Source organism: Musca vetustissima, unplaced genomic scaffold, assembly GCF_032173495.1.
Source record: "Musca vetustissima isolate MV318-11 ecotype Yass unplaced genomic scaffold, APGP_CSIRO_Mvet_v1 utg39868, whole genome shotgun sequence".
In the NCBI taxonomy this organism is placed as follows: Eukaryota; Metazoa; Arthropoda; class Insecta; order Diptera; family Muscidae; genus Musca; species Musca vetustissima.
The window spans coordinates 105,372-177,460 of NW_026875599.1; the positions used below are offsets into that span (position 1 = coordinate 105,372).

Consider the following 72,089-nt stretch of genomic DNA (forward strand, 5'->3'; position numbering starts at 1 on the left):
AAAGAATATTTTTCTAAGACCATCCAGAGGCGTGGATTTCTTAAAGAATATTTTTCTAAGGCCATCCAGAGGCGTGGATTTCTTAAAGAATATTTTTCTAAGACCATCCAGAGGCGTGGATTTCTTAAAGAATATTTTTCTAAGACCATCCAGAGGCGTGGATTTCTTAAAGAATAATTTTCTAAGACCATCCAGAGGCGTGGATTTCTTAAAGAATATTTTTCTAAGACCATCCAGAGGCGTGGATTTCTTAAAGAATAATTTTCTAAGACCATCCAGAGGCGTGGATTTCTTAAAGAATATTTTTCTAAGACCATCCAGAGGCGTGGATTTCTTAAGGAATATTTTTCTAAGACCATCCAGAGGCGTGGATTTCTTAAAGAATATTTTTCTAAGATCATCCAGAGGCGTGGATTTCTTAAAGAATAATTTTCTAAGACCATCCAGAGGCGTGGATTTCTTAAAGAATATTTTTCTAAGACCATCCAGAGGCGTGGATTTCTTAAAGAATATTTTTCTAAGACCATCCAGAGGCGTGGATTTCTTAAAGAATATTTTTCTAAGACCATCCAGAGGCGTGGATTTCTTAAGGAATATTTTTCTAAGACCATCCAGAGGCGTGGATTTCTTAAAGAATATTTTTCTAAGACCATCCAGAGGCGTGGATTTCTTAAAGAATATTTTTCTAAGACCATCCAGAGGCGTGGATTTCTTAAAGAATATTTTTCTAAGACCATCCAGAGGCGTGGATTTCTTAAAGAATATTTTTCTAAGACCATCCAGAGGCGTGGATTTCTTAAAGAATATTTTTCTAAGACCATCCAGAGGCGTGGATTTCTTAAAGAATATTTTTCTAAGACCATCCAGAGGCGTGGATTTCTTAAAGAATATTTTTCTAAGACCATCCTGAGGCGTAGATTTCTTAATGAATATTTTTCTAAGACCATCCAGAAGCGTGGATTTCTTAATGAATATTTTTCTAAGACCATCCAGAGGCGTGGGTTTCTTAAAGAATATTTTTCTAAGACCATCCAGAGGCGTGGGTTTCTTAAAGAATATTTTCCTAAGACCATTCAGAGGCGTGGATTTCTTTCTTTACTTTTTACTCTTCCAAGAAGGATATCTGCAGCCAAGTTTAGCTCATCCATAAGGACTTACTGCATCAATGCTGTTAAAACTCTCCCCACCTCGTGTATGTAAGATACTCTGCTTAACCTCTTCTATGAAAGATTACCTACTTCAGCTCGTCAATGAAGGACTCCCCTCTGATCGTCTATGGAAGGCTTCCTACTTCAGTTCGTCTAATAAAAACTAAGAAGAATACCTCCAACTCGTCCATGAAGGATATCTGTAGCCAACTTCAGCTCCTCTCTAAAGCCTCCCTCCAGCTTGTGTCTAAAGACTTCCTCCAGCTCGTCCCTAAAGATTATCTTCAGCTCGTGTATGGAGTCTATCATTCAGCTAATTTTAGCTACTCAAAAAGACGCCGACCAGCTCGTCCATAATTTTTGGTATATGTCCTTGGTAGACAATTTCCAATTGAATATGGCAACAATGTTTTTCAATTTGCTACTAGGTTACTCTGCTCTAGTCTATGTTCTCCGCTCGAGAATGTCCGAAAGATGTGAGTTGTTGTTTTGTGCAAAGTGAATTTCCCGTATGAACACGCTACGTGATTTACATTCTAAGCATAGAGGTGGCTGTAGTGTGTTTTTGTTTTGGTTGGATTTTTTTCTCTCTCCAATTTTCTGTTGTTGTTGCTGTTGCTAATTTGTAAGCAGTTATGTATGTAGTTACATCTGTATGCCGGTAAGCATACGAACAATATTATTGACCATCATAAGTTGTCATTCACATAAGTTGACACATTAATGTCTGAGCGGAGTAGTTAATAATTGCAATAAGAATGAAAACAACAACAAAAACAAATATAAACAGCAATTTCAAACTGAACACATCCAGTTATGATAATAATTGTGTTTTTTAATTGGATACTTGAAAAATTGGAAATGAACACCATATTAATAAATAACCCCTAACTCCTACTCGAAACCCTGGCCATCTTTGGAAGACTCCTGCTTCATCTCGCCTTTAAATGTCCTCTTTTAGCTTGTGTAGAGATGACTGGTTTCAGTTCATCTACGGAAGATTCCCTTCAGTTCGTCAAAAGAATACTACTATGAGCTAGTCTGTCGAAGAATCCCTATAGCTCGTATATGAAAAACTGCGTGCTTCCGCTCAAAGGAAGCTCCCAGCATCCACCGGTCGAATATCTTCAAATTTAAACTTTGAAATTAAATTTTTGCCACATTTTAAAATTATATGTGTCCCTATAATGAATACACATATTCCCAAAAAGCCCGATCCTACCTTAAAACACATACCCCTTTTAAAAATGAAAATTTATCTGACTGACTAGGGATTTTTTAATAAAATTATTTTTTTTTTCTTAGTTTCCAATAAAAATTATAATATTTCAAAATATTTTCAGTAATTTTTAAATTTTCTTTTATAAAAAAACACCTCTATTATCGCCAACATATGCATTTGTCTCGTAAAACAAAAATTGATTCTAATGATTTGTGGTCTGTCCATGGCATTGGTCATACGCGTGCACACCTCCATACTTAATTATTTTCGTATGCTAGCAAGCAGTAGAGCGGCCGTTGCCGTTGTACTTCCCATAATAAGTTATTTTCCACAACAGACAGACACAGGCACAACCCCTATGCGACTGTAGTTTTGGAATCAATGAAAACGTGGTCTAATGGTGTTTTTGCAATTTAACCCTAAAACCGGCAAGATTCGCAATGAGGGTGTCTGATATTTGGGAAAAACCTGGAACTTACTCTACACAATTTGTAAGATGGAAGATCAATTTATGGTTAAGATTATATTGATATTCGACTATATATTTTGACCTAATTATTTGAGCGTTCCAGAGGACGATTAAAAATATTTTGAATATCAAATTATGATCCGTTATCAAAATATATGAGGTCTTCCAATATTTTTCAGATATAATCCGAATACTATTTTCAATGACAGTTAATTTCAGCTGTTCCGCTCATGTGATCTGTTTCAACTGATTCATTTACGAAAATACTTAATTTTGTGTTTAATTTTTAGTCACATTTACACATTTTGTAAAATTTATGTTTGTCATAAATTAGAAGGGAGTACCCCAGAGTTATGCAATAATTATGACTGTAGAAAAACAAGTTAATAACATTGAATGAAACGCTCTAGGAGGAGAGATTAAAAAGGTTGGACAATATTTAAATAACTCAAAATTGTGTAAAGTTCGGTCGGACCGATACGATACACAGTAAATTCGTACCCTAATATGAGAAACCAGTAAGGAAAGTAGTAAAGTCGGACGGGGCCGACTATATGATACCCTTCACCACTATGGATATATTAAGCAGGAAATTTAACATGAAATTGGATGAAATAAAATATGTGATATTTATCTAGATGTGAATCTACCTAGATCTATCCATAAAGTATGTAAATCGACTTCAAACAAATATAAATAGGCCATCCGTTGGGCTATGTCTGTACTTCTAGAAAACGCAACTACGTAATTCTATGCTCAATTTTGTACGTTGTGTAAAATTTGATGTCAATCTGACTAACATGATGAGTTTGATGCCCAATTTACTTGAAATCGGGCGAAAATACATATGGAAGCTCTATCCAAATTTTAAGCGATTTCAAACAAACTTGTCACAGGTTAGGTTATACTAATTTCAGAACGTTTTGTTCCTATTGGTTCCTTGGTGCGTCAATTACTTAAAATCAATCTATAATAAAAGGAAGCTATATCTAAATCTGTACCGAATTTCACGAAACAAGGCAGACATCACTGTAGGCTCAATTCAGTATGTTATGCCAAATTTCGTGCAAATCGAAGGATATATAGGGACTTTGGGGCACCATTTACATGAAATCGGACGAAACTATATATCGGAGCTATATCTAAAACTGGACCGATTTTCACGAAACTTGGCAGGCATCATTCTAGGCTCAATTCAGTACGTTATGCAAAATTTCGTGCAAATCGAAGGATATATAGGGACTTTGGGGCACCATTTACATGAAATCGGACGAAACTATATATGGGAGCTATATCTAAATCTGGACAGATGTTCACGAAACTTGGCAGGCATAATTCTAGACTCAATTCAGTACGTTATGCCAAATTTGGTGCGAATCGAAAGATATATAGGGACTTTGGGGCACCATTTACATGAAGTCGGACGAAACTATATATGGAAGCTATATCTAAATCTGGACCGATTTTCTCAAAACTTGGCAGACATCACTCTAGGCTCAATTCAGTACGTTATGCTAAATTTCGTGCAAATCGAAATATATATAGGGACTTTGGGACACTATTTACATGAAATCGGACGAAACTATATATGGGAGCTATATCTAAATATGGACCGATTTTCTCGAAACTTGGCAGACATCACTCTAGGCTTAATTCAGTACGATATGCCAAATTTCGTGCAAATCGAAAGATATATAGGGACTTTGGGGCACCATTTACATGAAATCGGACGAAACTATATATGGGAGCTATATCTAAATCTGGACCGATTTTCACGAAACTTGGCAGACATCATTCTAGACCTAAGTGATTAGGCTGTACCAAATTTCGTGCAAATCGAAAGATATATAAGGACCGTTTACATTATATCGGTTAAATATATATATGGGAGCTATATCTAAATCTGAACCGATTTTTCCCAATTTCAATAGGGTTCGTCCTTGGGCCGAATAAGTGACCTATGCCAAATTTCATCCAAATCGGATTATAAATGCTACCTGTACTTTGTTTACAATTTAACACCAACAGACGGACAGACGGACAGACGGACAGACGGACGGACGGACGGACATGCATAAATCGACTCAGAAAGTGATTCTATGCATATTCTCAAAAGGAACTATGGGTCTATCTCGTTTCCTTTTGCCTGTTACAAACATATGCACAAAGACATAATACCCTGTACCACAGTGTGGTGAAGGGTATAATAAGTCTAAATATGAAATAGTGTCTCCATATAGACTTTTTATCTTACATACATATTGTCAATAAATACTACCAGCATTTCGAAAGAAATGTTGGGGCTTTGGTGCTCGATTAACATAAAATCGAACGAAAATATATTTAGGAGCTATATCTACATCTGAACCGATTTCCACGAAACTCAGCACACATCATTCTATACTCACTTCAGTACGCTATGCCAAATTTCATGAAAATTCAAAGGAATGTAGGGGTTTTGGTGCTCAACTAACCTTAAATCGGACGAAAACATATATGGGAGCTATATCGAAATCTGAACCGATTTTCACGAAAATTAACACACATCGAAATCGATAGAATGTTAGGAGTTTCGGTGCTTCATTAACATAAAATCGGATGAAAATATATATGAGAGCCATATCTAAATCTGAACCGATTATCCCGAAACTTAACACACAGCATTCTAGACTTAATTTGTTTCGCTATGCCAAATTTCGTGCAAATCGAGGAAATTTAGGGGCTTAGGTGCTCCATAAACATAAAATCGGGCGGAAATTTGTTGTAAATCGAAAGCTATATAGGTCTTTGGTAAACTATTTAGCTAAAATCAGATGAAAATATATATAGGGACTATATCTAAATCTGAACCGATTTTCTTCAATTTCAATAGGGTTTATCCTTGGGTCAAATAAATGAGCTGTGCCAAATTTCATCCAATTCGAATCATAAATGCGACCTGTACTTTGCTAACAATTTGCTACATAAATCGACTCTGAAAGTGATCATATGCATTATCTCAAAAGAAAACATGTGTGTATCTCGTTTCCTTTTCTGGTCTATGAAAGACTCCCTTCAGCTCGTCTATAAAAAACTTACCTCGTCTATAGAAGACTCAGCTCGCCTATAAAGACTCCATTCAGTTAGTCTATGATAGACTCCCATCAGTACGTCTTTGATAGACTCCCTTCAGTACGTCTATGATAGACTTCCTTCAGTTCGTCTATGATAGACTCCCATGAGTTCGTCTATGATAGACTCCCATGAGTTCGTCTCTGAAGACTCCTTTCAGCTCGTCGATGAAAGACTCCCTTCAGCTCGTCTATGATGACTTCTTTGAAGTCGCCATCAGCTCGTCTATGAAAGTCTCCCTGCTTGAATGCGTCTCTGAAGACCCCCTTCAGCTCGTCTATAAAAAACTCAGCTCGTCTATAAAAGACTCAGCTCGTCTATAAAGACTCCCTTGAGTTCGTCTCTGAAGACTCATTTCAGCTCGTCGATGAAAGACTCCCTTCAGCTCGTCTATGAAAGACTCCCTTCAGCTCGTCTATGAAAGACTCCCTTCAGCTCGTCGATGAAAGACTCCCTTCAGCTCGTCTATGAAAGACTCCCTTCAGCTCGTCTATGAAAGACTCCCTTCAGCTCGTCTATGAAAGACTCCCTTCAGCTCGTCTATGAAAGACTCCCTTCAGCTCGTCTATGAAAGACTCCCATCAGCTCGTCTATGAAAGACTCCCTTCAGCTCGTCTGTCAAAGACTCCCTTCAGCTCGTTTGTGAAAGACTCCCTTCAGCTCGTCTGTGAAAGACTCCCTTCAGCTCGTCTGTGAAAGACTCCCTTCAGCTCGTCTGTGAAAGACTCCCTTCAGCTCGTCTGTGAAAGACTCCCTTCAGCTCGTCTGTGAAAGACTCCCTTCAGCTCGTCTATGAAAGACTCCCTTCAGCTCGTCTATGAAAGACTCCCTTCAGCTCGTCTATGAAAGACTCCCTTCAGCTCGTCTATGAAAGACTCCCTTCAGCTCGTCTATGAAAGACTCCCTTCAGTACGTCTATGATAGACTCCCTTAAGTTCGTCTATGATGGACTCCCTTCAGTTCGCCTATGATAACTCCCTTGAGTTCGTCTCTGAAGACTCATTTCAGCTCGTCGATGAAAGACTCCCTTCAGCTCGTCTATGAAAGACTCCCTTCAGCTCGTCTGTGAAAGACTCCCTTCAGCTCGTCTGTGAAAGACTCCCTTCAGCTCGTTTGTGAAAGACTCCCTTCAGCTCGTCTATGAAACACTCCCTTCAGCTCGTCTATGAAATACTCCCGTCAGCTGGTCTATGAAATACTCCCGTGAGCTGGTCTATGAAAGACTCCCGTCAGCTCGTCTATGAAAGACTCCCGTCAGCTCGTCTATGAAAGACTCCCGTCAGCTGGTCTATGAAAGACTCCCGTCAGCTGGTCTATGAAAGACTCCCGTCAGCTCGTCTATGAAAGACTCCCGTCAGCTCGTCTATGAAAGACTCCCGTCAGCTCGTCTATGAAAGACTCCCGTCAGCTCGTCTATGAAAGACTCCCTTCAGCTCGTCTATGAAAGGACTACCTTCAGCTCGTCTATGAAATACTCCCTTCAGCTCGTCTGTGAAATATTCCCTTCATCTCTTCTATGAAAGACTCCCTGCAGCTTGTCTATGTAAGACTCCCTTCAGCTCGTCTATGAAGGACTTCTTTTAACTCACCATCAGCTCGTCTATGATAGACTCCCTGCTTAATTTTATCTCTGAAGACACCCTTAAGCTCGGTCATGTCTCCTATTTCCCTTTAACTTATTATCCCAACCTCCTATACACACACTATATCGTAAAATGTAAAAAACACACAGCATCAGTTCAGGAAACGAATCGGAACGCTGTAACACACCAACAACAGCAACATTGATCTTTACGGTAATTAAAAATGAAAAGTAATAAAAATTGAAAAGAATTATGTGAAAAGGCCAATAGAATAGCCCAATAGCAGGTGTGTGACAATACAAATAATGGTCATAAAAACAGTGCTTGTAAAAATGTATCTCCATAGGTAAGGAACCCCAGCAAAAAAGGGGTTTGGGTGGCAACTGACGCACAATAACAACAGCAACAACAATGAAAGCTAGACACCAACTGTTCACTTTTATTATTAAATATTGCAAATTAAAAAAAACAAAATCACATAGAAGGAACTCAGTTAAATAATAAATAATTTTAACAACATGCAATTTAATGTTGACCATAAAACGTAGAACTAACGACAGACAACAGCAACTACAGCAACAATTGGCAACAACACTTTCTCAACTCCATAATTTATGGGCGAATTACAAATTATGAATAATTGAACAGCAACAACAACACCGACACCAACAACAAAAACAAAGTTGATAGATTTGTTTTTAAATGGTGACATTTCACATTTTTAACGAGTTGCACTTTCAGAGAATTCTGAGAAATGCAGATAAATTTGCATTGAATTTCGGTCAGACTTGTTGGAGTGTCGGACATTAAGTCTACAAGGGAGTGAGTGAGTGTGTGTGCTCGTGTCCGTCCTTCCGTTTACCGCTTTGGCTGGATTGTATCTGTGTGTGGGTTGCTATTTGTTCTCCAAAATGATTTGAAGTGATTTCATTTCCCCATTGAAAGACAATTATTCAAAAGTGAAATGAAAATGGATTGTGAAATATGTCACAGGGTTGTAGCAGACAAATGAGACAAATGCATTTGAGATATGTTAATTTTTTTTTGTTTTATACTTACTTAAGTAGACCTGGAGGAGACTGAGTTTGCAAATACGCGTGGGCAATTTCAATAAATAAAAGTTTTTTGTTTTTATTATTAATTTTTTTTAAAGCAAATAAAAAAGTGTCAGTCGTTGTTGCCGACAGATGTACTATACACTCAGTCTATGGTTTTCCGGAGGTCTACGGTATATGTTTTTAGAAGTTATATGTTTTTATCAAAGAGTTGACCATCTGTGGCGATGCAGATGCTCCCCTATAGACTCCATTTTCGAATTTAAAGTAGGGTTGGTATAAACAATAATACGATGTGCACACAATGAATTAAATCGATTATTAAAATTCGCTTAAATTTGCAGTTTTGTTAAATGTTGACCCTTTGTGGGGGAGGTACCAGAAGGAGAGGATCGACGGGTCCACTTTCGACCTTAATTAATGTAAGTTAAACATATTACGATGTGCAAAGTTTCGGTGAAATTGGATATTCCGTTCGCTTCATATGAGATTTACAAATTTTCAAGATGTTGACCCTTTTGTGGGGTAGGTACTAGAAAGAGTGGACCGATAAGTACCATCTTAAAACATTGTATAGACATGGTTAATCGGATAGTCCGTTCGCATGCTATTATGAAATTAGTTTTCAGCTAAATGTTGACTATTTTGTGTGGGAGGTATCAGAAGTAATGAACAGAATGCCATCTTCGAACTTAATTTAAGTTTGAAAGAAACATTAAGTTTGACATATAACACATTAATTTGAATCACACCAATCAATAGATGGCGTAGACGATGGACCATTGACAGGGTTGCCAAACTGCACAAAACCCACACATATTTCAGATTGTTAATAACCTTCGAATGCGGAGGCAAATGCTAAAATTCAATGTCGTTTTCCGTTTGTCATAATTTGTGAATTATTTGTGTATCGTTATGCATTCAAGAGTAAAATACCAATGACTTTTTTGTACATTTGGCAGAACTGACAAACACTTGTCGTAAGCGCCATCTATTGAATGTGTATATCCAAAAAAATCTCATTTGTTTTTCCTATAAATTTTGACCTACTGCTTTAGCAAACATTCTAAAAAGCGATTACAAAGATAATATTCCGAGCTACAGATGTGCCTTTTATTTTTATCGCATTCAAAAAATTGTGATGAATGCCAGAAACCTGTAATTTTCCCGAAACATGACAACTCTGTCATGCAGTCTTGGATGATGTATAGAGATGGGCAGTGGGTAAATACCCAAAGGGTAAATACCCGGTAAATTGGGTAAATACCCATTTGTGGGTATTTACTATATTGAATCGGTAATACAACATCTTACAACCTATTTCCGGGTTTCTGTTATCAAATCGATTTAGAATGGATAGTTTTACGATACTTTAAAGACGTGGGTAAAAACTTAGGTAAATACCCTAGTTTTTACTCAAAAATTGGGTATAAATTCATTAACTGCCGAACAACTTGACATAGGCGGCCAAAATTTTCCACACATGTTTCTAATGCCAAAGCAAATATAGAAATCCAACATGGGGTCCCTGGGTCCAAGGTTTGATATAGCCCTCATATAACCATATCTCCCGATTAAGGGTATTTTTTGTCTATTAGACACATTTTACAACCAAATTGGCTGTAATTTGGCAAAATGTTTGTCGCCTATGTCAAGTGGTTCGGCATGGGCGGCAAAAATTTTGCATGTCCATTTTGTTCTCAAAAAGAACACTCTGTGCCAAATTACAGCCAATTTGGTTGTAAAATGTGTCTAATAAACAAAAAATACCTTAAATGGGGAGATATGGTTATATGGGGGCTATATCAAAACTTGGACCCAGGGACTCCATGTTGGATTTCTATATTTGCTTTGACATTAACAACATGTGTGCAAAATTTTGGCCGCCTATGTCTAGTGGTTCGGCAGTTAATGAGTTTATACGCAATTTTTGGGTAAAAACTTGGGTATTTAGTATTTACCCACGTCTTTAAAGTATCGTAAAACTATCCATTCTAAATCGATTTGATAACAGAAACCAGGAAATAGGATGTAAGATGTTGTATTACCGAGTCAATATAGTAAATACCCAAAAATGGGTATTTACCCACCCCTTGGGTATTTACTTCAGACTTTCTTGTAAAAAATAATAATTTTATTTATTTTTAAATTTTGAATTTATTTATTCTTAAAAATTTAATATTTTGAATATGAGACGTAGTATAAATTTTTTCTATAATTTCCGTCGGTAATATTTCTGTTATAAGTATTTTTTGCTGATCATAGTAAAGTAAATTATTTTTCTCTTTCATATGACACCATTTTGGTTGAAATGCGATTATAAAGTTATACGCTTGGGAGGTTGGACCTAAAAAGACAGATTTGCATGATTTCAAGCCTGCCCATAAATAGATGGCGCTGACAACATTTTTTGTAAATATATACCAAATTGTCAGAAATGGATTTGGTTCAAAGAAACATGGCAAATTTTAGCCATAGCAGAGTATATACTATCATTAGCCTGAGGGTATAAAAATTAATAATTGAAAATGTAGAAGCCTTTGTAGACGACTTGGCGACTGGAAGGAAATGTAATGAGGGTAGTCTCCATAGTGTAGAAGGGAGCCTTTCTCACGGAGTCTATTAAAGACGAAGAAGGGAGTCTGTTATACACGAAGCAGGGAGTCTGTTATACACGAAGCAGGGAGTCTATCATAAACGATCTAAAGGGAGTCTTTCATACACAATATGAAGGAAGTCTAGACACCCTTCAGTTCGTCAATTATAGACTCCCATCAGCTCGTCTATTATAGACTCCCTTCAACTCGGGAAGGGAGTATGTCATAGACGAGCTGAAGGGAGTAAGTCATAGAGGAACTGAAGGGAGTCTGTCAGAGGAGCTAAAACAAACAGTCTATCATATACGAGCTGAAGGGAGTATTATAGACGTGCACCGGTAGGAAATCTTAGTGAGTGTTTTAGTGTAGGGAATGTAGTGAGTTCTTTAGACGAATTGGAAGATTGTTAGAATCTGAAGCTAAAGGGTTCATAAGGAAATGTTGAAGAAAGTCTTTAATGAAATTGTTATCAAGAAGGTGCATCGCCTCTTTCGGTATTTTGATGGTTTACCAATAAGAGCAAGACCAGAGCCCTCTATATAAAAGCACCTTCCCATTCGATATTTCAAAGGTTTTAGGCGAAGTGATTATAATTTGGTATTCCGAGTATTTTGGGGCGTATATATGTACTCCTGAAGAACATAGACCAGAGAAGTATGAGAGAAGTACATGAGAGTTATACGTAAATATTTAATGGTGTCTATGTGTTATGATATTGGTTAGTATTACTATTACCCCACTAGAGGTCGAAAAATTCGCGCTGATCGCTTTGAAATTTTACATAAATTTTTGGCGATGTAGAGATGGTATTTAGGGAGTGCACTATGGACCAGAGATCACATTTTTTGGCCATAATAAGGGCAGTGGATGTATGAAGTAAATAAATATCAGATATAAAGGTTTCGAAGACGCTGATTATGATTCTGAAAGAAAAGAGTAAAAGGGTGAACCGAAAACGGAGGTCAAAATTTTTAAAAGTTTAATTAATAAAATTATTTTGAACACATTTTTAGAGATATGACCACTGATTACAAATGTTTCAGATTGGCAAAGAGTACTGAGTTAGGTCCAAATTTATGTATGCGAAGTTTTATTTGAATCAGTTCAGATTTAGATATAGCTCCCATAATAGTTTCCTCTGATTTTATGTAAATGGTGCACCATACTGTCAATGTTTCTCCGATTGAGACAAAATTTTGCACAGCGTCCTGAAATTACTACAGGTAATTCACATATACTTTAGTCCCTGTTCTATTTGCACGATATTTATACCCTTCACCACACTGTTGTTTGTGCATATGTTTGTAGCAGGCAAAAATAATCGACATAGGCCCATGGTTCCTTTTGAGAATATGCATAGAATCACTTTCCGAGTCTTTCTATGCATGTCCGTTTGTTTGTAAGCAAAGTACAGGTAGCATTTATGATCCGAATTCGATGAAATTTGGCACAGCCTATTAGTTTGGATCAAGGACGAACCCTATTGAAATTGCAGAAAATCGGTTCAGATTTAGATATAGCACCCATATATAGTTTCGCCAGATTTTAGGTAAATGGTGCACCAAAGTCCCTGAAAATCATGAAATTTGCACGAATTTTGGCATAGCGTACTGAATTAAGTCGACAATGATGTGTGCTAGATTTCGCGAAAATCGGTTCAGATTTAGATATAGCTCCCATATATAAATTCGCCCGATTTTAGGTAAATGGTGCCCCAAAGTCCCTATATATCTCTCGATTTGCACGGATTTTGGTATACCGTACTGAACTATGTTTAGAATGATGTGTACACATCCTATATATATATATATATATTCGTCCGATTTTAAGTTAATGTTGCACTAAAAATCACAACGTCCTGAAGTTAATATAAATTAATCTCTGGCAAGTTTCCTTGATATCCGTTAAGATATAGGGTAGCTTATATAATTTCGACTTATTCATGTTAATTGTACAACAAATAATCAATGGGTGTCTGATCGAGATTAAATTTTAATTGCTTAAAATCGATTTAACATAGGTTGAAGAATGACATGCGTAGTGATTGGTGCTAGTCGGTTTAGATATAGATAAAAATCACATATTTAACTTCATTCAATTTCATGTCAAAGTTCCTTAGAAAAAGGCGACGTCTTTTAGGATACATATGTAGAATATACCCAAAGTGGTGAAGGGTATCATATAGTCGGCCCAGTCCGACTTTACTACTTTCCTTACTGGTTTTTTGTTGAAATCGGTTCAGATGTAGATATAGCTCCCTCATATATTTTCGTCTGATTTTATGTAAATGGTGCATACGGAGGAGCCTATGTGCATTACATGAAATATTGCATAGCGTATTATATTGAAGACGTTTCATGTATAGATATAGCTTCCATCTATATTTTTTATCCGATTTCATCAAAATGATCTACCAAGTAACTAAAGTTGTTCCGCTTAATACGATTTAGTGCACAAAGTACCAAATCGAACCTAGAATAACGTGTATTGGATTTTGTGCCTGGATAGCGCACTGTGTTGTACCATAACAAATGGTGAATGCCACGGTTCCTCAAATATGTCCATTTATATAGATCTTATACATATTTTGCTCGATGATTGACATTCAATTTTTCATAAATTTTATAGTGGTATGTGTGTGGGTTATTTTAATTTAGTTCAAATCAATTAATTAATTTAGTTCGAAAACGCAGCTAATTTCGTCCGATACCATCTCAATTGTCCTCCAAAGATGCCATGCCCATTCTATCTAAAGGATATTGTACATATGGGCATATCTTGTATGTACCCAAAGTGGTGAAGGGTATCATATAGTCAGCTCCGTTCGACTTTTCAACTTTCCTTACTGGTTTAATGCCTAAATGAAATGATCGACCTCACAGAACTAAGCGACGATTTCACTTCCTCACTTTAGTATTTATTTTGAGAACAGTACTTACCACATACCGCCCCTCCCACTTATAAAATAAGGAAACGTATTATTTTAAAAGTTTTTGAATATGTTTTTTATTTCAAATCTTTTTTCGTTTGTTTTGAAATTTAATTAAATTTAATTTTTTTTAAGTAGCATATATGTGGACACGAGTGTATTTGTTTCTTTTTTACTCAAAATTTAAGAGTGTTTCTGTTTTGTATTAATTTGTTTTAAGTTTACAACTTTTTTTCCAAAGGAGAGGGAAAAGGTCATTAAATGAATTAAGCCAAAATTGACAGTAAAAAAATTATTATTTTTATAAAGATTTATTTTTAAGTAGTTATAATTAACTGTTATTTAAAGTTGTGCTGCATTTTATTTTGCTAGAGAATAAGTAAACATTCAAGAGATTTATTTTAGAAAAAATTTGAATTTATTTTGTTTTTTTGTTGTTTCTGTTTTTTGTTTTATAAACTATGTGTATAATATATAATTCATATATATGTATGTATGTATTGGCTAAATCTTAATATTAATTCGATAAAAATACATTTCACATTTACAATTAAGCAAAAAATACTGTTTTGTGCAAATTATCATTAAATTAACAAAAACTAAGTTTATTTTTTTTAATTTTAATATATATATATATATATATATAAACGATTAATAATTGTTGTAATAATATTTTATTTTAACTAACTAGAATTTTGTTAAAATAGAAAATTTTTTGTTTTTTTATATTATATGTAAGTATATAATATTTAATGTATATATGTATGTGTATATATATGTTTTAAGACAAGATTAAATAGACATTTATGAATAAACGAAAAAGTACGTAATATACCACAATGAGAAGAATGTTTAAAGGCATTTGTTTTTTATTTAGATTTTAATTTCTGCTTAATTTTTAAGCTTAATAAAATTGTGTGCTTCATAATATAGGGGTTTTTCTTAACATCTAAATGAAAATAAATAAGGCGTATGAGGTGAATATTATTTTTAATAAGTATATTCTTAGAGTGTCCAGGTTTCAATATTTTTTTTTACAATTCAGACCATTGTTTGTTTTTTTTATAGAGGACACTGTTTAAATTTTGTGGGCATTATTTTGGGGAAAATGTTTTTTTTTCTTTTTTGGAAAATGTGTAGAAAATTCGTTAATCTATTTGAATTTTTGTAATTAGAAAATTTTCCTAAAACGGAAAATTTCTGTAATACAAGTATTTACTAAAAATTTTGACAAGTTTTGCATCACTAGTTCATTCATTCAAAATTTGCCAACAAATTGTAATAATGATTTTAAAAATCGTATGCAAATTTTTAATTACACATTTTCTCCTTGCTTTGCCCACATTTCTTTCTTTTATATGAGTTAACAAAAATTAAATATTTATGAGTAAGTACAATATATGTTGTTGTTTTTTTGTTTTAATAAAAAATATTTAGTTTTTCTTTTAATTTTTTGCAGAGCACTTAATTCGATTTTTCACTTCCTTATATATTTTTGTCACATAACGAAAATTTTTAAAAAATTATAATAATATTAAATTTTAATTGAGATCTATATTTCATGTTTTGCCTAATAATAATAATAATATTGAGTTGTATATGACTGTTATATTTATTTTAAAATTATTGTTTTACATTTATAATAAAGAATATCCATATTACAATGAAATTTTGTCTTTAAACAATTAAAACTGATTTTTTACTATGGGAAAATGTTTTGATTGCCTACAACCAGATTCTGCCACAAAGGGTGCTCTAATATGGAATTTTTAATTTGGACTCCCCCTTTTAACAAAGCCCCATGTTCAAAGTCGTTTCTGAGATTTCTATGAAGGCGGACCAAGAATGACCTCTTTCCCTCACTATGGCGATGTTTATTAATATTCGGAAGTAAGCTGTTTCAAATTTTTTTATGGATTTCCATGCAACAGGTCGGAGACAAAGATACGGTTTCGAGGACAACTGTATGTATGAAAATTCCCAATCACCATATTTGTAGACTCAGAATAACCACTGCCCCCCACTATGGCGTGGTGATTTTCTTAATATTTGAATGTGAGCTACAGCAAATGCCTTAAATACCTTCAAACTTTTTTTTTATGCGAAAAACCAGTGAGCGGAGCAGCATAGTCGGACGGGGCCGACCATACGATACCCTACACAACTACCACGGAACTCAAATTTTCTGCGGATGTATATTCCGAGCCTGGGCAATATTTCGTGATATTTGCACCCTCTTGCCCGATGACATATTTTCCGAATATTACGAGTATTCAGTACAGCCATTGTCCAGATTCCCTTCACCGTGGGTTGTGTTGTGATGTTCGGCTTTCATTTGTGATCTATAGATCGACTCGAAAATAACACAAAAAAATTAAGTTTTCGGTCCACTACATTCCAAAATTATTATCTGATCATCACCGAAAATTATAGGCGTTGTTCTTGACCATAACTGGAACCTCATGGAACATTTCAAAGCGATCAGCGCTATAGTCCCGCTCTCTAGAGTGATAATGGGTTACTAAATAATATACGAATACGAAGATACCTGTAAATATTTAGATGTAACTCCCACATCCGAGCACATACAACAATATAATTGGTATTAATTTAAAGGTCAACTACTCCTCTTGGATATAATAAAAACTTCTCGGGTCTATGTCCCTCAAGGGTAAATATATACGCTATAGAATACAAATTTTGTCATTTTGCACACAAGAGTCAGGGTCCTTTTGATCCGCTAAATATTGACCGATCTTTATGAAAACAGGCATGCTTATTCTTTGTCCTGATCCCCTCCTCCACGGAAAATTTCACGATGTTCGGGCCATTATTGCGGCCTCTGGAGAGACCAGAAAAACCGACAAAAATGTAGTATTTGGTCCATTTAATCCCCTAAATATTAACCGATCTTTCCCGAAAACAATAGGTGTCTTCATTGGGCAGAACCCATCCTAAATGCAAAACTTCGTGTTGATTGGTCCATAACTGTGGCCTGTATCGTGTTTACAAATTATAATGGACAGACGGACGGACGGACACACATGTCTAGATCGACTCAGCTAGTCGAGATATGCCGATCGGTATACTTAAAGGTGGTTCTAGGACCAATATTTCGCGGCGTTACAAACTTTTGGCGCTGCACAAAGCTATAATACACTGACAACATAGTTGTGTAGAGTATAAATAGTCTTCAGGGACTGAGGAATGGTTTTTCTTCTGGAAAAAATATCAGTCATTAGAAATTGAATTTTGGTGGATTTTTTGTCAAGCATCAATGCCTGAGTTTTTAATAAGGACAATCGGACCCCAAAAAATTAGGCTATATATTTTAATAATTTTCTTTCCTTATAGAAAAAATTCAGACTATAAATTAAGAAGATTTTTATTTTGAAGTACCTGCTCCTATGTCTGAAGCTCTCGTTATGTTTTCTATATAAAAAATCCACAGACAAATTTGTTTTATGGAGTATAAACACTTGGTTATACTCTGGGGTGTGTATAATTATTGGATCCAAAAAGTGATGTGGGAGGATTAAAGGAAATGTCTTCGAAATTTTTGACATGAATTTAAAATTTGTTATAACTTTACAACGCGGCCGACTATATGATATTCATTACCATTTTGGGGTACAAAATAGAAGGAAATTTTGTATATATAAAATCCTGTCAACAGAAAAATACGTAGCTTATTTCGAGCACCATTGGCGTGGGATCTGATGAAATTAAATATGTGATCTACTTTCATATATGAACCAAATTACATGAACCCATACACATGTTATTCTGAAATCTATGCTCATCAATCGAGCAGATTTTGGGTCTTTGCCGTATCACTTATATAAAATCAAGCAAAATTATGTATAGGAGCTATATGCAAATATTTATGGGAGCTATATCGAAATCTGAGCCAATTTCAACAAAACTAAACGCCATGTCATTCTAGACACAATTCGGTAGTCTATGCAAAATTTTGTGTCAATCGGTTAAACTTTGAATGTTTGGTACACCATTTTCCTATAATCGGACGAATATAAGTATGGAAGATATATCGAAATCTTAAAGGATTTCAAAAAAAAAAAAAAAAAATTACACACATTATTCTAATCTCAATCTAATACGTCATGTAAAATATAATTTCAATCGAACAAACATTGGAAGTTTTGTGTACCATTTTATCGAAATCTAAACCGATTTCCAATAAAGTCAACACATCATTCTTGTCGCATAACGGTATGCTGTAAGGATGGATGGATGTCCGAGCCCCCCAACCCTGCGTACGTCTCTGCCCTGCACCGCCGAGTAGAGAAGGGTATAGAAATTTTGCGCGATCTTGTTACTAAATTTCATTGGGATTCCACTATATAGATTTCAGTCATTAAGGTGTAATGATTAAATACATAAAATTCGAAAATTTAAATTTTTGAATATTCCATTTTCAAAACTAGGCCAGCCAGCTGTGAAATGAAATTTCAATCTAGAAACAAAAAACATTAACAGTCATATACAAAACATAAAAATATTGTGTTTTACTAATTTCAATAATAAACAAAATATAAAAAATTAATAAAATTCGAACTTAATAATTAAATTATAAAAATAATATTAATAATTTACAACAAAAGCAATATGCTTTCCATAAACACATTCATTTGTTAATTTTTGGCATATTAAATTCTAGATGATTCATTCAAATGATTATCGCCCTCAATAAATAAAAATTCAATTCAAATATATAAAAATTCTAGGCGATATTTAAAATGGTTCTCAGACGGGGAATAAAATGGGTAAAGAACGAATAAGTCCCTCTTTCTCTCAGAAGAAATATTCCTCTTATAGAGAATAATCTCTTCTGGATGACTTAGGAATTTCATTCTAAAAAAAAACAATCAGTCGTCCGTCGTCAGAGATGAGGATTGCTTTTCTATAGGAAAAATAATCAATTCTGAAAGACTGAAAGTCCCAGATTTCAGGGATGATGAATTGTTTTTCTCTTAAACAAAATCAACTACAGGTGCATTTTTGCAAGAACCCAGTGCCTGGGGAAAATAATACCACACCTCAGATCTGTGGAACGTTTTCGACCAACTGAAGATCGATTAAAGATATTTTATCAGGTGTGTATATGCAGAAGGGGTTCTGGCAATATCTTCAAGCGGGTTTTAAAATATTTCTCAAAAAGTGTTTTTATAGGAAACAAACCGCCTTGAGGAAGATAGGAAGTGTTGTTCCCTAAAAAAAATCAGACTGGAAAAGTTTTGTCAGGCTCCCGTGTTTGAAGTTTTCTTCACAGACCTCAGTGACTCGCGAATTTTTTTCTTTAGATAAAATCAAACCCCAAATTCATAAAATTTATTTTCTATAGAGAAAATCTATATACCAAATCTGCCCATAATATCTAAGGCATTTTTATACAAAAATGTTAAGACTACAGATTCTGGGCAATTTTTCTCAATAGAAAAAGTCATAAAAAAATCAAAAGTAAATTATTTTATAGAAGGCCAAATATTTTATTTGTTTTTAAGAAACCATGGAAATCAAAAAAATGCAATCTCTTCGATTGTAGGTGGCGTATACATCGTGGCAACACTCATACGTCAAAGTAGAAAATTAAATTCTTCATGCAAACCTACTTTTTTAGGCCAGGTCGAATTTTTTTTAACCTCCATCATCATGAGTTGAACACTTTTAGGAAGATTTTCCACCCAATTCGAGCTTTAGATTTGCATTTTACACGACCACTCTTTTTTTAATTTTTTGCAGAAATTTAAAATCTTTGAAGATTATAGGTGGCGTATACGTCATGACAACACCCATCCGTAATGGATGACAATTAACAGCAATTTAAAATTTGTCATGCAAAATTTAAAACAGTTTTTCCATGAAATCAACTCCTTCTTCTATCTTTTTATATATAAAACACCTGAATATACTGTTCAAATTATATATTGAAGAAAACCTGATTTGATGTAGAAGTTTCTGGTATTTCTGGAGCCATAAAGTATAATGTAGTATAGAAAACATGTTTCTATATAAAAACAAATCCAGAGGCAAGGGACCGATTTTTTATGGAACTAATTTTCAAATTTCCCATTTTGGCTATAGAAAAATTAAGCTTCTTATGTAAAAATAGCACAATCAAAAACATTTTTATATAAAAAAATCCTATCTTAGTATCTGAAGATTTTTTTTCGAATGAAAGACCATTTAAATTCCCAATTTTTTCCTATAGAAAAAATAATTTTTTTATATAAAAAATGTTAGAGTCAAAATATTTTTTTTATAAAAAAGACCCCTGTAGTTTTAGTTTTCAAAACTTGACCATAGTATGGGAAGATTTTTTTTTGAAAGAAATATTTTTTTTCCTAAAGAGAACCACTTACAAATTTTAAGAAAATGCCAAAAATGTGAACAAATGAATTTATAGCTATTCGAAAAAAATAAAAATGAAAATAGTTTACAAAACCGATACATAAAATTAATATTTTTTGTTTTTTTTTTTCTTACGCCTCTTCAAACACTCAAAAATTATACATGCGCAGCGCCGACCTCGTCTAATGTAAAGGTGGTGGTGTACGATCGGGCGATTTAGAAATTAGCAAATTTTTCGGTACATGCTTGTTGATGAAATCTCGCTGCAACAGCTGATTATGTTGATGTTGTTGCTCCTCCAGCTTGTGTTTGCGATTTTTTGGCTTCGGTAGATTTTGTAAAAATCGTAAATCTCCATAATAGGGATTTGCTCGTAACATTTTAAGGGTGGTATTAAAATCTCGCTTCCATTGACCATGTGGGCAGGCGGTGGCAGAACGCCAATCAGGCAGACGAACACCCAAACGTTGACATTCCCGGGCATAGGCAGCAAAACTGTCACAATGACACATGCCAGTCGGACAATCGCAAACATCCATTTTACAGGCGTCGTGATAATTTTCCGGATTCACGGTGCTATCACAATCACCGAAGACTTCGGAGACAAGTAGTGGTCGACAGAGGGCATTCGATTTGCGTTGTTTGCAAGTGGGTTCGACAGCTATGTTTTCCTGTTTCCGCGAACATGCCTTGGGTCCTCCAACCTTCCAGGAATTGGCAAAACGCCAAGCTTCGGTGTGATTGACACCATCCCGACTCGTCAGATCATCGCGAGTCCAACCGTTGTAGTTGCCACACAGGCCGCACATGCGATTTTTAAAACTGGATGGTACCGTGACTTGCAGATAATTGTTGCCATCCCACTCAATACTAAGACCCAATTCGGTTTTCAACATAATACTTTCGCTTAGTTTTTCTATGCTGGTAATGGGACCGGAGGAATATGGTAGGGCAACTCGGGTACCATTCACTTTAACCCTTTGTTTTTGACCCAAATTCACACGAATTCCACGCATTTTCAACGTCACAGTTTTGGCCCATGATGAACGTTTGGTTTGACGTCCATCATTAGTTAGACGTATCGAAAAAGTCTTATCATAACAATCAGAGGCGAGTAGATATTTACACGAACCTTGGAAACTGAAAAATTTCCCATCAAAAGTTTTAAAGTGAGGATCACCAAAAACGGTACAGGTTCCAGCAGTTTCAATACATTTTGGGCAACATTCTCCCGGCAGAACTTTTAGTTCCTCATTTGAACGACACTTTACGGCAGGGCAACGCATTTCCGAACATCGTATATTTCCTCCCATGCAACGACATGATCGACATGTATCCACATTCCAGGTGTCATTATTCTGATAAGTCACCCCATTGACAATGCACTCAGATCGGACCTCGGCTGAAATACAGCGTGGACAACAACCATCCATTTCTTGATACTCCGGCGAGCATTCTAAAATGGGGCATGTCTTGCGTTCACAAATACTGGTGCCATTGCTGCAAGTGCAATTGGTGCAACGATCGGGCATAAATTGGATTTTATCGTGGAATATTCTCTTCGTAAAAATGCATTTGCCTGGAAGGAAGAAAAAACAAAAAGGGAAATTAAAATCAAAACTAAAAAAAAACTTAATCCCTGAAATAAATCCCAAAAATTCCCACACTTACCCGTCAATGGCATAAATTCCCTATGTTCCGTACACCGTGGACAACATTCATTCGGTAGCTGTTTCTGCTTCGACACCGGACACTGCAGCACGGGACATGTCTTCTTGGCACAGGTTAGCTGATTATCCTTACATTGACAGACCAAACAACGATCATCGATTGAGGCGACAACCTCTTGGCCTTCCAAAACGATTTGTCCATTTATTTTGCAACCTACAAGAGAGAGAGCCAACAATAACAATAAAATAAATAACAACGGAATTACCCATCTGAATGACTTCTGAACACAAAAGAAGAACAAAATAAACAAAGAATTGCGGAATCATCAACAAGTCTGCACAAGTGAGGACATGTTAAAACATGTTGATTTTTGTTGTGAGTTAATTATGGGTATTTAAGCGGGATAATAACAACACAAGTAGCATGTTTCGGAACGATGTTGGCAATGAATGGCAGGAGAGAAACGTACATGGTCAATACGACTGCATAATGCACTTCGAAAGTAAAATATCGGATCCTATTTTCTGAGGTATTTTTTCTATAGAAAAAAATCAGACCTCAGTTTCTGAGGTGTTTTTATACCCTTCACCGCACTGTGGTGCAGGGTATTATGTCTTTGAGCATATGTTTGTAACATGCAAAGGGAATCGAGATAGACCTATGGTTCCTTTTGAGAATATGCATAGAATCACGTTCTGAGTCGATTTATGCATGTCCGTCCGTCCTTCGATTGATGTTAAATTGTAAACAAAGTACAGGTCGCATTTATAATACGATTTGGCTGAAATTTGGTACAGATCATTTATTTGGCCCAAGGACGAACCCTATTGAAATTGGGAAAAATCGGTTCAGATTTAGATATAGCTCCCATATATATTTTTGTCCGATTTACGGAATTTAGTCCCTGCATATTATTCGATTTTCACGAATTTTGGCATAGCGTACTAAATTAAGTCTAGAATGATGTGTACCAAGTTTCGTGAAAATCGGTTCAGATTTAGATATAGCTCCCATATATAGTTTCGCCCGATTTTAGGTAAATGGTGCACCAAAGTCTCTGAAAATCTATATATTTGCACGAATTTTGGAATAGCGTACTGAATTAAGTTTAGAAAGACGTGTGCTAAGTTTTGTGAAAATCGGTTCAGATTTAGATATAGCTCCTACATATATAGTTTCGCCCGATTTTAGGTAAATGGTACACCAAAGTCCCTGAAAATCTATTGATTTGCATGAATTTTTGCATAGCGTACTGAATTAAGTCTAGAAAGACGTGTGCTAAGTTTCGTTAAAATCGGTTAAGATTTAGATATAGCTCCCAAATATATTTTCGTCCGATTTAATGTAAATGGTGCACCAAAGTCCCTATATATCTTTGGATTTGTACGAAATTTGGCACAGCATAATGAACTAGGTGTAGAATGATGAGGTGTTAAGTTTCCTCAAAATCGGTTCAGATTTATATATAGCTCCCATGTATATTTTCGTCCTATTAAATGTAAATGGTGCACCAAAGTCCTATATATCTTTCGATTTTCGATATTTGGCACAGCGCAATGAATTAGGCCTAGAATGAGTGTGTTAAGTTTCCTGAAAATCGATTTAGATTAAGATATAGCTTCTATATCTGACCAAATGAAAAATTTATTATCGGTTGTAGAATGACATGTTTATGGATCCAATTTCATTCTACTGGTCCTTTAAAAATGCGACGTCTCTTAGGATTCCTCTGTTGAATGTACCCACAGTGGTGAAGGGTATCATACAGTCGGCCCCATCCGACTTTACTACTTCCCTTACTGGTTTTTCAGATTTCTTAAAAAAATTCTCAGATACGGATTCAGAATGTCTTTTTTTCATTCTGTCTATTGAATCGAAAATATCCACTTTATTTACGGTAGTGCAACATCTGAATACCAAGCATTTATTTCAAATTGTGAAATCACGTTTTCAATGTTCTCCTTGTTTCATTTAATGTTTTTTCAGTAGTTTTTGTTTGCTGAATAAACGAAATCAGCAAAAAAATATCAGACAATGTCATTCAAGACCACACAAAGAATTTTTGTCGGTCATTCATGGCGGCTAAGGAAGGAGTTAAATGTTTGAACATTTGTTTATATTGTGTATTTATGTTTATCGAAAACCCGTAACAGAACATGATGTTTCTTTATCAAACAACTTGTATTTTTTTTTTTGATATAAATAAATAATAAAATTTATAAAATGAAACATAAATAAGAGCCTGGTTTTATTTCAATTTTTTTCTATGTTTCATTCAAACAATTTTTTCCTATTGTATAAGAGTATAAGTGCTCGATTTTGTTATATACTCACCTTGACAGGATGGACAACACTCGCCCGGTCTTGGTTTCATCAATTGACTACCATCACACTGTGTATAGCATTTCATTTCTGTTGCTGTCACAACACCGCCAACACATTTGTATGATTTACAAGGATTCAGGGGATCAGTCCATTCAGCACCACTCGCATATTGTTTACCAAGGAACATGCAACCTACAATGCGATAAAATAGAAAAATGAAAAGCAAATGCAGAGAGTGTATCTTAACAATATTGGAAATATAAAAAGAGAACTAAATAAAAGGCGAAAAAAATCATTAGATATGAGGAAAAGTTCCTTGAAGACATATTAAAAAAATCAATTAGCAAGGACACATTACTACTGACGGATGATTTTTATTTCATAGAAAAGAAAAATGATTTTTGTCCTAAAGATTAAAAAAAAAAAAACAGAAGTTGTTCATAAAAAATCCTCAGGGCGAATGACATATATTTATAATTAAAAAAAAACGACGTTAAGTCCGGCCTTTTCTAATTTTGTATACCAAGAGGTGGGTATTAAAAATACCTGAAATCATTTAGGACGTTTGATAAGAAAAATTGAAATGCAATGTTTGCCAAAAATATCAGTACTTCGGATGTGGTGGAGTCGTCCTCTTGGTTTTCTAGTTTCTCAAAGGGGATAAAATGGACTCACAACTTTATTTTTGGCTGTTTTTCTGGTCGCTCTACAGCCACAATTATGACCCGAACTTTACGAAATTTTACATTGACCTCGTAAAGATAATAGGTTGTACAAAGTTTGGTTCAAATCGGACATTCCATTTGCCTGATATTGGATATATAAATATTGAAAATGTTGACCCTTTGTGGGAAGGTACCAGAAGGAGTGGACCAATAGATTCCATCTTCGAAATTGATTTAGACTTGGTAAAGATAATAGGTTGTGCAATGTTTGGTTCAAATCGGACATTCCATTTGCCTGATATTGGATTTATAAATATTGAAAATGTTGACCATTTTGTGGGGAGGTACAAGAAAGAGTGGACCAATAGGTCCCATCTTCATACTTGATGTATGCTTGGTTAAGTGAATATGTTGTACAAAGTTTGGTTCAAATAGGATCGTCCGTTCGCTTGGTATTATAAAATAATTTTATAGCGCAATTTTTACCTTTTTGTGGGAGGAGTGGACCGATATTCCCCATCTTGGAACTTGAACTAAGTTTGGAAGAAATAATAAGATGTGCAAAGTTTGAATGAAATCGATTATTTCCATCGAAAGGTATCGTGTGCACCAGCCAGTTGGAAAGATAGATAGACGGACAACGGAAGGACGGACGGGCATTCGTAACGGACGGATGGACATTTCTGAAACGGATTTGGTCCAAATACAACATGGGGTTTAAAACCAATATTTCGATAACGCACATTTTCACTGTATCAAATGTATATACCCTCATTAGCCGTAAGGCTGAGGGTATAAAAATATGCCCTCAGTGAATTAGGATATCAAATTTCTACTTAAGGTATTGAGAATACCGAGGATAATACGAGATAGATTATGCATAGAACCACTTTCTGAGTCGATTTATGCATGTCAGTCCCTCTGTCTGTCCATGTTAAATTGTAAACAAAGTATAGATCGCATTTATGATACGAATTGATTAAATTTGGCGTAGCTCATTTATTTGCCCCATGTACAAACCCTTTTGAAATTGTTGAAAATCGGTTCAGATTTAGATATAGCTCCCGTATATTGTTTCGTCCGATTTTATGTAAATGGTATACCAATGTCCCTATATATCTTTCGATTGGCACGAAATTTGGCATGGTGTTCTGAATTAAGTCTAGAATGATGTGTGTTAAGTTTCGTAAAAATCGGTTCAAATTTAGATATAGCCCCCATATATATTTTCGACCGATTTAAGATAAATGGGACACCAAAATCTCTATATATCTTTCGATTTGCGCGAAATTCCGCTCAGAGTAATTAATTACGTCTAGAATGATTTGTGTCAAGTTTCGTAAAAATCGGTTCAGATTTAAATGCAACTCGCATATATATTTCCGTCCGATTTAAGGTAAATGGTGTACCAAAGTCCCGATATATCTTTCGATTTGCATGAAATTTCGAGAAGCGTATTGAATTAGGTCTAAAGTTAAGTTTTGTGAAAATCGGTTCAGATTTAGATATAGCTTCCTATATGTATTTTTATTTGCACGAAGTTTGGCATAGCGTACTGAATTAATTCTAGAATGATGTGTGTCAAGTTTCGTAATAATCGTTTCAGATTTAGATATAACTCGCATATATATTTTCGTCCGATTTAAGGCGAATGGTGTACTAAAGTCCCGATATATCTTTCGATTTGCATGAAATTTAGAGCAGCGTATTGAATTAGATCTAGAATGATGTGTGTTAAGTTTCGTGAAAATCGGTTCAGATTTCGATATAGCTCTCATATATATTTTCGTCCGATTTTAGATAATAAGTGCACAAAAGTCTCTATATGTCTTTCTATTTGCACGAAATTTGGCATAACGTACTGAATTGAGTCTAGAGCGATGTGTGTGAAATTTCGTGAAAATCGGTTCAGATTTCGATATAGCTCTCATATATATTTTCGTCCGATTTTAGGTAATTAGTGCTCCAAAGTCCCTTTATATTCTTGGATTTGCACGAAATTTGGCATAGCGTACAGAATTGAGTCTAGAATGATGAACGGTGAGTTTCGGAAAAATCGGTTAAGATTTCGATATAGCTCTGATATATATTTTCGACAGATTTTATGTAAATGGTGTACCAAAGTCCCTATATATCCTTCGATTTGCACGACATTTGGCATAGGTACTAAAGTAGGTCGAGAATGATGTGTGCTAAGTTTCGTGAAAATCGGATAAATGGTACATCAAAGTCCCTGTATATCTTTCGATTTGCACGAAATTTGGTGTAGCGCACTGAATTGTGTCTAGAATTACATATGTTAAGTTTCGTGCAAAACGGTTCAGATTTAGATATAGCTCCCAAAAAATGTTCGTCCGATTTTATGTAAATGGTGCACCAAAGTCCCTATATATTCTTCGATTTTCACGAAATTGGCATGGCGTACAAAGTTAATTCTAGAATGATGTGTGTTTATCTTTCGATTTCACGAAATATCTTTCGATTTCACGAAATTTGGCATGACGTACTAAATTAAAATCGGTTCAGATTTTAATAAAGCTCATATATTTCCATCCGATTTATTGTAAATGTTGCACCAGAATCCCTATATATGTTCCGATTTCCACCGTATTTGGAGTCTAGTCCGATTTTAGGTAAATGGTACCCCAAACTCCTAATGTTTGTCCGATTAACACGAAATGTTGCACAACGTACCATAAATATTTCGAACGGGTGTCTGATTGAGATTATATTTTTAACAATGCGGCATACTGATTCGCGTGTATCATGTTTGGTATAAATCTGATTGAAATTTAATTTAGCAAATGCTGACATGACATGAAATTGTTAGGATACATATATATAATACACATATAGTGGTGAAGGGTATCATATAATCGGCCCAGTCCGACTTTGCTACTTTCCACTGTTTTTTTTTTTTTTGTATTTTTTTGGCATTCCTTGTTCATGGAGGGTGAAAAACACCTCAGGCCCTATTTTGTTATTGTGAAGATTGTATTTTCTATGGAAGGGGCTATAATTTAGAATTTTTAAAGGTTGCGCCCACTTTTAAAGGTATTTTGAAGGAAATATGCGACTATTTCCACCGAAGTGGTTGTAATTTGGGTTCTTGGATTATGAAAACCATCTCAGAAAATTTTTAATATAGCTTCATGCTTTTTTTACTAGTTTTGTAATTACCTTTACATTTATTGCAGCAAGCATCCGAGGTCTTCTTTTCCAACAGATAACAATCATCGATGGGAGGGCATTTATCTTCACATTTTACAAAGCCATTCTGAAATTAAAGAAGAAATAACTATTAATTAATTTCAGTTTCGGTTAATTTTTTGTACAATAATTTTGATAATATTACATTCAGAATTTAATTATACAAAATTGATATTCATTGGTCTAACAAGGTTCGGGTAATTTTGGACCTAAAAAATACGTAAAATATAAATGTTCCTTTATTTGAGAGCGATTTAAAAATTGGAAAATCCAGAATTTGAAAATGGGGTAGCACCTTTATAAAAAAAACCGTTTTTAATGCCAATCCGCATTAGAAAAACGAATTTAAAGGTTTTGTGAATGGAATGACAAAAATTCGTTGCGATATTCGAATTAATATACAATTTAGGAAATGTGGAGTTGACATTTCATACTGTCTTATAACCGATATCTGAGCATTTGGTCTCCTTTTTCTGTGACCCATTCGACCACATGTGATTAATTTGTTGTTGTTGTTCATGTTGCCAAATATTGTTGCATTATAATCGAAATCTTAAAATATACATTTAAAATTATTATTTACCACCACCACCAAGCCTTTGGGCCAAAATATTTGTGTTATTTTTTTTTTGCAATTTAGATATTTTCAGAATTCATGTGCACTTAATTCTGATACCTTGCAATCAAAAAATAGCCATTACATTTTCACACGAACCCAAACTCCGAATGAACAAAAAACCACAAAAACCAATGAATTTTAAAAAACCAAAAAAAAAAAAAAAAAATATTTAGATAATGTGAATAGCCTACATGAAATAATTTTCGCAAACGAAAATCGAAAATAACAAGAACAACAACAAATTTTTATTACCCCACATAAAATTGTGTATTTAAACATAAGCACAGAAAAAAAGTTGTGTTTAAATCATAATATCAAATAATTTGTTTTGCTGTAAATAGCCAACAAAATGTAAGCTTTACAACATCAACAGCAACAACAACCACCGAGTACGTAGTAGTACATTGGCCCATAAAACTACTGAAATTTAATTTTTTCGCTACAAACTAAACAAATCAGCATAAAAACTCATAAATTTTGGAGCTGCGAAAAAAAATGCAATATCAACAACAACAAAATTCGCAAAAAAAAAAATGTGTTAAAAGTACTGGCCTAGGTGTTGCATAGGTTGCTGTTATCTGTTTATTATGGTTACATGCCACCGTGTAGAGCGCGGTTGGCAAAGCGATAGATTTTCATTTTTTTTTTTGTTAAAAACGGCCTTAGACGCACTTCATTTAATTTTGAAAAAAAACTTAAAGTCGTTTTCTAACAAATTTAAGGCGTTAGATTAAGAGTTTTGGTTTTAGTGGATGGAAATACTTCGAAAAAATATATAAGGGAGGGTCGATTACATTCATAAATAAAAAACCAATACGGAAAGTAGTAAAGTCGGACGGAGGCGACTATATGATACCCTTCACCACTTTGGGTATATTCAACAGATGAATCCTACCACACGTCGCATTTTTAAATGTAAAAAAAATGAAATTGGATCAATAAACATGTCATTCTGCAATTCAATTTTCGCCAATTTTCGTGCAAACCGAAAGATATTAGGGAACTTTGGTACAACATTTACCTTAAATCGGACGAAAATATATATGGGAGCTATATCTAAATCTGAACCGATTTTCAGGAAACTTAACACACATCATTCTAGGTCTAATTAATTACGCTGTGCCAAATTTCGTGCAAATCGAAAAATATATAGGGACTTTGGTGCGCCATTTACATATTAAATCGGACGAAAATATATATGGAAGCTAAATCTAAATCTGAACCGATTTTCAGGAAACTTAACACACATCATTCTAGGACTTATTCATTACGCTGAGCTAAATTTCGTGCATCGAAATCGAAAGGTATATGGGGATTTTGGTGCACCATTTACATTCACTCGGACGAAAATATATTTGGGAGCTATATCTAAATCTGAACCGATTTTCAGAAAACTTAACACACATTATTCTATACCTAATTTATTACAAATCGAAAGATATATAGGGACTGTGGTGCACCGTTTACATTAAATCGGACGAAAATATATTTGGGAGCTATATCTAAATCTGAACACATTTTACCAATTTCAATAAGGTTCGTCCTTGGGCCAAATAAGTGACCTGTGCCAAATTTCATCCAAATCGGATAATAAGTGCGACCTGTACTTTGTTCACAAAAATACGTGGACGGACGAACGGACAGACGGACATGCATAAATCGACTCAGAAAGTGATTATATGCATATTCTCAAAAGGAACCATGGGTCTATCTCGATTATTTTTGCCTGTTACAAACATATGCACAAAGACATAATACCCTGTACCACAGTGTGGTTAAGGGTATAATGAGTTCCATTTTTAATATCTTTTTATTTTCCAATATTTCCCACATTATAGGACCCTCTGTCGTCGAAGTTTGTATTCGAAACATTTGAGCCTTCTTATGGTCATTTTTAAAAACGCTACCATCCACTGTCCTACCAAAATCTAAGATTTTCCCTAAACACATGTGTATTCACATTTGAAAAAAATAGTTTTTTTTTGGTTGTCGATCGGTAACCATAAGCGTTTCGTTCGTTCATTTCGTTACCTCGTTTAATAAGATTTATGCAAATTGCAAATACGATTTTTGTTTCTCGAATTTCGTCGTCATCGTCGGCGGCTTCGTCGCCGTTAAACAAAAACCCCATAAATAAAATTTGATAGATGCCTAGTTTTATGTCTTAAGTAATATGCAATGAAAACTGATAAGAAACACGGCACTTTACCACACCGTGCCGAAAATCGCCAATAAATTATGTTTATATTTATTATGATTGGATATGTTTTATTTCATAATTAAATCTAGTTAATGTTGTGGATTAAATATCGGGCGAAAACATAAAAAAACACACTAAATACAAATTTTCAAATGTAATAAATTATAAAATTTGTAAGGGAGATAAATAATATATATACATATTTTCTTTAGGAATTGACTAAAACGAAAATATTGAAATTTTTTTTGGAGAACAACAAAGGCATACAATTTTATAAAAAAAACCAGTAAGGAAATTAGTAAAGTCGGACGGGGCCGACTATATGATACCCTTAACCACTTTGGGTATATTCAACAGATGAATACTTACAAACGTCGCATTTCTAAAGGACCAGTAAAATGAAATTAGATCCATAAACATGTCATTCTGCAACCGATACAAAATTTTTCATTTGATTATTTGGTAACAGAATATATAAATCAAGCTATATCTAAATCTGAACCGATTTCAGGAAACTTAACACACATCATTCTAGACCTAATTCATTACGCTGTGCCAAATTTCGTGAAAACCGAAAGATATTAATGGACTTTGATACACCATTTACCTTAAATCGGACGAAAATATATATGGGAGCTATATCATAATCTGAACCGATTTTCAGGAAACTTAACACACATCATTCTATACTTAATTCATTACGCTGTGCCAAATCGAAAGATATATAGAGACTTTGGAGCACCATTTAAATTAAATCGGGACTTTGGTGCACCATTTACATCAAATCGGACGAAAATATATATGGGAGCTATATCAAAATCTGAACCGATTTTCAGGAAACTTAACACACATCATTCTATATCTAAATCATTACGCTGTGCCAAATTTCGTGCAAATCGAGAGATATATAGGGACTTTGGTGCACCATTTACATTAAATCGGACGAAAATATAAATGGGAGCTATATCTAAATTTGATACGATTTTAAGGAAACAACACACATCATTCTTGAACTAATTTATTACGCTTTGCCAAATTTCGTGCAAATCGAAAGATATATAGAGACTTTGGAGCACCATTTACATTAAATCGGGACTTTGGTGCACCATTTACATCAAATCGGACGGAAATATATATGGGAGCCATATCTAAATCTGAACCGATTTTTCCCAATTTCAATATGGTTCGTCCTTGGGCCAAATAAGTGACCTATGCCAAATTTCATCCAAATCGGATCATAAATGCAACCTGTACTTTGTTTACAATTTAACATGGGCAGACAGACGGACGGACTTGCATAAATCGATTCAGAAAGTGATTCTATGCATATTCTCAAAAGGAACCATATGTCTATCTCGTTTTCTTTTGCCTGTTACAAATATATGGACACAGACATAATACCATGTACCACAGTGTGGTGAAGGGTATAAACATTTGTTGAAAACCAATAAGGCGTGAATTTTTAAAAATAAATTTTTGTTGCAGGCCAACAAGTCGTGGATATTTGCAAAAATATTTTTTGAAGACCAAGGGTTGGATTTCACACTGTGGTCCAGGGTATTATGTCTTTGTGCATATGTTTGTAACAGGAAAAAGGAATCGAGATAGACCCATGGTTCCTTTTAACAATATGCATAGAATCACTTTCTGAGTCGATTTACGCATATCCGCCCATGTATTTTTGTTAACAAAGTGCAGGTCGCATTTATAATCCGATTTGGATGAAATTTGGCCCAAGACGAAACCTATTGAAATTGAAGAGAATCGGTTCAGATTTAGATATAGCTCCCATATATAGTTTCGTCCGATTTTAGGTAAATAATGCACCAAACTCCCAATACTTGTTTCATTAGGACAAAATTTTGCATAGAGTACTGAATCATGATAAGACTGATATCTGCGAAGTTTTGTTAAAATCGGTTCTGATTTAGATATAGTTCCCATATATGGTTTCGTCCAATTTTATGTGAATAATGCACCAAACTCCCAATATTTGTCCAATTGAGACAAAATTTTGCATAGAGTTCTGAATTGGGTCCAGACTGTCTGTGAGGTTTTGTTAAAATCGGTTCTGATTTAGATATATCTCCCATATATAGTTTCGTCCGATTTTATGTGAATAATGCACCAAACTCCCAATATTTGTCTGATTTAGTAAAATTTAGCATAGCGTATGCTATTGACAGAAAAATAATGCGTGATAAGGTTTGTTGAAATCGGTTCAGATTTTGATATAGGTCTTATATATAGTTTCGTTGGATTTTATGTAAATGGTGGTTACACGAAAGTTGGCAGAGGGTATTAAAATGAATATAGTGAATACAAAAAAAATACATATGGTGTATGCAACGGTTACTCAATTAGGTCCATGTGTTTATATATAGCTCCCATACATAATTTGACTCGATTTCATACAAATGGTACACCAATGAATCCAAGTCTGTCCCTTTGACATGTAATTTTTCATTGATTTCAGAATGGTATGTGTATGGGGTTTTTCAATTGGTTCAAATATCTATCTAGATAACACGTTTAATTTCGCCCGAAACAAGATATCTACAGGATATTGTAGATATTAACATCTCTTGTATGTACCCAAAGTGGTGAAGGGTATCATATAATCGGCCGCGTCTGACTTTTGAACTTTCCTTACTGGTTTTTATTTTGGAATATATATTTATTTTAAAGTTTTGTAAGGCACAAATGTCCTTAAATAAATATATATGAAATAATCCACTCTCATACAAATAATTGTTATGTAAAGAATATACCATATTGTAAAACTTATTTTTAATAATAATTATGCCAACAATGTCCTCCAAAAATTAATCGAACACACAACCGAACACACACACTTTTCTTTTTTTCTGCCAAGTGTTTATAGTACATGTCAATTTGTTATGATTTATGAAAAAAAAATCATAACGAAAAAATTTTCCATGTTACCTACGGACAGACGTCCCATAACCCCCTGATCGAAAATGTTGATCATGGTTTATGATCTAGTTGTGGTTATTGTTGAGTAAGTGAGTTTGTGTGTGTGTGTGTGCGTTGTTTTTCATTATTCTATATCATTAATGAATGCCTCAAGGTGATCTAGACACAACAAATAACAATGAAATGGCAACAAAAATACTACAAAAACAACAAAACCATCAAAAACAAAATAATAATAATAATAATAATGAAAAATATCGAAATTAGAACAAAACCTCAAAAAATATAAAAAACATATTTTCCTTCAAAGTGGTACACACACAGACAATAAAAATAAGCCCAAAGTATTTTATCTGAATCACAAAAATTGTTTTTATTTTTTTGAGAGAAAAATGAATAAATTTCTTAAAACCAAAAAAATATATATGTTAAATTATGCATATTTATGCAACGAAATCACCACAAAAAAATACACATTGCCATTGAGCTATTTTTTCCATTGGCACCGCCACCACCATCAAAACACTCCATCACTATGGCAGGCAGCCAGTCAGTCAATCAGAAAACTACTAGACCTCAATCACTTGCATACTAGTATAATGGTTACGAATTATGAAATTGAGAATTAAATGAAAAAAATTATTACAAATAATTGCATTGGCCTAAAATGGCGGCTTAATCGAGGCTGATGGAAAGGAAAGAGTTATGGAAGTTAACTTCTACAAATATATACTTCAACGGTTCTAAAATGTTGACATTCGTATGCTTCTCGATATGGACCAGAAATTATGCCGTTCAGCTCTACAAATAAATAAAAACTGTTTTCAGCTCAGATTTCTTTAAGATTGCCTACAGCTCATGCTCTTATAAAGAGGCTCCCTATTTCAGGTCGATATTGAAAAATTCCTCCTCCTTTTTTATTTGCCTGAAATGGCGACTTAAGCTAGGCTGATGCTAAGGATATAGTCACAGAAGTTAACTTCTATAAATATATAATTCAACGGTTCTAAAATGTAGCCATTCGTATGCTTCCCGATATGGACCAGAAATTATGCCGTTCAGCTCAACAAATAAATAACTGTTTTCAGCTCAGATTTCTTTAAGATTGCCTACAGTTCGTGCTCTTATAAAGAGGCTTCCTATTTCAGGTCGATATTGAAAAAATCCTCCTTTAAAGACTGCCATGGGGTTGTTTCTGAATCACGAACTTCAGTTTGTCAAAGACGTCTATTAAAACTCCCCTCAGTTTGTCTGAGGCCCTGTTTTATCAATTCAGCTCTTCAGACTCTAAAAGACTCATTAAACTTCAGGCGGTCTATGAAAGGGCTTCCTAACCTTCAGGCGATATATAAAAGACCCCCTGCTTCAGCTCGATTATGAAATACTCTCTGCTTCAGGCCTTCTATGAAAGACTCCCTGCTTCAGGTCTTCAATGAAAGACTCTCTGCTTCACCTCGTTTATGAAAGACTCTCTGCTTCAGGTCTTCTATGAAAGACTCTCTGCTTCATGTCTTCTATGAAAGACTCTCTGCTTCAGGTCTTCTATGAAAGACTCTCTGCTTCAGGTCTTCTATGAAAGACTCTCTGCTTCAGGTCATCTATGAAGACTCTCTGCTTCAGGTCTTCTATGAAAGACTCTCTGCTTCAGGTCTTCTATGAAAGAATCTCTGCTTCAGGTCTTCTATGAAAGACTCTCTGCTTCAGCTCATTTATGAATGACTCCCTGCTTCAGCTCGTTTATGAAAGACTCTCTGCTTCAAGTCTTATATGAAAGACTCTCTGCTTCAGGTCTTCTCTCTGCTTCAGGTCTTTTATGAAAGACTCTCTGCTTCAGGTCTTCTATGAAAGACTCCCTACAGCTCGTCTATGAAAGACTCCCTTCAGCTCGTCTATGAAACACTCCCTTCAGCTCGTCGATAGAGCCTCCCTTCAGCTCGTCTATTGATACTCCCATCAGCTCCTCTATAGAGTCTATCAGACTCCGTGGTTCAGTTGTTCTATAAAAGACTCCTTGCCTTTCAGCTCTTCTATAAAACCACTGCACGTCTTCTAAAGTCTTCTATGAAAGACTCTCTGCTTCAGGTCTTCTATGAAAGACTCTCTGCTTCAGGTCTTTTATGAAAGACTCTCTGCTTCAGGTCTTCTATGAAAGACTCCCTTCAGCTCGTCTATGAAAGACTCCCTTCAGCTCGTCGATAGAGCCTCCCTTCAGCTCGTCGATAGAGCCTCCCTTCAGCTCGTCTATAGATACTCCCATCAGCTCCTCTATAGAGTCTCTCAGACTCCGTGGTTCATTTGTTCTATAAAAGACTCCTTGCCCTTCAGCTCTTCTATAAAACCATGGCACATCTAACTAAAGACCCCCTTTTCAGATTTATTGCTTACAATGGCTAGGGTATTAACAAAGCAACTAATTATGTGTTATTTTAATAAATCGTTTGCCAAAAAAATACAATCAATTGTCTTTACTATTATTCGAATTTTTGTGTAATTATTTTTTTTTTCGCTAAAATTATTAAGAGCTTGACTTCGAGTATTATTATGAATAGTCGGACGTAGATATGCGGTGGAACGAATAGTATTTTTGCTTTAGAGTTGATCGATTACCGCAAACAAGTCAACAAAAAAACCAAGAGTACAAAGATTATTTATAAGCTTAAAAATGTATTAAAAACCCCATTGCAACAACAATAACAACAAACACTTGCTAAATGGGCAAAAACCTATGTTAGCTGAGCACCCATAGCATTGCAGCGGAGGCAACAGCAATTGCATTGCAAAGCAATGCTTTTTAAACTTGAGAATTTGAAATAGTTTTTGCACCTGACTACTACTGAATGCTCCAAATCTAACGAGTACAGCGGCAACGACGATGAAAACAAACAACCTCCAAAGATCTCTAGAGCAGACCAGATCAGACCAGACGTACAATCAACAGATAAACCAAAACGATCGACATTGCTATTGCAATACGACGGCGGCAACAACATACAAACTTTAAGCAGCAACCAACAACCATCAACTGCAATTGGCAATTTGTTGTTGTTGTTTTTGGTTTAGTTTTTATGTTGGCTCTAAGCCTGACTTTGTTGCGGCCTGGTGAAACCATAATTAAGCGTTGAAATTCATAGCAAAGTCATAATAAATTAAAAACGACAGTTGTTTAAGATTACAAATGTACTGGCCCGGTCGATCGAACGGCCGGCGGACCGGCCAGCCATACAGAGAAATCTTCAAAATATTGAACAAGTGTTCAATTGTGATTATCTAGCAAAAGGGGGATGGGATGGGGCAGGACAATCATTGATTTGTTTGGAATGTGAAAAATCTAAGCTAATTTGAGTTTTTGGTTAATAATACAATTAAAATTGTATGGAATTATTTTTTTAAAGATAAGAGATTCTTATGGGAGCTTCAACAAAAAGTTAGTAGAAAATTCCCGAAAGGAAATTTAAAATATATTTGAAAACGTCCTCGCCTAATTGCTATTCTAAAAATAAAGCCTTCCTTCAACTTGTCCAACTCGCCTTTAGAGCCTCCTTTCAATTCCTCTTTATATCCTAACTTCAGCTCGTCGATAGAGATTCCCTTTAGCTCGTCTATAGAGACTACCTTCAGCTCTTCTATAGAGACTACCTTCAGCTCTTCTATAGAGACTACCTTCAGCTCGTATATAGAGACTCCCTTCAGATCTTCTATAGAGACTCCCTTCAGCTTGTCTATAAAATATATTTATTAAGTAGGTATTAAAAAAACCCACGCCTTAGGAGACCTTGAAAAATATTTTTTTTTAAAACCCACGCCTTAGGAGACCTTGAAAAATATTTTTTTAAAAAACCCACACCTTAGGAGACCTTGAGAAATATTTTTTTTTAAAAACCCACGCCTTAGGAGACCTTGAAAAATATTTTTTTTTAAAACCCACGCCTTAGGAGACCTTGAAAAATATTTTTTTAAAAAACCCACACCTTAGGAGACCTTGAGAAATATTTTTTTAAAAAACCCACGCCTTAGGAGACCTTGAAAAATATTTATTAAAAAACCCACGCCTTAGGAGACCTTGAAAAATATTTATTAAAAAACCCACGCCTTAGGAGACCTTGGAAATTATTTTTTAAAAAACCCACGCCTTAGGAGACCTTGAAAAATATTTTTGAAAAAACCCACGCCTTAGGAGACCTTGAAAAATATTTATTAAAAAACCCACGCCTTAGGAGACCTTGAAAAATATTTATTAAAAAACCCACGCCTTAGGAGACCTTGAAAAATATTTATTAAAAAACCCACGCCTTAGGAGACCTTGAAAAATATTTATTAAAAAACCCACGCCTTAGGAGACCTTGAAAAATATTTATTAAAAAACCCACGCCTTAGGAGACCTTGAAAAATATTTATTAAAAAACCCACGCCTTAGGAACCTTGAAAAATATTTATTAAAAAACCCACGCCTTAGGAGACCTTGAAAAATATTTATTAAATAACCCACGCCTTAGGAGACCTTGAAAAATATTTATTAAATAACCTACGCCTTAGGATACCTTGAAAAATATTTATTAAAAAACCCACGCCTTAGGAGACCTTGAAAAATATTTATTAAAAACCCACACCTTAGAAGACCTTGAAAAATATTTATTAAAAACCCCAAGCCTTAGGAGACCTTGAAAAATATTTATAAAAAACCCACGCCTTAGGAGACCTTGAAAAATCTATATTAAATACATCACGCCTCTTGTAGACCCCAAAAATTATTTATAAAAAATCCACGCCTCTTGTAGCCCCAAACAACATTTAATTAAAAAATCCACGACTCTTGTAGATCCTGAAAATAATATTTAACAAATCCAAGCCTTTTGTAGACCCTTGTAACCTCAAAAAAAATTATTTATTATTATGTATATCCTGATGAAATATTTATCAAAAAATACCCAATTTTTAGACCCTGAAACCTAAGGACCTAAAACATATTTACGAAAAATCCACGCCTGGTTATTCCTTGAAATAAAATATGCATTTATTGAAAAAAAAAATCCATTATCCCTAATTTCTCTCAGTGTACTGTCATTAAAATGGTTGATATTATCGATATATTATACAGTTACGCATATGATCAGATTTTACAATTTTATGCGGCTTGGTGTGTATTTAAAACACCTTTTTTTGTCGAAAACATAATGACGTCGGCGACAACGAAAACGTTCTGCGTTGCCGGCTTTGCAGACGACATCAACGTCTTCATCTGAAACGCGACAAAACCTTTTTCACTCACCTCAATATTGGACAATCTTCTATACAAAAAAAAAAAAACTTTACACTCTTGGCTGACTGGATTGTCTTTGATTTGATGTTGCCTTTTGTTGTTGCTGTTTTATGCAAACGGCCTTTAACGACCTTGCTAGCGTGTGTGTATAATGGTATCTGGTCGTCGTCTTCTGGTATCATCTTCTTTTTTTCTTGAAAAATAAGGTGAAGAAAAAACATCTGGGAAGAAGTAGCTGTTGCTGCTGCTGTTGTTGTCAAAGAATTAAACCACAAAACAAGCTACCGCAGAAACTACTATTTTTGAGAGAGATTCTTGTTCTTTCGTCCATTGTGTGTTTGGGATCTGCGTTGGAACCCACAGTTCCAATAAGTCGTGTGTGTGATTGGTTATACTCGGCGAGCAAATGGTTAGATCGTCTGCGTAGCTTTTTTATGACTTTCAAAAGAATTTATGCAAATTTTTGTTTGCTATTCACTTTGATAGCCATTAAATGTTATTCCCGATTTTTATGTGAGATTGAGGATAGAGATAAGATTTTTCTCTTAGACTGCATGTAGCCATTTTGGTATTTCTATATTAATTATTTTATTATTATTATACCCTTCACCACACTGTGGTACAGGGTATTATCTATTTGTGCATATGTTTGTAACAGGCAAAGGGAAAGGAGATAGACCCATAGTTCCTTTTGAGAATATGCATAGAATCACTTTTTAAGTCGATTTATGCATATCCGTCCGTCTGTCTGTCCATGTTAAATTGTAAACAAAGTACAGGTCGGACTTTTGATTCGAATTGAATGAAATTTGACACAGCTCATTTATTTGGCCCAAGGACGAACCCTTGGGCCCTTGAAATTTTGAAAAATAGGTTCAGACTTATATATAGCTTCCATATATATTCTCTTCTGATTTTAGGTAAATGGTGCACCAAAGTACCTATGTATCCTTCGATTTGCACGAAATTAGGCATAGCGTACTGAATTAAGTCTGGAACGATGTGTGTTAAGTTTCCTGAAAATAGGTTGATATTTAGTTATAGCTCCCATATATATTTTCGTCCGATTTTAGGCAAATCGTGCATCAAAGTCCCTTTATATCCTTCGATTTGCACGAAATTTGGCATAGCGTACTAAATTGAGTCTAGAGTGATGTGTGTCGAATTTGGTGAAAATCGGTTCAGACTTAGATAAAGCTCCCATATATATTTTCGTCCGATTTAATGTAAATGGTGCGCCAAAGTTCCTATATATCATTCGATTTGGACCAAATTTGGCATGGGGTACTGAATTAAATATAGAATGATGTATGTTAAGTTTCCTGAAAGTTGGTTCAGATTTAGATATAGCTCCCATATATATTTTCGTCCGATTTAAGGTAAATGGTGCACCAAAGTTCCTATATATGTTTCGATTTGTACCAAATTTGGCATAGCGTAATGAATTAGGTCTAGAACTGTGTGTGTTAAATTTCGTGAAAATCGGTAAATATTTAGATATATCTCCCATATAAATTTTCGTCCGATTTAATGAAAATGGTGTAACAAAGTCCCTATATGTCTTTATATTTGCACAAAATTTGTCTGAATTAAGTCTTTAATGTCGGGTACTAAGTTTCGGTTCAGATTTGGACATAGATACTATATACATTTTCTTCCTATTTTATGTAAGTTGTGCACTAAAGACCCAAAGTTTGTCCGATTGCCACACAATTTTGTACAATGAACTGTAGTTAACATAAATTAATCTCTGGCAAGTCTCGTTGAAATCGAGTAAGATTTAGATATAGCTTCAACATATATATTTTCGTCGGATTTTACACAAACTTGATACAAAATTTTGCACAACGTACTGACACAAAACTCCCTAGGTGGATCCGATTGACACACAATTTTGCACAACGTACTGAATATACTAGAACATAAAATGTGGCAAGTTTTGTAGAAATCGGTTCAGATTTAGATATATCTCCTAGATATAGTTTTCTCCGATTTTAAGTAAAAGGTGTGCAAAACATACTGAAATTAGTATAACCTAACCTGTGACAAGTTGCGATGAAATCGGTTTAGATTTCGATATTTTACTTAAATTAATTTACATAATTTTGTCCTATTGGAAGTAACAACTCTATATCTGGCCAAAAGATAAATTTAGTTTAGGTTGCAGAATTCAAAATATTCAAAAAAGCGACGTCTGATAGGATTCCATTTGTTGAATATACCCAAAGTGGTGAAGGGTATCAGATAGACGGCACCGTCCGACTTTACTACATTCCTTACTGGTTTTAGGGTTGGAAAGAGACGTTGTCTATTAAATATTTTTCATGGTCTAAAACAGGCGTGATAAATTAAATACATATTTTAGGGTCTACAAGTGCACAAGAAGAGTGAATTCTTTAATAAACATTTTTTATGGTCTTCAAGAGGCCTATATTTTTAACAAATATTTTTGTAGATTATGCAAGAGGCGTTGATTGTTAAAGAAATATTTTTTCAGGGTCTACAAAAGGCGTAGTCGCTGGGCATAGCCATCGTAGTCGCTGCAGCTCAATACGACTGACTATGTCGATTTCCGCGTATAAAGCTCGTGGTTCATTCGACGCCGATATTCACCGTCGACGCAGATCGGCCCGTAGGCCTTGTTTCTAAACTGCTTACTTAGACCATAGTAGCATCTGTTGGCCATCACAATCCGTCTCCGAATTTCAAAACTGATGTCATTCGTTTTATTTATGGCGGTACCAAGGTATATAAAGTCTTTAACTATCTCGAAGCTGTAGTTCTCCAGTTCCACAGTTGGTCGGAGTCTACTGGACGTCTTGCGCGTTGATACCATCAGCTTGGTCTTCTAGCCGTTTACTGCCAGACCCACTTTAGCAGACTCCTTTTCAATTTGTTCAAATGTGGCTGTTACCGCTCGCAATGTTCGACCCATGATATCGATGTCATCGGCGTAGGCGAGTAACCTTTGTTGTTTGGTGTACAGAGTGTCATTTCTGTTCACCTTTGCGTCTCGTATGACCTTTTCCAGTAGGATGTTAAAAAGATCACACGACAAACTGTCACCTTGTCTGAATCCTCGTTCGGTATTGAAGGGCTCCGATAGGTCCTTTCCTACTTTAACTGCTGACCTTGTGCCATTTAAAGTTATCCTGCATAGCCGTATTAATTTTGCAGGAATGCCAAACGCTATCGAATGCGGCTTTATAGTCGACATATAGGTGGTATGTGTCGATGTGTTTTTCGTGGGTCTTTTCCAGGATTTGGCGCAGAGTGAAAATCTGGTCAATGGTGGATTTGCCAGGTCTGAAGCCACATTGGTATGGTCCGATGATGTCATTGACCATTGGCTTCAATCGTTCACACAGCACACTGGATAGCACTTTATATGCGATGGGAAGGAGACTTATTCCTCTATAGTTGGCACATATCGTCTTGTCTCCTTTTTTGTGCACTGGACACAGGATGCTGAGGTTTCAATCATTGGGCTTGCATTCATCTAGCCAAATTGTGCTAATCAGCTGGTGCATGCTCCTGACCAGCATCTGGTCACCAGTGATTTGTTAAAGAACTATTTTTATGGCCTACAAGAGGCGTGGATTATTTAATATATATTTATCAGGGCCTACAATAGGCATTAATAAATATTTTTTCAGGGCCTACAATAGGATGCAATAGGATAGATTATTTAATAAATATTTGTTTAGGGTCTACAAGAGGCGTTGAATGATGTCTGATTTCTTAAAGAAATGTTTTTTTTTTTCAGGGTCTACAAAGGTCTGGTTTCTTATAGAAATGTTTTTTCTTTCAGGGTCTACTTGAGGTCAGGTTTCTTACAGAAATATTTTTTCAGTGTCTACAAGAGGCAAGGATTTTTTAAAAAATATTTTTTTAATAAATATGTTTCAGGATCGAACAAAAATTATTTGTATCATTTTGTTTATTTTAAACTTCGCATTCGCCGACGCCTATCTGTATTACGTATTGAATTGGTATTAATGTTACTGTTGTTATTGTCGTTGTTTCGTTTTCTGTTGGTTTTGGGTTTTAAGTGGGCGTAACCCAAAAATATCGTTGGCGCCACCTTACTTCAGTTAGTTGGTGTTGTTGTTGTTGTTACTGTCGACAATGTCTTGTGATTGTTGTTGTTGGTGATCTTATGTGAGTAGCTGTTGTTGTTGTTGTTGCTGCTGAATTTCTTGCGGTCAAAGTCGTTTTGAGTTTGTTGACGTTTCATTTGTTATTGCTGCTGCTGCTGTTGTTATTGTTATTATTGTTGCTTGTTGTATTTATTGTATTTTTGTTGTATTTATTTTGTATTTTGTGTTTTTGGTGAATATTTCTGGTTATTTTTACTCCCCGCTGTTTGTGTTTCACTCCGACTCAATTCAATTACTTTGTTTCGGTTTTGGGGGCGCATGCGCGTGTATTTCCATAACATTTCAACGAATTATTTGTTTTTTGTTTTTTTTTTTCATTTTTTATAATTGTTTTAATTTGTATTGAATTATTTGATTGGGATTTTTTAGGGATTTATATATGTGTGTGTCGTTATTTTTTTTATTGTTTTATAACCATTTTTAGTATGCTATGATTTTATTTATTAATTTTTGCGAATTGATTGAAATTCTTAAGAGATTTATTGTTAAACACCCAATTAAAATTTATTTATTGGCGCTTGGCGCACAGATTTGCAGATAATTAAATCCAATTAAAATCAAGTCATGGTTTAGACGGGGAGACAATGGAATTAAAATATTAAATAAAAACAAAACTGCTATTGAATTATGTCAGTGCTTGTCACAGACGTCTATAAATATTTACATTTTGAAATTAAAAATTTGCAATTGAAATATATGCAGGATAAAATTCTAACGTTAGTGCGGATTTCATAATAAATATTTGTTCAGCGCATAAGAGGAGGCGTGGATTTTGTATATAAATATTTTTTCAAGCATTCAGGGTCTACAAGAGGCATAAATTTTATAATAAATATATTTCAGGGTCTACAAAAAGCGTAGATTTTACAACAAAATGTATTTCAGGGTCTAGCGTGAATTTTTATGAAAATATTTTTCAAAGTCTACAAAATATTTTTTAAAGACTCACAAGGCGTAGATTTTTCAATAAATATTTTTCCAAAGACCCACAAGTCGTGAATTTTTAAATCAATATTTTTCAAAGACCCACAAGGCTTGGGTTTTTAAATAAATATTTTTTCAAAGATCCACAAGGCGTGGATTTTTAAATCAATATTTTTTCAAAGACCCACAAGGCGTCGATTTTTAAATAAATATTTTTTCAAAGACCCACAAGTGGTGGATTTTTAAATAATTGTTTTTCAAAGATTCACAAGGCGTGGATTTTTAAATCAATATTTTTCAAAGACCCACAAGGTATGGATTTTTAAATCAATATTTGTTCAAAAACCCACAAGGGGTGGATTTTTAAATAAATATTTTTTCGGAAAAGTTCTTCAACAATTGATAGAATGCCTTCCATGAGGTTTTCTACAAATAGAACCGCTATTATGCCTTCTTCAGAATGCTGACCTGTTGTGACGTCAAAGAAATGGCAATATTTTTTCAAAGACACACAAAGCGTTGATTTTTAAATAAATATTTTTTCAAAGACCCACAAGGCGTGGATTTTTAAATAAATATTTTTCAAAGACCCACAAGGCGTCGATTTTTAAATAAATATTTTTGAAAGACCTACAAGGCGTGGATTTTTAAATAAATTTTTTTTTTCAAAGACCCACAAGGAGTGAATTTTTGAATCAATATTTTTTCAAAGACCCACAAGGAGTGGATTTTTAGATAAATATTTTTTTCGGAAAAGTTCTTCAACTATTGATAGAATGCCTTCCATGAGGTTTTCTATAAATAGAACCCCTATTATGCCTTCTATAGGCTGCTGACCTGTTGTGACGTCAAAGAAATGACAAACGGCCTCTGTTAAATATTTTCGGCAGACTTAAGGTCAAATATCTATTTTCGTATTTCTCATCTTTCTAACCCAAATAGAACGTAGCAAGCCTAAATGTCTTGCTACCCCTCTTTTTGTGTGCTTAACTTTCATAATAAAAATAACAACGGCCATGCAAAACTTAGACATCGGAACGGGCAGGAGGTAACACACACACACACAACAAAAATATTTTGCCTAAGGGCCGACTGGCTGGCTGGCGACAGTTAATAGACAAACGCTTGTTATTTTGTGGCCATCAATGCCGCGAGCTAAGATCAGCTAGCAAATGATCAACAGCAACAACAGCAACAACACCAATAAGCTGATGACTGAGCAGCAGCCTTAAAGCCATACACCACAGTCAGACAGTTGAGACTTGTCCAGTCGTCGTCGTCTACAAAAACGGCTATTCATACCTCAAGCGGAACTAATGTTAGGAGATTTATCGAAACAATAACAACAACAACTACAATAGCAAGAAGAACAATACTCAAGTCTTATAGAAGATTCTCTTCGACTCTCTAACACTTAGCGCCATCGTGCTTTCTGAGACCAGATCAGAGTTGCATTGATTTGATTTTTTTCTCGTTTTGCTCGCGCTTTTCTATGTCTAGCCAAAAGATCGTCGTAATTGTCTCTTAGGTGTGTGGTTGTTGGCGTTTTTGTTTTTCATCTGTAATTAAACAGCAGCTAGTGTGACGTCGTCACTTTACTGTCAACCGTGGCCTGGCTGGTCAGCTTATATTTCAGTTTCTAATTTTTTTGTTTTTGTAATTTAAACGAAGAAATTTTGTATTTGTACTCTCATCGGAATTCCTAAGCGCATTAACGATTAGATAGGTTTTTAAAATTTGTTGTTGTTTTTGTATTTGTATTAATTTATCTGGAATTATTTAGATAAATTGTTTTCAGATAGATTCGTTAAGATAACGAAACACAGTGGATTGAAAGTCAGGATTTGTGGTATTAAAACGAACGTTTAACACTCAAAAGAAAAAAATATTTCAGATTTTCTACCCAACGAGTGCACTCCTAATATTGGCTTACACTCTTATATGGGAGCTATACCAAAACATAAACCGATATTTATACTTTTTGGCAGGAAAATTTTAAACTTCATGGCAATCTGAAAAATGCAATATAAGCCAATTCGGTTGAAAAACGTGGCCAAACGCCCTAAAATGCCAAATTTTGAAGGTTTGGGCAAATTAAAAATACTGTCAATGGAGCTTTACCCATATATGGGCTCTATGTCAATACATATCAATGTAATCAATATATTTATATCATTTTCAATAAATGTGTATGTATGTCAGCCTTCAAGAACCCTTTGTTCCAAATTACAGCAAGATCAGCGGGAAAAGGCGGTGTAAACATTCAAAATTCCAAAAATTGGTCGGTTCCGCTATATGGAATCTGTACCGAAAACACAAAACCGGAAAAATCAAATGTTATCGATTTCGGCTGAAAAACGTGCCCAAATTCATCAAAATACCGAATAATGAGGGGTACTATTATCTTGAGGCTAACCGAAAACTGAGGTCAGGGAGATTTTTCTACTCGCTGAGAATCAAAACATAAAATTACAGCCAATTTTGTTGAAACACGAGCTCAAGCTTCTCAAAATATTGATATTTGGAATGTAGGAAGTGGGGAAAATTTTACAATTTATGGTAGTAAGATTTTCTAGCCCCCGCAAAAACCCGAAATATAAAATTCGATATGGTTGAAACATGTTCTAGAACTCCCCATAATACCAAAATTTGAGATGTTGTGTTATATGAAGTCTATCCCAAAACATGGGTTAATATTAACAATTTTTTTCCCGCTATAACCGTCCGCTATAACCGACCAATTTTCAAAACTGAACATCCCTGGATTAATAGCAATTTATGTTCAAAATGTTAAAGATCTATCTGAATTTTTTTTCTAGAGACAGATGGACAGACATGGCTAAATTGACATCGAATCTTATTCGGATCAAGAATATATATACTATATGGGGTCACATGTGAATATTTCGAGGTGTTGCAAAGGGAATGACAACTTAATTTTGAAAACTCTAGGTTATGATTTTTTTTAATAATTCCCGCCTGTGATGGTAATAAAAAATATTTTTTTCAAATAATTCTCGTCTGTAAGGCTTTTAAAAATAATTTTTTAAAATCTCTGTTTTCCTCCTTATTTGGATTTTTCTCAGTGAAATATGTCTATGATGGATCAAAAAAAAAAAAAAAAAAAAAAAAAAAAAAAAATTAATAAAAATGAAAAAAAATCCACGCCTGTGATGGTTATAGGAAAAAATATTTATTAAAAATCGATGCCACAAAATGTATTAGAAAAAAATATTTTTTATACCCTTCACCACACTGTGGTACAAGGTATCATGTCTTTGTCCATATGTTTGTAACAGGCAAAAATAATCGAGATAGATCCATGGTTCCTTTTGAGAATATGCATAGAATCACTTTCTGAGTCGGTTTATGCATGTCCGTCTGTCCGTCCGTCCATGTATTTTTGTGAACAAAGTACAGGTCGCATTTATGATCCGATTTGGATGAAATTTCGCACAGGTCACTTATTTGGCCCAAGGGCGAAATCTATTGAAATTGGGAAAAATCGGTTCAGATTGAAATATAGCTCCCATATATATTTTTTGTCCGATTTAATGTAAATGGTGCACCAAAATCCCTATATATATGGCAATGCGTAATGGAATAGGTCTAGAATAATGTGTGTTAAGTTCCCTGAAAATCGGTTCAGATTTAGATATAGCTCCCATATACATTTTCGTCCGATTTAATGTAAATGGTGCAACAAAATCCCTATATATATCTCGATTTGCACGAAATTTGGCAATGCGTAATGGAATAGGTCTAGAATAATGTGTGTTAAGTTTCCTAAAAATCGGTTCAGATTTAGATATAGCTCCCCTATATATTTTCGTCCGATTTAATGTAAATGGTGCACCAAAGTCCCTTAAAATCTTTCGGTTTGCACGAAATTTGGCACAGCATAATGAATTGCAGAAAGACTTGTTTATTGATCCAATTTCATTTTACTGGTCGTTTAAAAATGCGACGACTGGTAGGATTCATCTGTTGAATATACCCAAAGTGGTGAAGGGTATCATATAGTCGGCACCGTCCGACTTTACTATTTTCCGTACTGGTTTTAATGTATGTCTGTGATGAATTGAAAAAGAGTATTTTTTTATCTCAAAACTTTCCATCTTCCTTGGATAATACATTGACAAAAAGCACCCTTTTTGTATTTTTCTCTGAGAAATGTGTTTCTGTAATTGTTCTAAAAATATATTTTTCATTTTAAATTGTGTTTGTTCTGGAAAACAATCCCTAAAATACCATGCTTGACAACGTCCTAGAAAAAAAATATTCCTTCAAAAATCCACGCTTCTGCTTATAGATCTAATAACCCTTAAAAAATTCAAATGGAATTCACTAATTCATAATGCACTGTAGTTCGAGCCATATCAAATTTTTAATTCTGAACCGTGTGGCGTCCTATTGATTGGTAGTTGTTTTCGGGCGTTGTTGCTACTTTTTGATGTTGTTGTTGTTTTTTTTTTGTTCGATCGCTTCGCTTGTTGGTTTGTTTTTTTTCTAATACGGCGCCAAGTGTGCCAAATGATCGTCGCTGTTCGGTTGGTTGGATGGATAGATGGCTGAATGGTTGGTTGTTGCTCTGGCGGCGGCTGTTATTCTACTATTTTTTCTCCCCACATTTGATTTTGCGGTTTTTAAGGCCGCTAACAACAGCTTTGGCTGTCGCTGCATTTAAGCCAAGTTAACTAAAGCTGAGATTAACAGCGACACATATTTCTCAGCAAGGTAAGTGGAGAGATTGGCACACTAGCCCTGTATTTAGAGTATTGGGCGCCGTTGCCACAATCTGTCAATTCGACTGTCTGCCTCTCTGTTTGTTTGGTTGGCGGTTGATTTGTTTGTAATTATTTAATGAGCAGCCACCTGAATGTAGTACAACTGTGTGACACCAGCTTTGTCAATGTGCTTGAGTGTATAATCTTAAAAAAAAAATGTTTTTGTGATTCGAAAAAAATGAAAACAACAAATAAATCGAAATAAATGAAATATCCATCGCGTTTCGAATGAGCAAACAAATGGACACACTAGAGATCGTCTGTCTGAGCTGAGTATTTATGTATAACTTGTTTGACGACCTTGAGTCATAAAAATCAATTTCAAAAGTTTTTTTTTTTTTTGAATGTTCGTTTTTGATTACCGTTGCCCAGATGCTGCTGCTACTGCTGCTGGCGGTGGTGTTGATGCTGCTGCCAATGCTGTGACAAATTTTCAATAGGGGGAGCTAAGCTTCTTTCTTCGTATTCTAATCTTTTAAATTGATTCTGATGTTGGCCTGTCCACAAACATTTCTTGTCTGTTTTTTCGTTTTGGCAGCGTTGTTTTATTTTCTTTAGCTGAAGATTATCTAAATTAAAATTGACAGCAAATGTTTCTTGCCATAGCTCTTCGATTTATTGAGATTTATACATTTTGTCAATAAATCCAAACCAAAAAAGAATGGAATATTTGAATTCCACATTTTATGATTGTTTTAATTAGATGTGGAAGAACGCGGACGAAAACAAAGCTGTTAAGGCTAAATAATAATAAGAAAAAACTTTATCAATAGAAGTTAATCTGATGATATAAACAGGGATTAATACTCTGAAAAAGAATATGGTACTGGAATCACTTGGAATGGGGCCTCCAAGACTATCAATATTAAAATTTTGAAAGAGTTTTTTTTGGGACTGGGTAATAGTTCTGGAATTTAATAAACAAATACTTTTTCTAAAATCGATTCTAGTGTTGATTTTTTAAAGATTTTTTTTCTATGAAAATTTCAGGGACTTTTTTTTGAAAAAACATTTCTTTGGTCATAAAAACGGGCGCGGATTTTTTGAGAATATTTTTTTAATGCCAACACAAGATCGATTTTCATGGTATATTTTTTCCCACATCAACACTAATGTAAAGAATATTTTTCTAGGACTACCTCAAGCGTGGATTTTTAATATATTTTTTCTACCACCAACATAGACGTGAATTTTTTAAGTAATTTTTTGCATTGCTAGAACTCCTTCCTTTTGCATAGCCTCCCCCACGAGGTGATTAAAATATTAAATGTGTCATTCCGTTTGCGACACCTTAAAACATTCCTCAAAGATCCCTGAAAGTATATGTGTTCTTAATCAGAATAAAATTCTATGTCGATTTAGTCATGTCCATCCCCATTTCTGCTGCAAACACAATACAGTTCGCAATATTTCAGACAGAGCTTATACATTTTGCACATCCATTGATACTACCGCTGGGGTGGTTGGTATTGAAAATGGGATGACCCAGAATTCGTCGAAATTTTAAAGCTTTGGGAACGTTTCTCAACTTTATCATCTATAATTTGTTTTTTTTTCTGTTCTCATTGGGTAGTAAATCTTTCAACTAAAAATGATCAATATTCTGGGTTCTTTAGAAGAAACTCTCTCTACAAAAATTAAATATCGGGTCATTTTTCGGAATGTATACACATAATGTGTGGTCCCAATAATCGTTATTTTTCCGCCTTTGTGCACAGTTTTGAACCTAATCAGCTGTAATTTGGTATTTTGGGTCTTCACTGGGCACAATATCTTCCTACTAAATTTCCGTAAAGAAAATATTCCAAATTTGTCCACGTCCATTATTCTATATTTTGAAGACTTTGGACACGTTGTTCAACAGAATTGGTTCCAATTTTATGTTAATGCTTATAATTGAGCAGAAATTCTCTCTATAAAATTGTAGCAATATTAGCACAAGAGCCAAGTAAGTCCCCATATAATGGTACCCCCATTATTCGGTATTTTATTTTTCTCAATCGAATTTTCTATAATTTGATTTTTCAGGTTCTCATTAGGTGTCAAATCTTCCTACCGAAAGTTAGGGCACCGACATATTTTCGGCATTTTTAGGGCTTTACATATATTCAGCAAATCATGCATATAGACCCATGTTTTGTCAAGGCCTCCTCCTTACCGGTCTTTTCCCATTGTAATGGCTGTAGTTTGGCCTTCCTGGTTATTAAAGGGTAAAACGCACTTTTTTGCGGAAATTTGTCTATATGAGTTCAAGCTTTGATACGGCTTCCACACCAGTGCCTCGCCTTATTTTCGGAATTTTTAATCGCCATTTTCCTACCAAATTTTCGAAATGGGTTCTAGTGTTGACATAGTCTCCATAGACAGGTGCGCATATTTTAAAGTTTTTAGCCGAATTTCCCACTGAAGTTGCCGTAATTTAGGATTGTGGGTTCTTGGAACGCCATAATTTTAGACAATTTTCGATATCAGTCGGTGATTTGAAGTAGACCCTATTGAAAACTCCCACTCCATTTTTCGGCATTATTATGATCTTAACCTAATTTCCTAATCGAAGTGGATAAAATTTGGCATATCGGAAACCTGGTGAAATTTCTTTGAATCATTCATAAAATGATTCAGTAGAGATTGTTTTTTTTAAGTACCCCCCAGGAAAACGTCCCGTATAATTTTCGGTATGTTAAAGTTCCAACACCAGTTTTCCAACCAGAATGTCTTTTATTTGGAATAACATATTGCCCGCATAACATAGTGCCCATACAAAGGTCCCGACGAATTTAATTTGTGTTAGACAAGTTTCGATATCAGTCGGTGGTTTGAAGTAGGCTCTATTGAAAGCTCTATTTTTCGGCATTATTAAGATCTTAACCGAATATCCTAATCGGGTAAAATTTCTTTGCATCTTTTAAGAAATGATTCAGTAGAGGTTATTGTTTTAAAGTACCCCACACGAAAATGGCCCGTACAATTTTCGGTATGTTGAAGTGCCTACTCCATTTTTCCAAGCTGAGTGACTTTTATGCGGAATAACATAGTGCCCATCTCAAGATTGGATTATTTAAATAATATATTTTTTAAGGACCATCTCAAGCAGTATACAATCTTTATTATGTAGAACTGTCAATTTCGTCCGAAGAAGATTATTTTCAAGGATCTACACAAGGCGTGGATTTATTAAAAAATATTTTCAAGGACCTACAAGGACAGTGTACAATCCTTATTATGTAGAACTGTCAGATTCGTCCGAATTATTTATTAAAAATTCCAAATACAAAAAAAAATGAATTTTGAGGAAAAAAGAACCAGTTTTCTAAATTATTATCCTGATTTTCAGATAAAAAACCTACAGTGACCTATGGGGAATTTTTCTTTCTAGAGTTTTCATACCCACTACATAGGTTTTAGAACTGCATAGGGGTTAGAACCTCTACCGCAGTAGAAAGTATACAAAACGTCCATTCGCTATGGCAGATCTTGAAGGGACTTTATTAGTACCTTACTAGTATCGGCATATCTTGAATGGACTTTATTAGTACCTTACTAGTATCGCTATCATATAGCTATTCTAAAAATTTATAATTAGTTTTGTTGCAATTTTCCCCATATCAACTATTTTTCACATATAAAAATGTTCTTCAATGCGCTGGAAAAAAACCAACAAACATTCCTTAAGTGCCAAACTGCATATTTGCTTAGAACTTTTGTGACAGTATGTCATCCCAAAAAAAAAAAAGAAACTGGACATGGCCAAGCCCCCATTAAGACAGCTCATAATATTTGTTATGTGGAAATTTTAGTTCTATTTTTTGCCTCTTGTCCATTTTTTCATTGTTGGCAATAAATTTAGTTTGGAAATAATTTCGATGTCCAGTAGTTATTTTTTTTGCCATTATTAGATTTGTGACTCTCTAAGTGTGTGTCTATGTATGTGTATGTATGAGTGTGTGTGAATATGAAATATAAAGTGGCGCCTAACCCAAAAAAGAAGAATAAGAAAGAGAAATAAAAAACATTTATAGTAACAGCTTGAAAGCCATTCAATTTCTATCTTCACTGGACATGTGCTGTTGACCATTTGAATTCTTGAACATATTTCTCTCAGCCATAAATATGATATGCAACATAAAGTTTTGCATTAAATTAAATATATATATATATATATATATTTTTTAGCAATGGCGAATTTATTGACCATTGTCCAGTACAACAATTTCCCATTTTGTTGTTGCTTGTCACATAATTCAATTATAAATTTCGAGTATATTTTATTGTAATGCACTTGTCACAGGAAAAAAAACGTTGTCATTTTTATAGAATTTTACGACTTTTCAGTTTACATTTCATTTAGAATTTGTAACAGCTGAACTATGTGTTGTTGAACCCCTTTTATTTAAAACAGGTCAACAACTTTGGCTTGCAGTCTGTTGTAACGGAAGAGAGAACTGAAGGGAATTATTATACAGCTTTAATGTTTGTATTTTTCTGGAAAATGTCCATAAAATAGGACAATGACCCGTTGCAGTTTGTAATTGTAAAAATTGTAATTGTGTTAGTCTAGGTGACGTGTAATTAATATTATTTGAATGGAAAATAAAATAAATCATACGTTACGTATAAGGAAGGTAATTTAATTTTTATACCCTTCACCACACTGTGGTACAGGGTATTATGTCTTTGTTCATATGTTTGTAACAGGCTAAAGGAAACGTGATAGATACATGGGTCCTTTTGAGAATATGCATAGAATCACTTTCTGAGTCGCTTTCTGCATGTCCGATCGTCTGTCCGTTTGTCTGTAGATGTTAAATTGTACAGTACAGGTCGCATTTATGATACGATTTGGATGAAATTTGGCACAAGACACTTATTTGGCCCAAGGACGGACCCTATTGAAATTGGGAAAAATCAGATTCAGATATAGCTTCCGTATATATTTTCGTCCGATTTAATATAAATGGTGCACCAAAGTCCCGATATTTCTTTCGATTTGCACAAAATTTGGCACAAAGCACACAATTAGGTCCAAAATGGTGTGTGCCAAGTTTCGTGAAGATCGGTTAAGATTTATGTAAATTTTATGCACCAGAGTCTCTATATATCTATTGATTTGCACGATATTTTGCAAAGTGTACTGAATTGGGTATAGAATTGTGTGTGTCAAGTTTGGAGAAAATCTTGTCAAATTTAGATATAGCTCCCATATATAGTGTACTGAATTGAGTCTAGAATGATGTCTGTCAAGTTTGGAGAAAATCGGGTCAGATTTAGATATAGCTCCCATATATATTTGCGTCCGATTTAAGGTAAATGGGACACCAAAGTCCCTATATATCTTTCGATTTGCACGAAATTTAGCATAGTGTACTGAATTCGGTCTAGAATGACGTGTGCCTAGTTTCCAGAAAATCGGGTCAGATTTCGATAGAGCTCCCGTATATTTTGTCGGCCGATTTTATGTTAATGGTGCACCAACGTCTATATATATATCCGTCGATTTGCACGAAATTTGGCATAGTGTACTGAGTTAGGACGAGAATGACGTGTGTTAGGTTTCGAGAAAATCGGGTCAGATTTAGAAATAGCTCCAATATATATTTACGTCCGATTTAAAGTAAATGGAGCATCGAAGTCCCTATATACCTTTCGATTTGTATGAAATTTGTCATAGGATACTCAATTAGGTCCTGAATGACGTGTGTTAGGTTTCGAGAAAATCGGGTCAGATTTAGATATAGCTCCAATATATATTTTCATATAATATAATTAGGTCCAGAATGACGTGTGTTAAGTTCCGAGAAAATCAGTTCAGATTTAGATGTAGTTGACATATATAGTTTTCTCCGATTTTATGTAAATGGTGCACCAAAGTCCCTAGATATATTTCGATTTGCACGAAATTTGTGTTAGGTTTCGAGAAAATCGGGTCAGATTTAGATATAGCTCCAATATATATTTTCGTCCGATTTAAGGTAAATGGTGCACCGAAGTCCCTATATATTTTTCGATTTGCGCGAAATTTTGCATAGTGTACTGAATTGGGTCTAGAATGACGTGTGTCAAGATTCCAGAAAATCGGGTCAGATTTCGATAGAGCTCCGATTTTGTGTAAGTGTTGCAGCAAAGTCCCTATATATCTTTCGATTTGCGCGAAATTTGGCATAGGGTACTGAATTAGGTCCAGAATGACGTGTGTTCCGATAAAATCAGTTCAGATTTCGATAGAGCTGCCATATATGTTTTCGTCCGATTTTATGTAAATGGTGCACCAAAGTCCCCATATATGTTTCGATTTTCGCGAAATTTGGCATAGTGTACTGAATTAGTTTATAATGATGTGTGCCACGTCAGATCGGGTCAGATTTCGATATAGCTCCCATGTATATTTTCGTCTGACTTAAGGTAAATGGGCATTGAAGTTCCTATATATCTTTCGATTTGCTCGAAATTTGGCATATCGCACTTAATTAATTCTAGAACGATGAGTGTTAAGATTCGTGAAAATCGATTCAAATTTCGATATAGCTCCCATGTATATTTTCGTCCTATTTTATGTAAATGGGCACCAAAATCCCTATATATCCTTGGATTTGGACTTAATTTGGCATAGTGTACTGAATGAAGCCTAGATTGATGTGAGTTAAGTTTCGTGAAATCGGTTCAGATTTAGATATAGCTTCCATGTATATTTTCGTCCGATCTTTTGGGATAGAGTAGTGAATTGAGTCTAGAATAATGTGTTGTAAGATTTGGAAAAATCGGTTCAGATTTCAATTTAGCTCCCACATATATATATATATATATATATATATAACTGTGCGGCGTACCGCATGGTATTCAGACGACTATATGTTCCTTCGAGAGAACAATGGCATGCAATTGTAAGGATACATATGTACAATATACCCAAGGTGGTGAAGGGTATCATATAGTCGGCCCAGTCCGAATTTACAACTTTCCTTACTGGTTAGATATTAATTTTTGGACAATATTAAAATGTGAATTTATAAGTTTTCAATATCGTGCCGTGGTTTTAAGAATAAATTGTGGATTTATTAACAAATATTTTCAGGGAACTATATAAGGTAGGGATATAAGGCTTGGATTTACTAAAAAAATTTAAGTTCCTTCAACAGGCTTGGAGTTAATAAAAAAATTTCAAGCACCTACACAAGGCTTGGATTTATACATTTTTTAACTTAATTTATTTCATTTTTGGTAACCAAGCAATATAGCCGTATACGTTACCACTTAACCTAAACTACAAAGACCTCACATGGCTTGGATTTATTAAACAAATGTTCAAGGACCTACACAAAATTTTTGTTGATTTCAATTAATAAAATTCATGCAATTAGCAATGACATTAAATATCTCTCAACTTATTTTCTTAATTAAATATCTCAGCTATAAGTCAAACATCTATCAGACATAAACTGAATAAATCTTCTCCAGCAAACTATGAGCATAACTCAAAACTGCAGCTCATAAATAATTAAAAACAATTTCAAAGAGTACATAAATTGTGCGTGAGTTAAAAACTTCTCACAAGATTCCATTCAATTGTCACCAAGTTTAACTAGAAAACTTGAAACAGAAAGGATAATTCAATTGAAAACAAAACTTTTTCTGTTTAACAGATATTCGCTCTCTCTCTCGCTCATATTTTACAAAACTTTTAATTGGAAAACTAATTGAATAATTTGAATTGTAAATTATAAACAAAAGAAGAGAAAGAAAATGAAGCATGGAATGAAGACATTTCAAATGACAAACTTTGTTTAATTGAAATATTCGGAGAGATCTATTAGAACCATTGTCTAAAATAATAAATAAAATAAAAAAATATGTACAATTAAAAATGTTTAAAATAAAATAACAATTAGTATGGCAGTTGATTGCCTTTTTTGTATACTGGAGTATAAAAATAAGTTGTTTTTTTTTATTTTTAATTTTCAGTTTTCTTGTGAATATTTTAATTTTTGTCCAGCCATGTGGAGAGCCCATACATAGTTAGCAAGCATGCCTGCCTGGCTGCATGGCAAAAGGCCAGGTCAAGTAGTAGTGTTATTGCAATAATGTTAAATTTGTCGTTGCCAAGAAAATGACAGAACACGAAGAAACAGCATTATTAGCAACAAGCCAGAACAAAAAACAGAAAAAAACGTTAGAAACTTTCGTAGATATATATTTATGGGTATGTCGAATAATATGATATTCTATAAAATCAGGTGAGTAAGAAAGTGGGCCCTTTAAGATGCCCATAGGTGAGAACAAGCATGAATTTGATGTAGATTTTTGAAATAATATATTTTCCAGCCTCATATGAGGCGTGGATTTTTTAAAGAATATTTTTTCCAGCCTCATATGAGGCGTGGATTTTTTAAAGAATATTTTTTCCAGCCTCATATGAGGCGTGGATTTTTTAAAGAATATTTTTTCCAGCCTCATATGAGGCGTGGATTTTTTAAAGAATATTTTTTCCAGCCTCATATGAGGCGTGGATTTTTTAAAGAATATTTTTTCCAGCCTCATATGAGGCGTGGATTTTTTAAAGAATATTTTTTCCAGCCTCATATGAGGAGTGGATTTTTTAAAGAATATTTTTTCCAGCCTCATATGAGGCGTGGATTTTTTAAAGAATATTTTTTCCAGCCTCATATGAGGCGTGGATTTTTTAAAGAATATTTTTTCCAGCCTCATATGAGGCGTGGATTTTTTAAAGAATATTTTTCCAGCCTCATATGAGGCGTGGATTTTTTAAAGAATATTTTTTCCAGCCTCATATGAGGCGTGGATTTTTTAAAGAATATTTTTTCCAGCCTCATATGAGGCGTGGATTTTTTAAAGAATATTTTTTCCAGCCTCATATGAGGCGTGGATTTTTTAAAGAATATTTTTTCCAGCCTCATATGAGGCGTGGATTTTTTAAAGAATATTTTTTCCAGCCTCATATGAGGCGTGGATTTTTTAAAGAATATTTTTCCAGCCTCATATGAGGCGTGGATTTTTTAAAGAATATTTTTTCCAGCCTCATATGAGGCGTGGATTTTTTATTATTTAAAGAATATTTTTTCCAGCCTCATATGAGGCGTGGATTTTTTAAAGAATATTTTTTTCAGCCTCATATGAGGCGTGGATTTTTTAAAGAATATTTTTTCCAGCCTCATATGAGGCGTGGATTTTTTAAAGAATATTTTTTCCAGCCTCATATGAGGCGTGGATTTTTTAAAGAATATTTTTTCCAGCCTCATATGAGGCGTGGATTTTTTAAAGAATATTTTTTCCAGCCTCATATGAGGCGTGGATTTTTTAAAGAATATTTTTTCCAGCCTCATATGAGGCGTGGATTTTTTAAAGAATATTTTTTCCAGCCTCATATGAGGCGTGGATTTTTTAAAGAATATTTTTTCCAGCCTCATATGAGGCGTGGATTTTTTAAAGAATATTTTTTCCAGCCTCATATGAGGCGTGAATTTTTTAAGGAGTATTTTTTCAAGCCTCATATTAATCCTGAATTTTTTAAAGAATATTTTATCCAGCCTTATATGAGACCTGGACTTTTTTCTAGAAACTCTTCAGCGTAGATTTTTAAATAGTATAATGTGGGATCCTCGCAAACGTATATTTTTTAAAGAATATATTTTAGGGCCCTCGAAAATGTATATTTTTTAAAGAATACTTTTTACCAACAACTCCTCTGTAGATTTTCTTTGGAATATTTTTTGACCATCCACAACGCCATATCCAGTTTTAGTCCCACTGAATATTTATTACTTTTAAATATAAAAATATTCATCCAAAAAATTGAGTTAAAGGATCATTTAAAGGCCCCCTAAATACTTCCACCTTAATCCCTTCTCTGTTGCATACATACAAGTCCCATGGACGTCTCTTCTTTAAATTCAACTTTTCCTCTGGTCATATATTTCTTTCAAAGATTCGACTTTGATAGTTGGGCTTTTAAATTCCGTTTAGTGCACTTCCTTGTAAATATGTATAGATTTATGTATCTTTTTTTTCTTATTGGAATCACTTTTTAATCTGAGGTCAACACATATAAATATTGTCATGTCTTCTAGACATCTGCATGTGTGAGTGTGTGCACAACATTTCCGTTCTATGGCGCGTTTTTCCTATAGACTTATAATGCAGTAGTTTCTAATTTTAAGTTAGAAAAGGGATTGAATGGGATGGTTTAAAAAATGTATAAAGACATTTTCTTCTTCTTATTCTTTTTGGTATAGAAAAAAATGTTGTTGGAAAGCTTACCTGACAGGAACATGTATAACATTTGGAATTTTTGATTGGAACGTGAATTTCTTCATTTTCATCGGAACATGATTCAAGTTTGCCTGTAAAGAAATAAAAACATTTAATTGAATTTTTTATTAGCGAATGGATACATTTTTAAATTAATTTTTAAATAATAACATTTCTAGCAATACAATCGCGAATTTTTTAATGAATATTTTTTCTATGACCATCAAGGATTTTTTGAGGAATATATATTTTTTATATGACTATCAATATACCCTTCACCACACTGTGGTACAAGGTATTATGTCTTTATGCATATGTTTGTAACAGACAAAAGGAAACGGTATATATATGGCCCCTTTTGAGAAAATGTTTAAAATCACTTTCTGAGAAGATTTATGCATGTCCGTTCGTCCGCCCGTCTGTAGATGTTAAATTGTAAACAAAGTACAGGTCGCGTTTATGGTCCGATTTTGATAAAATTTGGTACAAGTCACTTATGTGACCCAAGGATGAACCCTATTGAAATTGAAGAAAATCGGATTAGATTTAAATATATCTCCCATATATATTTTCGTCCGATTCAAGGTAAATGTTGCACCAAAATCCCTAAATATCTTTCGATTTGCACGAAATTTGGCATAGGGTACTGAATTGAGTCTTGAATGATGTGTGTCAAAATTCGAGAAAATCGGTTCAGATTTACTTACAGCTCCCATATATATTTTCGTCCGATTTAAGGTAAATGGGGCACCAATGCCCCTATTTGTCTTTTGATTTGCCCGAAATTTGACATAGGATACTGAAAGAGGTCTAGAATGATGTGTGTTAGGTTTCGAGAAAATCGGTTAAAATTTTTATATAGCTCTCGTATATAGTTTGCACCGATTTTATGTAAATGATGCACCAAAGTCCCTATATGACTTTCGATTTACACAAAATTTTGCATAGTGTATTGAATTGAGTCTTGGATGTCGTGTGTTAGGTTTCGAGAAAATCGGTTAAAATTTTGATATAGCTCCCGTATATATTTTTGTCCGATTTTATGTAAATGGTGTACCAAAGTCCCTGTATATGTTTCGATTTCCACAAAATTTGGCATATCGTACTGAATTAAGTCTATAACCAGTGAGCGAAGCAGTATAGTCGGACGGGGCCGACCATATGATACCCTACACAACTTCCATGGAAATCTAACTTTCTGTGGTTCTGTATTCTGAGATTTGGCAATATTTCGCGATATTTGCACACTTTTGACTGGCTAGAGGTTAACAAATGTTACTAATAATCAGTTATGTTGTAATGTTCGGCTTTCGACTCGAAAAGTACAAATAATTAAGTTTTCATCCGAAAAATTATTATCTGATAATCACCTAACATTTTAGACGTTGTCCTTGACCATAAGTATTAAGTATTTGGTCCATTTCATCCCCTAAATATTAACCAATCTTTACCAAAAACAATAGGGGTCTTCATTGGCCAGAACCCATCCTACATGCAAAATTTCGTGAAGATTGGACCATAACTGTGGCCTGTATCGTGTTTACAAACTTTAATGGACGGACGGACGGACACACATGTCTAGATCGGCTCAGCTAGTCGAGATATGAAGATCGGTATACTTAAAGGTGGATCTAGGATCAATATTTCGCGGCGTTATAAACTCTTGGGGCTTCACAAAGCTATAATATCCTGACAACATAGTTGTGTAGGGTATAATGATATGTGCTATGTTTTGATATGTGCTAAGTGTTGGTTCAGATTTTGACATAGCTCATATATATTTTCTTCTGATTTTATGTAAATTGTGCACCCAAAGTTTGTCCGATCGCCACACAATTTTGTACAATGTAATGTAGTTAATATAAATTAATCTCTGGCAAGTTTCGTTGAAATCGATTTAGATTTAGATATACCTTCTACATATATATTTTCGCCCGATTTTGACACAAAATTTTGCACAACGTACTGAGGCTACTATTACCTAGAAGTTATATAGAAATTCTGCACCAAACCAGGTGGGTCCGATTGGCACAAAATTTTACGCAACGTACTGCAGATACTATAACATAACGTGTGGCAAGTTTTGTTGAAATCGGTTCAGATTTAGATATAGCTCCTATATATTGTTTCGTTCGATTTTAAGTAAAAGGTGCACAAAACCCCAAACTTATGCCGTTTGCTAAAAATTTTTGCATAACGTACTAAAATTAGTATTGCCTAATGTTTGCCAAGTTTTGTAGGAATAAATTCCGATTTAGATATAGCTCCCATATATAGTTTCATTCGATTTAAAGTAAATGGGACACAAAAGAGCCAAAGTTATGCCGATTGGCACAACATTTTGCACAACGTACAGGAGTTAATATAACCTAACATATGGAAAGTTTTGATGAAATCGGTTCAAATTTGGATAGCGCTACCATATATATTTTTTCCGATTTTTAGTAAATGATGCACCAAGATCTCAAAATGTGGCCGAAATGCACAAAACATACCTAACCATCTGTTGAATATACCCAAAGTGGTAAAGGGTATCATATAGTCAGCCCTGTCAGACTTTACTAATTTCTTTACTGCTTGAAGAATATTTCCCCGGGCATCAAATAGGCCTAGATTTCTTATAGAACATTTTAAATAGATCTTGTGACAGACATATACTCCATTCAGCTCGTCAAGAAAGACTCACTTCAGCTCCTCAGTCAAGACTCCATCTAGTTCTGATGAAAAAATATTACCCCTCCAATAGTATACGTATTTACTTGATAAATATCCATCATCTTCTTATCACCCTTCTAAAACAAAGTTTCCAAGCCTTCTTACAAATAAAAATTCCTAGAACCACCCACGTATACCCTTTGTTTTCTAATAAATTCATACCACCCATGGTTTAAAATATTTCTCTGTTGATTTTTCAATTATTCAACCCCAACATCGTTCATCGTTCGTAATAATAACAAGATTAACAACATGTCATGTCATAGGAAACTTGTAAAATCACCGCCAATTCAAAATTGAAAAAAACAAATCCATAAATATTGATTTTTATACATCGACAATGTACATTAATTAGCCCAAAGGGCTTGTAACAATCATAAAACCCAATGGGGTGCCTATGAAAATAATTTCAATTGCCACCAGGTATGCGAGAACAATGGGAGCCCTATTATCGTTTTGATATAACCACACATATATATGTATGTGTGTGTGTGCAGTAACGCCTCCCACCATTATTGATCGATTGATAGTCACACAGTATGGTATCAATAACTGGGAAAAATACAAAGCAAACAACAACAAAGACAATGAATGGAGTTGTTTTGCTTGCCACCGCTTGTGGTGAGTTGCATCCAAAATGAAAGAGGTTCTGTGTTCGAAAAAAAATCACTGTGTTTTGTTTGCTGTCACTATTGATGATGATCTGTTTTTGTGTGTGCGCCTATCTTCATTTATGATTGATGACAGTTTAAGCGCCATTTAAACCTTTTCCATGTGAGGTTAGAGGTGGGAACGAGGTTTTCCAATACATTGGTGTGTAGGTGGTGGTTAGATGGAAAACAGAAAAAGTTTTATTTAACAAATCCACGTCTATGGTGATTATAAAAAAAAATTCTAAATAAAAAAACGCATATTTGCAGTATTCTAATAAATTTCTAAAAATCCCAGTATCCAAATTGTTTACAAACAACTGCAATACTGATGATCTTAACCCAATTTCCCAATAAATATAATAAAAAAATAAAAATCTCCAAATTTGACCACAAAGATAGAAATTGGAACAAATAAATGAAAAAAAAATCATATAAACAATGTTTCAATTTTTTTGGAATATATATATTTTTTTGTTATTATTATTGTTTGCCGAATCAATTTTTTCGATTTTTTTTGCATTTCAAATAATCATTGAACAAACAGAATTGATATTAAACAACTGGCATGGCGCGTGTACATATTCGTATTATTGGCAACGCAGGTGGTCCAATTCGTTCGTTTCAAATCAAATCAAACAAGCGACCGAACCAAAAAAACCTACACGCGCCTTCAAACAATTCAAACTCCCTCTTGAGTTCGGATATTTATTTGTGTAAGATGTAGCAAACAATCGAAAAAAGAAAACAAACAAAAATTATTAAAAAGTATTTAAAATTGAATACCAAAAAAAAAAACATCAAAATATTGGAAAGAAAAAAATGAAGATTAAATTACTTGCGATTTTTTTTTTTGCTCATTGAATTGTCTATATTGGCGTGTGTGTGTGTGTGTGTGTGAGAAGAAATGTTGTTTATTTTCTTGATTATTATTACTATCAAATGTTATTATCCATAACCAATTTGGAATATTATTTCCTTGAGATTATTTCATGGCAAAACACACACACAAAAATAATAATTGTGGTGAGATATCAACTTGAGACAAACATCGATATCAAGGAAATAAGAAATAAAAGTTTTCAAATATTTTTTTCAAATATCAAGAAGGAGAAGTGGATTTTGGATTTTTAATAAAAAACGAGAGGCATGGATTTGAAATAAATATTTAAGTAGGGTATTCAAAAGGCGTGGATTTTTAATTAACATGTTTTGCAGGGTCTATAAAAGGAGTGGATTTTTAATTAACATTTCTTGCAGGGTCTATAAAAGGCGTGGATTTTCAATAAATATTTTTTATGAGGACTACAAGATGCACGGATTTTTAATAGTTTTTTAGGAGTCTACAAAAGGCGCGGATTTTTAATAGTTTTTTTTTTAAGAGTCTACAAAAGGCGTTGATCTTTAAAAAATATTGTTTTTATGAGGACTGCAAGAGGCGAGGACTTTTATACCCTTTACCACACTGCGGTACAGGGTATTATGACTTTGTGCATATGTTTGTAACAGGCAAAAGGAAACGAGATAGACCCATAGTTTCTTTTGAGAATATGCATAGAATCACTTTCTGAGACGATTTATGCATGTCCGTCCGTCTGTTGGTGTTATGTTGTAAACAAAATACAGGTCGCATTCATAATCCGAATTGGTTGAAATTTGGCACAGCTCATTTATTTGGTCCAAGGACGAACCCTATTGATATATTTTCGTCCGAATGGTGCACCAAAGTCCCTATATATCTTCCGATTTACACCAATTTTGGCATAACGTACTGAATTGAGCCTAGCGTGATCTCTGCCAAGCTTCGTGAAAATCGGTCAAAATTTAGATATAGCTCCCATATATAGTTTCGTCCGATTTTATGTAAATCGTGCACCAAAGTCCATATATATCTTTCGATTTGGTCGAAATTTGGCATAACGTACTCAATTGAGCCTAGAGTGATGTCTGCTAAGTTTAGTGAAAATCGGTTCAGATTTAGTTATAGCTCGGTTCAGATTTATATATAGCTCCCATATATAGTTTCGTCCGATTTTATGTAAATGGTTCACCAAAGTCCATATATATCTTTCGATTTGCTCGAAATTTGGCATAACGTACTGAATTGAGCCTAAAGTGATGTCTGCCAAGTTTAGTAAAAATCGGTTCAGATTTCGATATAGCTCCCATATATAGTTTTGTCCGATTTAATGTAAATGGTGCACCAAAGTCCCCATATATCTTTCGTTGTGAACGAAATTTAGCATAGCTTACTGAATAAGGTATAAAACGATGTGTTTTAAATTTCGTGAAAATCGGTCTAGATTTATATATAGCTCCCATATATATTTTCGTCCGATTTTAGGTAAATAGTGCACCAAAGTCCCTTTATGGCCTTCACAGCGTACTGAATTAAGTCTAGAATGATGTGTGTTAGGTTTCATGAAAATCGGTTCCGATTTAGATTTAGATTGTTACGTCCGATTTAAGGGAACCCCACCCATTCTCGATTTTAATTTTTCAAGATTTTCAATGGGCTGGTAAATCAATACCAATGCTTGTTAAGGTTTGTAACTTTGCACATATATATTTGAAGATTTAAAAAAGAAGAAAAATAATTTACAAAAAATTTTTGTTGTTGTTTTGTTGTAGTTTTTTGTAATTAAAGAAAAGTTCTTATTTTGGATGGCGGGCATGATAACTCCACACTGGATCATCGGAATCCGAAAATTCCAACGGTGTTAGAAAGAGTACATGTCTGGCTCTCGTATGAACTAGGATTATTGACCTCGCTCTAAAATTAACAAAATGGCGGACCTTTGAAAAAATATTTTTGGAAAATCGCCGATTTTTGACCAAAAATCAAGTTAACAAATAAGGAAGATCTTCACCGATTGGCTTTATCCTAGTTCATACGAGAGCTATACACTACCAGAGAAACGTTGCAAAATTTGGAACCGATTGGATTATTAGTTTTTGAGTTATCGTGCCCGCCATTCGCAAAAAAATGTTTAGAGAAAAACGCGTTTAAAGTTTGAGAAGCCCTTCAGTCGTCACTTGATGCTGACACAATAAATCGGATATATCTTCAAGAGTTCTTGAGATTTTCACTTGAAATTTTGTAGAGACCTTCTTTAATCAGTGTTGATTCGAATTATATAAACAAAAATTTTGACCCCGAGAATGGGGGGGTCCCCTTAATGTAAATTATGTACTAAAGTCCTTGTATATATTTGGCATAGCGTACTGAATCAGGTCTAGAATGATGTCCCTATATATCTTTTGATTTGAACGAAATTTGAAGTGTGTGAATGATGTGTGTTAATTTTCGTGAAAATTGGTTCACGGTTCTTAAAATTTTGCTTAACGTAGTGAAGTTAATATAGCCCAACGTGTGGCAAGTTCCATTCAAATCGATTCAGATTTGGATATAACTCCTATACATATTTTCGATTGGAATTAATATGACCGATATGCTAAAAGTAGTATTAATATATTCGACCGACTGCATGTTTATTGGTTTTGAAATAATCAACGAGTATCCGCTTGAGTTTTGCTTTAAATCGATTTTTTAGTCTCATCCTCTATCTATCTATCCAAATGAAGAGTTTAGTATAGGTTCCAGAATGACATGTTTATGGATTGATCTAAGTCGGTTCATATTTCTATATAGATCATGTTATGTTAGAATGCATCTGTTGAATGTACTCGCTTTTATGAAGGTAATCATATAAGCGGCCCTGCCCAACTTTACTACTTTCCTTACTGGTTTTAAATAAATATATTTTTAGACTCTAGAAAAGAAGTACATTTTTTAATACTTAATAATTTTTAAGAAGTGAATAATTTAAATGTAATATTATAAATATATTTTAAGGTCCTTAAAAATTCGTTGTCCAAAATAAAGTCTTTACTCTTCAAACCTTCAAACAAATACACAATTAACTAATGGTGTTACATTGGAACTCTTGAACCTATTTTTCTTAATTTGTTTTATGATAGCTAGTTCTATTTTCGGCGTTATTCTAAAGAACTGACTTAGTAGTTTGAAAATAAAATAATAATATCTTCGTGTTTTTTTTATATTCTACACACACAATATGCTTGTTACCATAAATTGAACCGGGCAAACATCGACGATGACAACAACAACAATTATTATGGAAACATTACAACATTTGTTAAGCGCCACTTCAAAAAAGTTAAACTCTTCAAACATCATAGCGGCATTTAAGTGTTTTTTTCTCTTGACTTTAAGCGGTGGGATATTTAGGTTAAAGATCTTTGCCACATTACAGTCTCATTATAGACAAAACAAAAAATCGTTAAACATTTGTATATCTCCCTCTACATTATTACAAGCGTTGGGGTTGGGGAATGGGGAAACATTGGCGCTTAGTTTACCTCTTCAAAAGCGATGGTTGATGGTTTACCAGACAAATGATATACATTTTGGTTGGTTTGACGCTATTTACACTCCAAAGCGACAGCGGATATTTTTGAACAAACATTTTTTTCTGTAGTGGATCTTTAGGAATAGAGACGACGCCTACACCACCATGGTTGTTTAGCCTGATTTACACCAGACATTGAGAAGTGAATGAATGTAAATTAACGTTACAACGATCATCAGATACATAGCACATACAGTCATGAAAGAGAGGAGGAGAGGTGGAAATCAAACATCAAAGGCAAAAATAACAATATACTTTAATATATCTTCAGATCGATGGTGGTGTTGTCCGCCAATGAAATTGAAGTCAAATGTCAGACAAATACGATATATGCCAAGATATTTTAAAGAGAGGTGGAAAAATGATTTTTGGCAATGAAATTATTTTTTACCCAAGCCAATGGATCGTTGAAGAAATATTCATGTTTGAACTTAACATTTGGAGTTTTGTGAACCATTTATGTAAAATCGGACGAATATATATATGTATATGCTATGTCGAAATCTGAACCGATTTTCCCGAAACTTACCACACATCATTCTAGACATCATTCAGTGCGCTACGCCAAATTTCATTTACTTACACCATTTACTTAAATTCGGAAAAATTTATATATGGGAGCTATATCTAAATCTCGCACTATTTTAGACCTAATTCATTGCACTGTGTTAAATTTCGTGGAAATCGAAGGATCTATAGATACTTTGGTGCACCATTTATATAAAATCGGATGAACATTTATATGGGAGCCATATCAATATATCACGAAATTTTACACACATTGTTCTAATCCTAATTCAGTATTCGTGGAAATCGAAGGACATATAGAGACTTTGGAGCACCATTTACATAAAATATGACGAAAATAGATATTTGAGCTATATCTAAATCTGAATCGATTTTTACGAAATTTAAGACATATCCTTCTATACTCAATTCAATACGATACGCCAAATTCTGTGCAAATCAAAGGATATAGAGGGACTTTGGTGCACCAATAACATAAAATCGGACAAAAATATATATGGGAGCTATATCTAAATCTGAACCGATTTTCAGGAAACTTAGCACACATCATTCTAGACTTAATTCAGTACGCTGTGCCAAATTTCGTGCAAATCGAAAGCTACTTAGGGTCTTTGGTGCACCACTTAATTTAAATCGGACGAAAATATATGTGGGAGCTACATCGAAATCTGAACCGATTTTTATGAAACTTAGCACACATCATTTTAGACTTAATTCGAAAGCTACTTAGGGTCTTTGGTGCACCATTTAATTTAAATCGGACGAAAATATATGTGGGAGCTACATCGAAATCTGAACCGATTTTTATGAAACTTAGCACACATCATTCCAGGCTTAATTCAGTACGCAGTGCTAAATTTCGTGCAAATCGAAAGATATATAGGTACTTTGGTGCACCATTTACCTCAAACCGGACGAAAATATATATGGGAGCTATATCTAAATCTGAACCGATTTTCACAAAACTTAACACACATCATTATTGGCCTAATTCAGTACGATATACCTAATTTCGTGCAAATCAAACGATTTATAGGGACTTTGGTCCACTATTTACATCAAATCGGACGAAAATATATATGGAAGCTATATCTAAATCTGAACCGATTTGCAGGAAACTTTACAAACATTATTCTAGACCTAATTTAGTGCGCTATGCCAAATTTCGTGCAAATCGAAAGATATATAGGGACTTTGGTGCACCATTTACCTCACATCGGACGAAAATATATATGGGAGCTATATCTAAATCTGAACCGATTTTTCCGAATTTCAATAGGGTTCGTCCTTGGGCCAAATTTCATCTAATTTGAATAAAAAATTCGACCTGTACTTTGTTTACAATTTAACATGGACAGACAGACGGACGGACGGGCGAACATGCATGCATCGACTTAGAAAGTGATTCATATTCTCAAAAGGAACCATGGGCCTATCTTGTTTCCTTTTGCCGGTTACAAACATATGCACAAAAACATAATAGCCTGTACCACAGTGTGGTGAATGGTATACAAAATCAATGCCTCATCTGGACAATGAAAAATATTTCTTAAAAAAAATACATCTTCGCAACTGATTACACCACCCCTTGTTCAAATTTCTAAACTCGATTACCTCAAAATATCTCACAGTACTAAAGAACGGTATATGCGCATAGAAAGAAAAAAACTAATCAAATAAAATCTGGGATAATCTGTAACATATGGTAAGCATGTTCATGTTCACTGGCTGAACCTCTACGTCCGTGTCAGTTAAACATGAAACTGGCTTAACAGCACAAAAAAATAAGGAAAGACATAAAAGTGAACTGTTATAAGACCATGTTATGAAGCCCACTTAAAATGTCATAACACAAATTCGTCAAAATCCTCAGTTTAACATAAGACCAAGTTTGACATAAAAGAAAGTTGGAAAGGTAGACCAAAAAAGAAAACCAGCGGGAATTTGAATGGAAAATTAGGTGATTTATGGGTGTGTGTGAAAAGCAATTTCTTAAAATCTCCAATAATTTAAATATGCATGCTAAAGAAATGAAGTTTTTGGATTGGAAATTTAATGGCAGAATATTTAAGTCAGCATTACAAATTCGAAGTAACTCACATAGAAGATTTGAATGTAAAATCTTCTATTTGAGTCACTTTTAAAAATCTCACCGTTTTTAATATAATATGACTGGTTGGATCTGCAAATAACATTTCAATATGTGTCTGGACTCTATTCAACTATTATACTGTCGGCTACAATATTTCAAAATATATGTATCTCTATTCGAAAAAGTTCAGTCATCGGTGATCAACATCAACGGCATCATCAACATTGTGAATTTATTTATATTCGCCATGAGTATCGAATGGTCCATAAATTCCGCAAAGGAAAACAACTTTGTTTTGTGAAAACAAATAACAGAATTGTAATTCAGGAAATCTTTTGATATCACAAAGTAGGAGCCTGTCCCACACAGACAAACACTCACACACACACACTCAGATTCGAGCACTTTGTTGACTTTTACTGGAGAGTGTAATTTGTTAAGACTTTTTATAGACATTTGAAAGATTGCGTAAATTTACAATTGTACTGCACATACAATAACATCAACAACAACAACAATACACTTTATAAAATATGGTGGAATGTTTTCTTTCCCTGCTTTACAAGTCAAAATGAATTATGGCAAAGAAAATCAATATGTGAAGAGTATGAAGAGAGATTATTTTGCAATCAACATTGTTGAGAGGCTCTTTTTTAGCGTTATTAGACATATTTTCATGGCATGGGTACTACTACATTGTCTTGGGATACTTATAGTTTGATTTTTCTTTGAAAGTATCTGAAATGTCTACAAACGGATGAACCGGAGATAAACTTAACGCCTGGACTGTGTACTCGAGCTTAGTGAAATATAATCTACAGGATGGAATTAATTTAAAAAAGCCAAAATATTTGGAATAATTTAATATTTGGGATTAACGACAGCTATATAACCGGTCAGGGCAATTTTCAATATAGGTTCAGTGTTTGTCATATCTCCGATTTATAGACAATTTGTTGTGGATTTTTAAAATATGTTTGATTTTTAATAAATAATATTTTGAGGTCTGGAAGAGGAGGCCAATTAAAAAAAAATACTTTTCTCAAGGATTGACAACTGCAACGGTTTATTTTTATAACTAATTTCAAAAGATTTATAAGAGAATCAAATTTTAAAATTAATATTTGAAGCACTTAAAAATGTGAAAAAATTACAAACTTTGTATTCTGGGTGTATATATTTACTCCTCTAGAGCGACAAAAAAAAAACATCTCAACATCACCGAAAATTATGGGCGACACCTTTAAATATTTACGTGTAACTCACAACCAAACATACAACAATATAAAGGTCAACCACTCCTCTTGTATATACTATCAACTTATCTGATCTATGTCCTTCAGGAGTAAATATATACACCCAGAATACAAAGTTTGTAATTTTTCACATTTTTAAGTGCTTCAAATATTAATATTAAAATTTGATTCTCTTATAGATCTTTTGAAATTAGTTACAAAAATAAATGTTCTTATTATATTAAGAACATCTGACCAAATACTTAGAACGGCTGTTTAGATAATGATCGGTCAATATTTTGAGGGTCAAATTAATCAAAACCTAAAGTGGCCACATTTTTATACCCTTCACCACACTGTGGTACAGGGTATTATGTCTTTATGCATATGTTTGTAACAGGCAAAAATAATCGAGATAGACCCATGGTTCCTTTTGGGAATATGAATAGAATAACTTTCTAAGTCGATTTATGCATGTCCGTCCGTCTGTCCGTCCGTCCGTCTGTTGGTGTTAAATTGTAAACAAAGTACAGGTCGCATTTATGATCCGAATTGAATGAAATTTGGCACAGCTCATTGAAATTGGGAAAAATCGGTTCAGATTTAGATATAGCTCCCATATATAGCTTCGTCCGATTTGCACGAATTTTGTCATAGCGTACTGAATTAAGTCTAGAATGATGTGTGCAAATTTTCGTGAAAATCGGTTCAGATTTAGATATAGCTCCCATATATAGCTTCGCCCGATTTTAGGTAAATAGTCCACTAAAGTCCCTGGAAATCTTTTGATTTGCACGAAATTTGGCACAGCGTAATGAATAAGGTCTAGAATAATGTCTGCCAAGTTTCGTGAAAATCGGTTCAGATTTAGATATAGCTCCCATATATATCTTCGTCCGATTTAAGGTAAATTGTGTACCAAAGTCCCTATATAT

At 34.3% G+C, this 72,089-nt stretch overlaps 1 protein-coding gene across 1 annotated transcript; it reads right to left on the reverse strand.

The window, feature by feature from the left end:
• Nucleotides 1-20,668: 20,668 nt before the first annotated feature.
• Nucleotides 20,669-59,600, reverse strand: LOC133338122 (BMP-binding endothelial regulator protein; the record flags this gene model as incomplete). The annotated part of the gene is made up of 5 exons (XM_061546308.1): nucleotides 20,669-22,065; nucleotides 22,158-22,370; nucleotides 24,492-24,674; nucleotides 28,328-28,424; nucleotides 59,511-59,600. Coding segments are annotated over 5 exons (1,980 nt in total), but the record flags the coding sequence as incomplete, so codon positions are not given.
• Between the last annotated feature and the right edge of the window lie 12,489 nt (nucleotides 59,601-72,089).